This window comes from Dromiciops gliroides, chromosome 2 (genome assembly GCF_019393635.1).
Source record: "Dromiciops gliroides isolate mDroGli1 chromosome 2, mDroGli1.pri, whole genome shotgun sequence".
Lineage (NCBI taxonomy): Eukaryota > Metazoa > Chordata > Mammalia > Microbiotheria > Microbiotheriidae > Dromiciops > Dromiciops gliroides.
In genome coordinates this window covers 207,120,360-207,192,448 of record NC_057862.1, presented here as the reverse complement: position 1 = coordinate 207,192,448, position 72,089 = coordinate 207,120,360, and positions in this window count along the sequence as shown.

The following is a 72,089-nucleotide window of genomic DNA, read 5'->3' as shown; positions in this document are numbered from 1 at the left end:
CCTCATCTCTCCATCTTGGTTTCCTTTAAGATTCAATTCACATCCCACCATGTATAGAAGGTTTTTCCTGATCCCCTCCCTCACCCCCATTCCCCCAGGTTCTTGTGTCTTACACTCAGGGAATACCTTTTATTTGCACTGCATATATTTTGTATGTGGAATTGCTTTTCTGTTGTTTCCCCCATTAGAATGTGAGCTCCTTGAGGAAATAGACCCTGTTTTTGCCTTTCTTTGTATCCCTAGTGTTTGGAACACTGCCAGAAAAATAGTAAGTACTTACTAAATGCTTTTTGACCGACAGATAAACTAACTAGAATATTCAGTCTAAAAGGGACAGCAGAAGTTATCTAGCCCTTCTCTTTTTACAGATGGGGATCATGAGGTTCGTGGAAGTTAAATGATATGCCTAATGTCACACAGGTTCTAAGTAGCAGAAACAGGTCTTCTGACTCCAAAGTCAGTCAGGGCTTTTTGCACAATATCATACTTTCATATTATATCACATAACTATGATTTATGTTTTTTGGGGGTCAAACCTTAAACATTTTATTTTAGGGAAAATAATTGACTTCTCTCAAATATATTTATGTTCTGTGTCATTTCTCAGGCCTCCAGTAAATTGGATAAACATCTTCTGGAAGATTTATGGGAAGAAGAATATAACTAGAAAAAGCCATAGAATTATAAGGTATGAATAGGTTATAACCTGCACCAGTGAAGTAGGTAGTAGCTTCATGAATTCTTTGAAGTATGGAAGGCTTTAAAAAAAATAATTGATTGATTGATTAACTTCCACTATATTCAAGTGCTCATAGGAATCTGTGAGCTCATTAATTTAGGGATACCCTGCAATTATGCTGATCACAACCCATCCATGTCTGCTTATTCTGTCTAACTCTTGCCCTTGTCCTCCCATAACTTCAATGAAGGAAACTCATCCTACTGCTGGAGGCCTTTCTCTTTCCTTACATTCTGAAGGTACTGGTAGGACATTTAGGCTGTCTGCCATCATTCTTGGCTCCTGCCCCCTGACCAACTCATCTTTTCTTCCTATCATACAATTCCTTATTTATGCCTTTTATTCCTGTTCTTCAGAGTATCTCATTGGTTATACATTTCAGGCTGCTCATACATACCATGTACCTCTCAGATGTACTCTGGGTAATATACATTTTCAATTCTCTCTCCAGAGGCAGCTGTATTTTATATCTCTTTGCCATATAGAAATACTAATATTAAAAAGAAAAACCTTTGTTTCTATGGGAAAGCTTTATTTTCATAATTTTCCAATATGTATATATGTATAAATATATATGTACATATACATGTATGCATATATATTAAGCCTAAATTAAGACCATTATAAAATCTCTGCCATTAAGATGTCAGAAAATTTGAATAGATAAACTAATATGAGGCTAAGTTGTAGTCCCAGTTTTGCCAATAACTCATTCGTATGCACTTGAGTAACTCCCTTAATTATTTTTCAAATAATTAAATTAAGCAAATATTTATTTTTTGGACTCCAGTTTCCTCTCCTATGATGATATTTAAGTCTCTTTCAGCCTTCACATTCCATAACTCTATTACTCAGAGGTTTCTGTGTGTGTGTGTGTGTGTGTGTGTGTGTGTGTGTGTGTGTATGGATTATGGATCCCTTTGTCAGTCAAGTGGAGTCTATGGACAGCTTCTTAAAACATTATTTTTGCATGCATAAAATGAAATAGAAAAGATTGAAAGGAAATTATATTGAAAAACCATTATCAAAACCTTAAAAAAAAGTTCATGGGCTTCAAGGTTGAGAACCCTTGTATAATCCATGTTCAAAGATATATCATATACTATGGTAAATGTTAAAAGTATGGAATTATGGTGTTGTATTCATTCATTTAACAAGCATTTATTAATATCCAGGATGTGACACTGTGCTAGGTACATGTGATAAAAAAAAGGCAAAATTATAATAGTCCCTGCCTTTAAGGAGCTTATATTCTATTGGTGTAAAACTCTCTCTCTCTCTCTCTCTCTCTCTCTCTCTCTCTCTCTCTCTCTATATATATATATATATATATATATACACACATATACACACATATATGTATATATACACACACATTTATACATATGAACACATACATATATACACACATATACATACACAGGTAAATAAATACAAACATATACAAAATAATTTTTCAGTAAAGGGTACTAGCCAGTGGGGAGATCAGGATAGATCTCCTTTCAGAGATAGCACTTAAAGAGGGCTTTGAAGGAAGAAATTCTAAGGCAGAAGAAGATAAGGAGGGAGTGCTTTAAGGGAATGGAGAAATCCTATGCAAAGGTACAGAGACAAGAGATGGAATATCATGGAATATTGTATATAGGTGTAAACCAGAGTTTCAGCCTGGCGAATTAGCATAAGATTTTCCTCATTGGCAGAGAGAATAATTATTGGCAAATCATTGCTGCATGAGAGGTAGAGTTGACTCCAGAGCTTGGAAGTGGAGAAATCTGGCTTCTGACTTCAGAGAAGACATATGTGGTTCCAGGATCTCTTTAGGGAGAGTCTAATGGAGGGAGGGAAAAATACTTTGGGTGAGCAGCAGACATGTAGAGGAGCTAATGCCTTGATATGTTTTTGATTTCCATGTTGCCTCCCTGGAGACTTTGGGGAATTCCCCTTTCTGTGAGCTCTGTCTCTTGGTTGAGGGAGGGAGAGGAAGGGAGGAAACATTTATTAAATATTTACTACATGCCAGTCACTGTGCTAAATACTTTACTCATCTTATTTCATCTTCACAAAACCTCTGTGAGGCAGGTGCTATTATGCCTCTCCCCCCCATTTTACTATTGAACTATTTATGACAGAGGTCAAGTGATTTGCCTGGAGTCCCATAACTATTAAGTGTCTGAGGCAGGATTTGAACACAGATTATCCTCATTCAAGACCCAGGACTCTATCTTCTGCACCATCTTGTAATGGGATAGCTTCTTCACTGTGTATTTCTTGCTATATTTTAATCTATAACTTCTTTTATTTCTGTTGCTATTTGCTTGGATAAATGGATTTGTTATTCCTGACTTGTGTTGGTCTTTTGTGTAAATAAGCATTTTGTGGAAAGGGAGTGAAGCTTGAGGTATTCCTTCACCTTTAAGGGAAAGCAACGTGAAACTAAGAATGGAATCATTTACCCTAAAAAAGCCATATTGAAGGAAGAGGCATATGGATATAATTCGAGTAAAGTACCCTCTCTCTGAGTAGAACAGAACAACTGTCTTTGTGGCTCCAGTCTCCAGCTCTTTTTTAGGCAAGAATAAAAGTCTTTTAGAGAGAGGTAGATGAGATTCTGGAGACATCTATGTATGTCTTCCTGTGAGCTGCATTAGATACACATATACACATGCACACAGCAGCAACAGCAGCAATAGCATATGAGCCAGTATGTGAAGGAATCATGCTCTATGAGCCTAGAAAAGGTAGGCTCATAGGAAAGTGACACCCTCTGACATTGTTTATAAATATCTGTCCATATTGATGAACAACTGCTTGATTTCAGAAAGCAGAACTAGAAGTCATGTTCTGGAGGCAACAAGTTGGGCCCCACCAGAATCCTTCAAACAAAGACTGACTGACTCTTTGTCAAGGAGATTGAAGAGGTGATTCAGGTGTGGGTTGGACCTCAGAGTTATCTTCCAGCTTTGAAATTCTGTAATTTTGTAATCAATAGCATGATACCACCTTTAAACATAATGATTTGATCTTATGCAGCATGATTTTTTTTGTAATTTAAAAAAAATTTAAACTTAAATACAAAATGAAAAAAAGAAAAAATGTGTTCATGTACACAAAAGAACATAGGAAATATTCAATATAAAATAATACATTTTCATTTCAGGAAAATCTATATAATAAAAGCTAAACATTTCAAACCTGTCCAGCTTTTCTTTGATTTCTTGTTGGTTTTCTTTTGTTTTCTGCTGTGTACTTTTTACTTTTTTATTCTCCCCCCTACTTCCCCATGCAGCATGTTTTTTTTTTTTTTCAGGGCAATGAGGGTTAAGTGATTTGCCCAGGGTCACACAAGTCTAGTAGGTGTCTGAGGTCAGATTTGAACTCAGGAAATTAAGGCCTGACTCCAGACCTGGCATTCTATGCACTGTGCCACTTAGCTGCCCCTAGTAAGGCCTTAGTACATGCTTTTTTGTTCATTCATATGATTGGTGTCCTTTTATCACACAGATGATCAAGTTAGCTTTTAGTTAGAACTTTCTGTTTTGAGTTTTGCTGCTGTTCCTACCAAAACAGGTATTAGTCATCCAGATTAAGCAAACAACTTTTATGGAAAGGAAAAGAACATCAATACATAGGGACTCTAAGTTCATTTTCCACTTTGTTTTCCATGCAACTTCACTCAGATTTCTCTTTGTATATCACTAGGTTACTTCAATCACAGTTAACTGCTATTTTCTGTTATGGGTTCTTGGCAATTATCTCAGAAATGTCTTATCAATTTCCTCATAGTTTTGTAACTCACTTAATAAAAAATTTTGTAACATGATTCGAAGCAAATTCACCTCTGTTTTGAAAAGAAAATCTAAAAATATTGATCTGGTGTTGCACCATTCTGCATTTTGAAGATAAGGAATTTTCTGCTAAGGGTATCAGTTTCTTTTCTCTGTCAATGGGACTTCCGTGAATGGATCAATAGTAGGATATGGTCCTTAGTTTGTAAATGCTACTTGGCCAGGGTCAAGGGAGGTAAAATTATATTTATCAATTTTCTTGTTGTCTGTGGTTGATTGAACTACAATATGCTGAATCAGAGAAACCTCCAGGGCCACTGCTTAGTCTGGATAGCTGTTCATTTTTAGTAAATGTTCAGTGACTGAAAAGCCTTTCTTGTCTCTTTCTAATTAAAACAAGAGTCTATCGATGTCTCCTCTTTAATTCAACTCTGATTCCCTTCTTTTTTTCCTTCTTGCCTCTTTTGTTTTTGCCTTTTCTCCAGCTAACTTACTCCCCACCTCAAAGTTTCCTCATCTAAACTTGAATACCTTCTGCCAAAATAATTTTGGAAATCTGCCAATGTTTTCAGCTCTGATACATGTCAGCTTTCAGGTTTTTTCAGCCTGTTGGTTTATTTCTCTTCTTATTTCTCTTCACTCCTCCTCCAATACTTTCTGCTTACACATTTCAGCTTGTTCTTACAGTGGAGGGAGCCAAACTCCCTACTTACCACTAGCAAGCCAGTGATCACTGGTCCTAGAAGTTAGGGCCTTTGTGAGACTTAAATTGTAAGAAAATGTTGAAAAGTACCTTCTGGTGCCATTAAACTATTTTTCCACCCTAATTGTATACTTCTCCCCCTCCTACACTCTGTGTTCCAGCCAAACTGGCATTTTCTCCTCCACACACACATATACACTATATATATGTGTGTGTGTGTACATATATATAATCTCTTGTCTTTGTACCTTTACATTGGTATCCCCCATGCCTGGATGCATTACTTCCTCACCTCCAACCCATAGGCTCCCTTTCTTCCTTCAAGATGCATCCTACATGCCACCTTCTATACAATATTACCTGACCCCTTTCCACTACTAGTGCCCTCCTTCCCAAACTGATTTGCATTTAACTACTATACACTTTGTATATATGTTCTTTATATTTATTTGTATCTATGCTATCTACCTGTATCATTATGTTAATATCTATGCTTCATATATATTTACATAGGTTCTTTTTTTCTTCCTTCAACTTTGTGATCCTTGAGAGTAAGAATTGTTTCTATTTGTATATGAAGTCCTTATTACAGAGCTTGGCTTATAGCAAGAGCTTAGTAACTGCTCCTTTATTAATTGAATTTCATTTTGCCATTATATTAAGTAGGGCCATAAAAATACAGCAATGGAAAGACAATGCCTTTTTATTGTAGCAAAAGATATCATTTTAAGCATGAATTCAAAATTTAATTCCTTACATTCCAAAAAGCTGAATTTCATAACCAAAAGAATGAGACATTCCTGGTACTGTTATCTTTGAATCTGTTGAGCATTCCACCACTATCGCCCCAAAACATAGGTTTGCTTCACTGAGAAGTTTAATACAACCTCTCAAATATAGTGTCATGTTGACTATATAAACTTTTCTAAGAGGAGGTGAGCATGGACGTCAGGATCTGTTATTAGATTGAGGGAAAGAACTTTCTGTGTGGAAACTCTCTTGAATGATGTATAACTATAACTTCTCTTTATCTTACCTTATTGGGGTACTGAGAGGTTGAGTAATTTGCCCAAGGGGACACAAGCAGTATGTAGAAAACATGACCACAAGTTCTTCTGGTATTAAGTGCAGAGTTTTAAGGTCAGTTTACTAACCATCATACCACACCACTACCACAAGGAGCTCAAAGGTGATCTAAAGGCCTACATAATTCCCAACCTATTCTTACATCTTTTGTCATGATAGTATCCAGATCATTTTAGATATCTTATCTTAAAGACATTTTAAAAATTTTGTCTATTTTATTCCACAATTAAATATTTTTATTAATTAATAAAAAGTTATTAAGCACCTACCAAGAAGCAGGTGCTATGCTATGTGACTTAAGTGGGGGAAAAATGGTTCATCTCATGCTCCCAAGGAGGTCAAGTCCCCTTGGGGGAAAATATTTGTGTGGTTTTCTTATCTGTAAAATGAAGAGATTGGAGGAAGGAGGAGCTCAAACAGTATACTATGTAATTATAATGACTAAGTTTGTCCTTCAAGAAAAGATAATAATTTGAACTTCTTACCTGTCTTTATAGAAGTGGGATAATATATTTTTTTTGCAGGGCAATGGGGGTTAAGCGACTTGCCCAGGGTCACACAGCTAGTAAGTGTCAAGTGTTTGAGGTCAGATTTGAACTCAGGTACTCCTGAATCCAGGGCTGGCACTTTATCCACTGCACCACCTAGCTGCCCCGCTGAAGTGGGATAATATTGATGCGGAGCATTGGATATTGTCAGACATGGTTTATTTGTCAATTGTTTTCTTTCTTTTGTATTATGAATTTTTTAAAAAATGAGTACTTCAATATACAAAGAACAACAAAAGAAAGCATTTTATAGGAAACAATTATTATACATAGATTTTTATGTGCATTTTAACATATTAAGAAAGCCTTATTTGTCTTTGTCTCCATCTGAACTTCCTTCTGCCCCCTTCTGTGTATTTGTTTAATGTTGATGCTTTTTTCTTCTTTTCTGCATCATTATCAATACCCACCAATTCCCTCATGACCTATTCCTTCCTCTTAAAAAAAAGCCCTTCGAGGAAGCTAGGTGGCGCAGTGGATAAAGCACTGGCCTTGGATTCAGGAGGACCTGAGTTCAGACACTTGACACTAGCTGTGTGACCTTGGGCAAGTCACTTAACCCTCATTGCCCCATGAAAAGTAAAAAAAAAAAAAGCCCTTCCATATCACAAATCTCTGTAATCATATAAAATAAAATCATACATTGACCTTGTCTGAAAACGTATGTCTTATTTGCACCTCTGGTCCATCACCTCTTTGCCAAGAGGTGAGATATATGAGTCATTATTAGAATCCTGGAGTCATTATTGGTCATTTAATTGATTAGGTTATTTATGTATTCTAAATTGATTTCTTTTGCATTATTTTAGTTGTTCTATAATTAATTCTCCTGCTTTCATTCACTTTACCCATCATCAATTCATTCAAGTTTCCCCAGGTTTCTCTTAATCCATTTTTGTCATTTCTTATAATGTAATAATATTTTGTTATATTCAATTCCATAATTCATTCATTCATTTCCCAATTGACGGATACCCACTGTTTCCACTTCCTTGTTACAACCAAAAAATACTGCTATCAAATATTTTTTTACATATGGGCCACTTTCCAGTGTGTTTAACTTCTTTGGGGATATACCAGTAGTGATATTGCTGGGTGAAAGGGAAGACAGAATTTAGGGACTTTTGAAGCATATTCCAAGTTGCTTTCCAGAATAGTTAGAGCAATATGATGGATATGAGCTGGAAACTCAGTTTCTTAAACTTGCATTTCTCTTATTATGAGTTTAATCATCTTTCCAAATGTTTGTTGATAGTTTTCATTTCTTCTTTTGAAAACATCTCATTCATATTTTTTGACTGTCCATAGGGGAAAAAACTCTTGTTTTTATAGATTTATATCATATCCTTACATACATATCTTGGGTATTAGACCTTTATTAGAGACATTTCCTGCAAAACGTTTTCTTGGTTAACTATTTCTTTTCTGTTTCTAATTGCATTGATTTTGTTTTAGATAGCATTCCTAGAACTAGATCAGATAACAGTGATGACAACAGATGCCCTTCCTTATTCCTGAGCTTAATGGAAATGCTTCTATCATTTCTCCCTTACAGACAGTAGTAGTTCTTCGTTTTGCATAGCTACTGTTTGCCATATTGAGGAAAAGCCCATTTATTTATATGCTTTTTGATGTTTCAAAAATAAAAATGGTATATTTTTGTGAAATGTATTTTCCTGCATCTGTCAATGCAATAATGTAATTTTGACTAGTTTTGTTATCATATGCTTTATTATGTTTATAGTTATCCCAGTATTGAACCAGTCCTGCATTCCTGGTATGAATCCAATTTGGTCAGAATGTATCCTTTTAAAAAATATTTCATTCTGGCTTCTTTGCTAATATTTTTTGCCTCAATATTCATTAAGAATATTGGTATAGTTTTCTTTCTCTGCTTTATCTCTCTCTAGTTCATTACTATAGGCACAAAAGGAGTTTGATTGTATACCTTTTATTTCTATTTTTGTGAAGAAATAATCTAATATTATAGTTAATTGTTCTTTGAATGTTTAATAGATTTCAAACACTGTAGATTTACCTGGGCCTTAGATTTTTCTTTAAGACTTCAGTTATTAGATTTTCCTCCCATTCTGAGGAAAGGTTAGTTAAATGATCTATTTCTTATTCTTCAAATCTAAGAATTCTGTATTTTTAAAATATTATTTAATTTTATTTGAATGATCAGATTTTGAAATATCATTTGACAAAATAGCTTCTAATCTTTCCTTCTATTTTTCATTTAATGGAAATTTTAAAAAAATTCTTTTGTACAGTAATTAAATTTCCTTCTTTTTTCTATCAAATCAATTCCTTATTTTGTTAGTATAATGGCAAAATGACGGCCCAGTATTTAGAGTATATTTAATATGTGTTTCCTGCTGCCAATCCATATGTAGGTATGTATGTGAGCTGGTGAAGGAGTCCTTTCCTTTTCTTTTTCAGAAAACCCAAAGGTATCCTTTGACATTCGATTGTAAGATCCTTTTAGGAAAGGACTGGTTTTTTGCCTCTTTTTGGATCCCAGGCACTTAGCATAATGCCCAGCACACAGTAGGTGCTTAAAATGTTTATTGTTTGAATATTACCTACTGGCTTATTGCAAGATGATGATAAACCTTTTAAATGTCTGTTGAGTCAGAAATAAATGTGTAGATAAAACCTCAAACAAATGAATTCTCTTTCTCTCTGTCTCTCCTTCCCCCTCCTTCCTTTCCCTCCTTTCCTCCTTCCCTCCCCCCCTCCCTCCCTCCCTCCATTCCTCCTTCTCTGTTTCTGTCTCTGTCTGCCTGTGTCTGTGTCTGTGTTTGTGTCTATCTCTGTCTCTGTCTTTCTCTTTCTTTCTCTTTCTCTCCTCTAGTCAAGCAAGGCAAGAACTGCCCTGACCCTCTACATTGGTCCTTCTCTCCCATCAGGAAGTCGTGTATTCATGAATAGATTGCTGTAGTTTCTTTGTTAATATTTTATTATTATGTAACCTCTGTTTTAAAAATATTTCTGTTGTGTTTATTCTTTTGTGATCTTAGCTATTTGAGGTTCAGAGATAGAATAGACAAGGTTGCAAACTTATAAGCTTTGAAAGGCGGAAGTGCCATCAAAGTATCTTATTGGGAAATGGAATCAGTGACCTTAGTAGCCAAGTTTGGTGAGGCTCTCTTCCTGAGGAACTGCTTGTTTGACCTAGCTTAGTGAATTGACCTGGCAACTGAGACACCATCAGTTATGCCACATCCAGAAGTAGTAAATATAAAGCTGCAACATACTATCCATGATGAAATATACAAAAAGTATGCTGTAATGGATATCATCTAGGAAATGTATGATTGTAATAAGATGCAGGGCAGTTCTAGAGGAAAAAAGATATACATGGGAAGGAGCTGACTCAAGTCAGAGTACTTGAGTTTGTGTCTAAACTATAGCTCTTATTACTTCCTGGGCCAAAAAGTACACCTCCTCCTTCCTGGTTTGCTAAGAGAAAAGCTTTTTAGCAACATCTTTTTAATAAATATTGAAGACATTTTTTTACATCATCAGAATTTTCTCTACTACCCTTCTCCTTTCCTCTCCCAGGGAACCATCTCATATAAGATATAGTATTTTTAAAGACAAAAAGAGGAAAAAAGCATATTTGATTAATATGTTGAAAAAAGTCATAGCAATATTTTTAAAGTTTGAGTTCACTCTCCCCAGAAACTAAGGGTATGAGGAAAGGGAAGAGTTTGCCATGCCCTTCTCCAAGTCTGGCAGGATACTTTGGTCCTTATTATCTCTTTTCATTAAATGTTTCTTTATAAAATCCAATTTCCTGAATGACTACTTCCTAGCTCTCCACCACTAGAAAGTAGTTCCTTTGGTTTAAGAAACCTTAATACTTTATTTCAAGGACTTCACAGATTGAATCCAGTATTACACTAGCAGGTTTTGTGTTTATATTTGGAGGCTTACAAAGGATCTACTTATACTATGTTGGTAGTGTAACCTTTTCCAGGAGTGGAACAAAGGTCTTTTTCTCAAAGTTTGCCTTTACAAATATATTCAGGTTAATTTAGAGCTACCGCCAGCTTGGCTTGTAGATCATTGTTTATAGTGAACTTTTAGAAAAATAGATTAACTTTTGTGCCCTTAAAGCCATTTCTTCTTGAGCACTGCTGAATTCACACTTCACTTGTGCTGAGTAGTGAGTTTTTTGTGGCAAAGATCTGATTTGGAATGATTTCTTAGTGATTCCTTGACATTTTCAAATGGAAAAATTCTTGTGCATTTTTTTGAGTAAAAGTTAAAAACTATCACAAAGTATGAAGTGGCTATTAAAGTCATGTCTAACATTGAATATTAGTTATGGAACTAAGGCTATAAGTAGGACTCTACAGTAGCAAAATGGAGATTTTTAAGCATGAACCCCTGGTTTAGAAAATTAATGGGTATCTTGTTTCAAATGTTGACATTCTTCAGATACAACAATCCAAATACATTTTCCTTAAATGAGCTATGAGAAACAATTACTGTGAATTTATATCATGTAAAACTGTCATTTTCTTGCTTCTAGACGTATAAGAAAAGGATGAACTTTCACTGGTAATTAATGATTTACTGGTAGGTAGTCCTGGTCTAGTATATCTATTATAGTCAAGGTTTCTAATCTAGGTTTTTCTATAATGGCTAATTTAACCAACCATGCAAAATTTGGATAAATCACAGTTGAACCCTTACTTAGCTGGTTCAAGAAGAGCCAAAGCTACATTACCCATTCTTTCATCAACATACATTTATTAAATATATTTTGTACAGCACTTTAGTAGACATTGGGGGGTATTGGGAAAACCTTTATAAACTGATATAGAATAAAGTGAGTAGAACCAGGAGAACAATTTATATAGTGACAACAGTATATATTTGATTGTCAACTTAAAAATTTTTTTTCAGGGCAATGGGAGGTAAGTGACTTGCCCAGGGTCACACAGCTAGTAAGTGTCAAGTGTCTGAGGTTTGATTTGAACCTAGGTCCTGCTGAATCCAGGGCCAGTGCTTTATCCACTGCACCACCTACCTGTTCCTTGACAACAGTATATAGGCAGACAACTTTGAATGACTTTCATATTTTGATTTATGTAATAATAAACCATGAATCCAGAAGATTGAAAATTGATCCTCCTACTGGATAGGTGATGATGAAGTTGGGATCTAAAATGATTAATACTTTGGACATGGCTAATGTGAGAATATACAGCACTGGAATCTACAGGTTTGCTATAAGAGTTTTATTTTTTTCATTTCATTTTTTTGTTGTTGTTGGAGCGGCAGTGGGAAAGACAACAAAAAGACAGGCAGGCAGACAGACAGGCAGACAGACAGACAGATAGGAGATAGATAGATAGATTCTACCCCAAAGAAACTTATAACAGTAAGACATGAAGAGATAGTTCAAATCACTAGTCATATATCTTATGTTTGCAAATAAATTATATGCCTGATAATGAAAATTTTGAAATAAAAATTGAAGGTAAGGAGGTGAGATAGCTAGATAAAATTAGACAGATAATGTAGAGGAAACCACATATGACAGGAAGAAAATTAGTTGAGGATGTATGTAGTAATTGATAGCATAAAGTAACTGAGAAAAGAGTCTGTAACAATATTTATAACTGCAAGTGTCTACATTTCAGTGTATGCGGTATACATTTCAGAATTAGAAATTTTTATGTAAGAATGGAAATATGACCTCATGAATATCATTTAATCTTGACTGAATGGAGCTAATGCCTAAAATACTATAAACTTTGTTTAAAAAGATATATACAAAGATTTAATTAAATTATAACTGACCCAATTTTCCTGTGGAAAGGTGAGAGTTAGTCTTAATCAATCAATGAATCATTTAATCAACTAACATTTATTCAGCACCTGTTATTTTCCAGGCACTACTACGCTAAGTGCTGGGGATACGAACAAAGACAATAGATAGTCCCTGCTCTTAAAGCAGCTGACAATGTAAGAGGAAGAGAACATTCAAACAATTATTGTACAAACATGACATAAACAGGATAAATGGAAATAATCTCAGAGGGAAGACACTGAGATTTAAGGAGAACCTGGGAACTTTGGATTTTGCCTAAGATTCTTGGGTATGGAGTGTTTTTGCATTTTCCTTCAGAAGGTGGTTGTTGTCTTCTTTCTCATACATTACTTTGCCCTCATGATATAATATATTGGGGCATTTTTCTTTCATTATTAATTAAAAGATGTTAACTAGGATCCTTTTTGGGTAATGGTTTTCAAACAAGTCCAGTGTTCTTGAATTATCTCTCTTTGATCTGTTTACCTGATCAATTATTTTTGGTATTAAATACCTTCTTTGCCTTCTATTTTTTTTTTGAACAATGAGGGTTAAGTGACTTGCCAAAGTCACACAGTAAGTGAGGCTGGATTTGAACTCAGGTCCTCCTGAATCCAGGGCGAATGCTTTACCACTGTGCCACCTAACTGCCCCAAAGAGAACTGCCTTCTATTTAAAAAAAATATTTGACTGTTTTAATATTTCTTGTAGTCTCAAGGAGTCATTAATTATTTTCTTTCATTTTAATTTTTAAGGAGTTTGCTACTAGGGAAATATTTTATACCTGTTGTTCTCATCCACCCATTCTACAGAGGGAAGTATTCAAATACTTGGGATAGACATCCCCTAACTCACCAATGGGGTTGAGGCCTACTTCTTATCCACAACTTAGTTTAGCTCATCTACTAAGACAGTTTTACTAAAGTATGTCCACTGTGCATGCTACAGCTTCTTGGAGTCACAAGTGAGAGTTGGGTGGCAGGTAGATAAGCAGTCCTGAAAAAGGCTTGGCAAGCCCTCACACCAGAAGTCCTAGTCCTCCTTAAACATCCCTTACAATGATTGTGGTTTCACTAGATAGTAGGTAGGGACAGTGGAAGTCTCATTTATCCATTCATATGTGTCACTAATTAGTTGACAAGAGTCATCATTCTCCCAGTCACACAGGTTTACAAACTAGATGTCCTTCTAGATTCCTTACTTTCTCTCACAGTATCCCCCATATCCAATCAGTTGTCAATTTCTGCTATTTCTACCTTTGCAATATCTTTCATACTTCTTCATACCCCTCTTTTATCCTTAGACACAGCAACTAACTTAAAATAGGCCTTTATCACCTAATGTCTGGGAGATTGCAGTAGATCAGTGGTTATTTTCCTTACTGCAAGTGTCTTTCTGCTCCAATTTATCTTCCACTGAGCTATCAAATTGATCTTCCTAAAAGATAGATCTGATCATATGATTTCCTGACTCAATAATCTTCATTGGTTCTCCATTATTTCATTAGACTGTTAGCTCTTTGAAGGCAGAAGCTGCCTTTTAGTCTTTGTATCCCCTGAACTCAGTATAATACCTGATGCATAGTAGGTACTTAATAAATATTCATTGACTTTACTTGATCAGCACCTTGGGTCATGGAGAAAGTGGGATCAAACAATACAACTACTATGAATATTAACTCCACCATATTCAGCATAATAATCAATTTTTCTCTCTTGCTTACAAGACCTAATGTCTTAGCTATAGGGTAAATCCACTGCAAGGATAGGTACTGACTACTCATTGGAGTTGTATTAGAAGACCAGGCTATACTGAACATGAAGTCTGCCATGGACTGCTGTAACTGGCCCTTTGGCAACTCACTTTTCTAACATTCCTAGTTCAGAAGGTTACAACATAGTCCAATAACCTAAAGTTAAGATATGAACCAACTAACCAAAATCAACAAGAAATAGAATTTCTATATTCTCATGGTTTGATATTGACCTGGTTAGTAAGAGTAGGCCACTGGCTTTAACCCTTTCTTCCCACTTGAGACTTATGTCCTTGCCTTTTCATGTGTGTGTGTGTGTGTGTGTGTGTGTGTGTGTGTGTGTGAGAGAGAGAGAGAGAGAGAGAGAGAGAGAGAGAGAGAGATCATTGTTTGCTCTGATGGGTTAGTGCCTTTTGATTACATAAATAGTTCAAACTCAATATCCAATAAAAATGTCTTTTTCTTTATCATTTGGTTACCAGGTGGGAAATAGTCATGGAATACCTATGTATGCTCCAAAGTCTACATGGGGGATTGCATCAGTCAAATATGTTATGTATGTTTAAAAAGACTGGGTTTTCATTTCACAGTCCTCCATTTCACAATAATGGTACTGTCTCTAAGTGTCTATAATTTTCCTTCAAGTTAGGCAGAAGTTTAACACAGAGTTGAAATGAGGAGATTTAGCAGAATCTGCTATGTTTCAACTACAGTAAAAAAGATAGGGCTAGCAATCATGATATCAGACAAAGCAAAAGCAAAAGCAAAAACAAGCTTAATTAAAATAATCAGGGAAACTACATTTTGATAAAAGGTAAGATAGAAACTAAAGTAATATAAAAATTATAACAAGTTTCTTAGGTAAAAGCCTCCTTTTTCAATTATAAAGGGAACTGAGTCAAATTCATAAAAAAAATAATAAGATCCATTCCCCAGTTGAAAAATAGTCAAGGGATATGAATGGATTTTTTTAGAAAATGGCATCAAAGCTATCTATAGTCAAGTGAAAAAAATGCTCTAAATCATTATTGGTTGGAGAAATGTTAATTAAAACTCTGAGGTAGCATCTCAGACCTATCAGAAATGACATATCTTGGAAGGGTTGAGGAAAAGTAGGTACATTAATAAACTGTTGGTGAAGTTGTTAACTGATTCAATGATTCTAGAGAACAATTTATAACTATGCCCAAAGGCATATTAAAAAGTACATACCTGGGGAGCAGCTAGGTGGTGCAGTGGATAGAGCACTGGCCCTGGAGTCAGGAGGACCTGAGTTCAAATCCGGCCTCATACACTTAACACTTACTAGGTGTGTGACCCTAGGCAAGTCACTTAACCCCAATTGCCTCATACAAAAAAAGTACATACCCTTTGACCCAGACCCATTAGGTCTGTACCCCAAAGAAAAATGAAAGAGACACATAAGTACAAACATTTTTATAGTAACTCTTTTTGTGATGGCAAAGAATTAGAAATTGAGGGAATACGCTAAATTGGAGAATTGTTGAATCAGTTGTGGCATTTGATTGTGATAGAGTACTATTGTACTATAACAAATGAGGAAAGGGATAGTTTCAAAACAAACAAACATGGGAAGACCTACATGAACTGATGCAAAGTGAAGTGAGCAGAAGCAGTAGATCATTGTACATAATAACATCAATATTTTAATCATGATCAACTGTGAAAAACTTAGCTGCTGTGATCAAAACAATGATCCAAGAAAATTCCAAAGGACTCATGATGAAAAAGGCAATCTAGATTGTAATATCTATGCAGATATTTCTAGATTTCATATCTATCCAGATCTTCAATATAGTATTCAAAAAATAGCTAATGATCTCATTGCAAACTGAAGTATAGTTTTCTCATTTTCTTTATTTTTCTTGCTTTTTGGGTGCAATATGGCCAATATGGAAATGTTTTGCATGATTTCACATGTATAATTATATCACATTGCTTGCCTTCTCAGTGAGTGTGGGAGGGTTGGAAGGGGAAGGAGAGATTTTGTAACTTAAAATTTAAACTAAAATGATTGCTAAAAATAAATTATAACAATAAAAACAATAATATATATTTTTAAAAACCCATTGTTTTGTACCAAAGAGTTTTATGTATGTATTGTGTGTGTGTGTGAGTGTGTATGTGTAAGCCAAAAGGGACTTGTTGAAACCACTCTCTTTTCCCCCCACCCCCAACATTTGGTCTAGTCCCTGGGTGTAATTACAGTTGGTGAGGTGTTAATTTAGTATGAAAATATTAACATACTGTACCCTTTGCTTATGCTTTTCCCTCTAGTGAGAAAGAAGTAATATCATTGGATGAACAACACTTGGTAATACTTCTGGGTGATCCTTAAAAGACACAATTTAGTCAGTTTAAGTCAATTGGGAAAAAAGCCGGTATTTTGAAAAGAATCCAATTCTTAGGTAGAAATGAATTTTCTCATTCCTATCACTGGCCATGGCATATAACAGAGAAGCTACTAAATCCAAAGAGACACAGCATCCAGCATCTAGAGATCCATTTTTACTAAGTCTGAGGCACAGTTGAGGGAACAGAAACATACTCTTCAGACAGACATGCATACAGAGAGGAAGTCATTTGTTGCTGGAAGCAGCTTCAAGGAACATATGGAGAAATGAATAACCTTGGCCACATATGTTCCATACATTTGTGCTTTACTACCATTGTACTCTAAATTTATGCCCACTCTTCTCATGTAGCAAATGTTTTGTAAATACTGTTTTTACTATGTCATCTTAGCCAATGTGTTTACTAAGAAGTAATTATTTCTCCAGGAAGATTGATAAGGGGATACATACCAGTCAGGGCTCCTGAAGTATAGTTTTTGAAAACCCATAAAGTAACCTAGAACCTGAAATAGTTACCTCTTCTGTCAATCCAACCTGAGATTTCAAGTGCCATTTTGGTTGATTTGCCACAAATGGTACTAATTTAGAAAGCATTTATTGTTAAATATTGGGAAGAAAAGGACAGAAGAGTTCCATTACCTTTCTAGTCCCTTAAGACTCTTATTTAGTAAACTTCAAAGAATTTATTAGCAACTTTCCATAAATTTACATTTTACTGAGATTATATGATTGTTTGGGGTTACAGTAATTGATTTGTCAAACATTCATTTAAAAACATTTGTACAAGATTTCCTGTATTCCAGGAATTGAGGACATGAAGATAAAGACAAAATATTCTCTGCTGTCATTCATTCTATTGGGAAAGACAACATATGCATATACATGTATATATGGAATAGACCTAAAATAGATATGAAGTAGTTTAGGGAAGGAGATAACTAATAGTTGAGAAGGATCAGGAAAAACTTCATGTGTAAAATGGTATTTAAGCTAAGTCTTGAAGGAAGTAAGATATTCTCCAAGGAAGAAGTGAGAATGAAGTACATTTCAGATGTGGAGAATGGCCAGTGCAACAACATGGAAATGGAATATAGAATATCAAGTGAATAATAGCAAGAAGTTCAATTTGGCTGGAACATAAAATGTGGGAAAGGGAGCAATGCATAATGAGGCTGGCGATGTAGATTGGGGTCAGGTCATGACAGGCTTTAAAAGCCAAGCAGGAGTTTCAATATTATCTTAGAGGCAATAGAAAGTCATTCTAGTTTATTGAGTAAAGGAGAGAAATGATCAGACCCCAACAAAAGGAATATTGATTTGGCACCTCTTTGGGGACTGGATCAAAATGGAAGTAGCTTGGGACAAGGTGTCTAATTAGAAGGCCATTTCATTAGCCAAGGTGATGATGAGAGCCTGAAGTAAAGTAGGAGCTGTGTTAATACTAAGAATGAATTTTGTAGGGATAGAAAAATCAAGTATTGGCAATCGATTGGATATGTTGGGTGAAGGAGAATGAGGAGTTGAAGATAATGGGAAGGTAAAAAACAACCTAGCTTGAATATTGGAAAAATGAGTTCTGTTTTGAACATATTGACACTATTTGAACTTGTTGTCTATTAAAAATTCCTAAGTCTTTCTGACAAACTCCTCTATAGTTAGATCTCCTACATTCTATCTCATGCAGTTGATTTTCTTAAACTAAGTGGAGGATTTTACATTTACTCCTTTTCAATTTCACCATATTAGATATAGTCCATTGTTTCAGTTTGTCAAATATTTGTTTGTACCTTTAGAGTTGGTGTGGTGTAATATAGTGGATAGAATGTTTGACACAGAGGCAGGAAGACCTTGATTCAAATTCTCCAAATTCAAATTCTTCCCCAGATATTTACTAGCTATGTGTCTTTGGGAAAGTCACAACTTCTCTCAGCTTCCATGTCCCCATTGCTAAAATGAGATTGTTGGAATCTGCGTTTCTTCCAGGTCTAAAGAGATGATCTTATAATTTTGCCTACACACTCCCACTTCTATCATAACCATTAACTATCCCATGCACATGCTACCTATATCTTCACTTAAGTAACTTATAAAAACCATGTTGAACAAAATAAGACAAAGGATAGAGACTCTAGTAGAGTCCAGGACACACCACTAGATATACTTTCTTCTACTTTGAGATTCATCTCTTCATCAGCCCTTTTTGACTTTTTGCCTCTGATCAATGCTAAGTTGTTAATAAGGATATTGTGAGATACTTTGTCAGTTGCCTTGCTGAAATCAAGGAAGTCCATGATGGTGGCAATCTCCTAAGAATTTAGTGACTCTGTCAATAAGAACATTGTGTGGTATGAATTTTTTTAATTGAGACATTCTTTACCCATCTTATTTTCATTGAGATCTTTTGTCTTCACGTCATCCCAATTTCTGAATATATTCTCCTTTTACCCAGCGAGCTATTCCCTGTAACAAAAAAAGAGAAAAACAATTCAGCAAAACCAACCATTGTAAGGAGGATTTGTTCTTAATGTACCCATGTTATTTCATGTTTCCTTTTCTAAGAGTTTCCCATCCATCTGTTTAATAACTAATGCCCAATTACCCTCTTATCCTTGTTTTCTTGGGTCATGCTCATTTGGCATTCCAGTCAAGCACATGGAACTTTGGGGGGAGCCTGCTTCTGATGTGTGATAGAAGGCCCACCTTCCTTTCCAGAGCATAGTCAATTAGCTTCTGAATGCTTTCTATATTTTCTGTTGGCCAAGATGACTCCAAGATTTGTTTGTATGGTGATAAGTTTTGTTTTTGTTGCTATTGTTTTGTTAGAAGTTGAGTTAGAGCTCCATGGATATTCTTAAGGGGAGATTCCCTGCCCCTCAGGAGCCTCTCTTCTCTGTGACTTTCAAGGTAGGAGGACTACTAGGAGAAGCTTGGGTAGGAGGGATGGGTTCTGTCTCTCACCTGATTATTTTATTTTTGCAATGTTTCTTTTGAGCTTATTTTTTCCTTATCCAAGGTGAATGTATATTCTGAGTATAGAGTGCCAAGCCATCTGAGTAGCTGGGAAAGCTATCAGTGAGTTCTCACTGGCAACTAGAGATAATAGCAGCAGTATCTGAGTGTTTTGAGGAGCCAGTATAGTAACAGGGTAACCTATTTCACCCTGACCAGCAATGAATTAGCCCATCAGCTGAGAAACTGCACCCAGCAAATGAGCCAACCGAGCTGAATAAGGGAGTAATGTGTCCATTGCCAGTTCAAGGTCTTGAAGAAAACTTGATAGATACTCTTTGGAGAACATCAAGGCCTACAAGGGAGAAAATAATTCCTGGGTCAGAAGTAGTGAGATACCTAATGTCCTCATGTCTTTCTTTAGAGTCTCACTACTATTGTACCTTAAGCTTTAGCCCACTAGAGTCCTTGTATGTGTGCAAAGAGAGAGTGCTTCCTGTTTAGGATAATTGTTTTGTAACTATTGCTCTTGCTATATATTAAAACTCTCTTGTAAAATCTTTTGATTTCAACTGGTTTATTGATATGAGTGTGCACACCAGCAGGGGGTTCACAAATGACAGGTTTAGATACCCCAACCTTTCATTGTTATGCATGAAACCTTGATGAGGAAAAGCAGCTTTCTTTCCTGAGAACCTAATATGCTAACCTAGTGCAAGATGGGATAACCAAATCAAGCCAATGAGCATTTATTAAGTACCTACTACATACCAGACACTTAAATAAGCCCTGGAGATTAAAAGAAAGGCAAAAAATAATCTAGTCCTTCCTCTCAAGGAGCTCACAGTGAAATGGGGGAGACAAAATGTAAACTGTTATGTACAGACAAGATATATTATAGGATAAATTTGGAGATAATTAATAAAGGAAAGGGTGAGACCAGAGAGAATACAACAAGCAAATTTTTGCAATTTCACTAGGAACATATGGGAAGATCACAAGACTGAAGTTTATAAAGTCCTTTTCATTTAAAAAAATAAATTGGAATAATCATTACTTATCTCTAGTTCTGTTATTATCACCTTCTCCATTCTTCAAAACTCATTGAGTTTTTTTAGTAGCTTTTTTAGTCTCAGGACATTGAGCAGTATTTTTTTTTGTACCAGGACATTAAGGACAGCTACATACCATCTCATCATCACATTTACTTGGGACTCGATTTTGATTATTTTTGTTTCATTCTTGCTAGTTTTGTCCTTGAAGATCCTTTTCTTTGGTAGAGAAAACGGAAAGAAAAACACCTCAGAGTTGAATGCTCTGCTAGATGTTAAAAAAAATCCACAGATTTTGACAGTAGGTAAAATTTTTAAAATGCTGATCTCACAGAAAGGAAGATAATTTAATGGAATTAAAGTATGGTGATTATATGTTTTAAAAGCTAGAAAATGAAATTTGGAAATTATTGTATGGATGATACAAGGTATAAATGTAACTAATGTTGCTGGGGATGTTATTTGACCTCATAGAATTAGAGGGGATCAGAATAATGATATGTGCATCTTATTAGAGAGATGGTAACCTTTCTTGAGTAGTGAGGAGAAGCCCTGAAAGAAACAATATTCTATAGCTTCTAAAACAACATACTGAAAATTTAATACAGCTATGGTTTATAGGAAACTAGGTCACAGAAAGCAAGAGATAGGAAGTTACAAGGAATAAAAACAAAAATCAAAGATTATAACAACAACGGATAGCTCAGACTCACCATGTTTAAAATAGAGGTCATCATGTTCCTTTCACTCCTAAATTCTCTACTACTGTTGATGGCATCCATCATCATACCAGTTGCCTGGGCTCAAAAGTTCAGTGTCCTCTTTGACTTTTCTTTCTTCCTTACCTCTTCCATATCCAAAACAATTGCCAAGTCCTATCAATTCTAATTCTGTATTATTGCCTCCCATTTCCACCACTCTATTTTAGGTCCTCATCACCTTCTACCTTATTATAATAGATTCCTAGCTGGTCTTCCGGATTTCAGAGCTCCTTTCCCATTCAACCTTTACATAGGTACTGTCAGATACTAGGCAGACTGGGTAGTTGCCATAGTAAATAAGGAAGACAGTCATATCTGGAGCTCTCTAGCTGAAGGAACTTTAGAAGGAACTGAAGAATGGAGCTGACTGCCAATTTCCAGGCTTAAAAGCATGTGCTCACACACAAATAGTATGATAAATTGGTATCTATCCTTGCAAAGTGTGAGCTACTGATACTCTTGGATCATCCTGGTGGGGAATAGAGCCAGAGAGATAAGTGTGCTCAAGCCTGTCGTAACAGGAAGAAGTTTCTATTATAAGAATTATAGGAAGAAGGGTTCAACGAGTGGTATGCTGTTAAATGTTTAACAACTGGCTCTCAGGGAGGGGGTGGAATTTACACATGTAACACATTTAAGTTCAATCTCCATTACTGGCATTTTCTCTATCATTTTCTTAAGTCTAGATCATTAACAAAATAGTATATCAAGTCCTGATTTATAGTGTTTACCAGTTTCTGAGGTATAAGTGCTCACACTGAAAATGTACTGTTTTTTTTACTCTTAGGAGCTATTTCAAACTGGTTCCAGCATACTCTTGGGTTCAATAAGCACCATAGACTCTTTTTAGTTATAGATCTTGGACAGTCATGGGAACAAGTATAGCTTCCTAATTCTTTCTAATAGACTGATCACATTGCTTCCATCCATTCTATACTTTTACAAAAGCATCTATGACAAGTCTGAAAACATTGTTCTAATATAGCCTTCAAGACCTGAGCACTAAAAAGGACATGGTGACTCAATCAGTCAAATTTTAAGGTACAGTTCTACTTAGGTCTTTCTCCTCCTCAGAAACCTTTAGTTGATCCCTATTGCTTCTTGGCAGCAGCTAGATGATACAGTGGATAGGGAATTGGGCTTGGAATCAGGAAGGCTCACTTTCCTGAGATGAAATCTGTCTTCAGACACTTATTGGCTATTTGGGGCAAGTCACTCAACCCTGTTTGCCTCAGTTTTTTATCTCTAAAATGAGCTGAAGAAGGAGAACCCCCAAAAGGGAGTCATGAAGAGTCAGACAGGACTAAAATGACTGAATAACAACAATAAGATTGCCTCTTGGATAAAATACAAATTCATCAGCCAGTGTGTAAGGTCCTCCAAATATGGCTTCAACTTACTTTTCCAGGGGGAGCTAGGTGGCACAGTGGATAAAGCACCAGACATATATTCAGGAGGACCTGAGTTCAAATCTGGCCTCAGACACTTGACACTTACTAGCTGGGTGACCCTGGACAAGTCACTTAACCCTCATTGCCCTGCAAACAAACAAACAACCCCCCCCCCCGAAACAAAAAACAACCTATCTTTCCAGCTTTAATTCATATTAATCCCATCTATATATTCTACATGCCATCTAACCAGACTATTAGGTCTTCCCCAAGTTTGCTATTACAGTTCCTGCCTTTATTAAAAAACAAACAAACAAATAAACTAGTTTGCGTACCTGGACTGCATTCCCTTTTCAGATATGTTATTCTCTTTATGACTTAGTTTAAGTATCTTCTCTATGAAGTCTTTTCAGATACTACTAGCTTTGGGATTTTCTTCCTTCTCAAATAATCACAAATCCCTTTATATGCCTATGTATTGTATTCTCTCATTTTAATATGTTACTTGAAAGCAGGAACTACTATTTATTTATTTAAGCGACCTCTATCTCCCTATAAATTGTTTGTTAGAAGAATGACCATCCTGTAGAGGAAGCAGATAATCATGTAAGTGTGATATATTCACCCCATTCCTTTCCTTCTCTTCTTCTCTTCCCTGCTGCTGGCTTATAGAAATGAAGCTTATTATTTTCTTCTTTAGTTTCTCCACTGAAACTTTCCTTTGCTCAAGTTCCTTCCTATTCTTGCTCTGCCTCTCTTTTTCCTTCCTCATAATTCCTCTGGACTTCATATTGCTAATTTGTTAGGATTAGGGTTTTAATAGGATGGTCTTTGATCCAAGGTCTTGATAATCCCAAACACTTTAGCCTAATCAGAAACTCTTTATGCCACTTCCACTTTTACCCACATCTACTGAACCTCTTTTCCATCAACAAGAATTCTAACCATTCAGTTGCTTACTTAACCCAGCCCACTGATCCCCCTTTGATCAACATTTGACATGTGGATTAGTTTTAACCAGAGATTCTCAAACACTTTTGGTCTCAGGTCCCCTTTAAAGTCTTAAAATTATTCCAGCTCCCCTCCCCAAGAGATTTTGTATATGTGGACTATCCAGTGGTCTTTCTTCAGTCATCCTTGACCACTCTGTACCATTTGACCCTGTTTAACATCTCTTCCTTTTAGAAACTGTCTGAAAAGCATCTCCATTAATATCCCATCATCACCTCAAATTCACTATGATCAAGAAAATATCCAATTCCTTCCTCCCCAAACTCACTCGTCTTTCTGATTCCATTATTTGTCAGTTATTGTTCCCCCAATCAGGATTTTTTATTCTTTCCTTGACTTTTCACATCCAGTTACTTATCAAGTCCTATCTCTGCAACATTTTAATTCAATTAAAATTATATGAGTGCCTGCAATACACAAAGCACTCATTTGGCCATATCTAGTCATCTTCTAGTTTCCCCTATCATTAATAATATAAACTCTTAATACAACCCACATTCTATTAGTTTTTCTTTCTTAACTCTCTAAATTCTTCAATCCATTCCTTGTATGTCTATTAGAACAATATCTTTATCCGTAGATCTCATGTCTTTATTCAAAAATCTCTATTATTTCTCTCTTGCCATCTACACTTTATACTTCTCATCTATAATAGGAATAATAATATTTATCCTGCCCATCTACCAGAGTTATTGTGAAGGTCAAAAAAGGGAATGTAAGTTAAACTTCTTTATGAAAGATATGTTCCACCTTTACCAAAATTGTAAAAGACTTCTGGAGCTTATAATTACAGAAGGTGAAGAAACATTTTTAAAATTAAAACTAAAAGAAGGCCAGTGAGCACAAAAGAACCTGTTTGCTACTAAAGGGTGATCTGGAGTAAGTAATTTAAATCCTTTAGCCTCTTTGGGCCTCAAATATACAGAATAAGAAAACAGGGATTGAGCTTCAGTTTGCACTGGTGGGGGAGGTAACCACATGGAAGAAATAGATTATCAATGTGTTCACATATAAAAACAAGTATTTTAATTGGATACTTATACAAGGGTTTTTTGTGGTTTTGTTTTGTTTTTGTTTGTCTAATCAAAGAAATTATAGTACAGGATGCAGTCTATATTCATACCGGTTACAATTCTTCTTTGAAAAAGAACTGTCTGAAAAGACAAATATGTAAATGTTAAGAGACCTTAGAAGCTGACAATAGGAGATTATGGTGATTTTGTTTTTTTAATTATAAAAGTATTTTATTTTTTCCAGTTACATGTAGAGATAGTTTTCAACATTTGTTTTTACAAGATTTCTAGTTTCCAATTTTTCTCCATCCCTGCCCTCCCTCCTCCCGAAGACAGCAAGTAACCTGATATAGGTTATATATGTACAATAACATTAAACATTTTTCTGCATTAGTCATGTTATAAGAGAAGAATCAGAGCAAAAAGGAAAAACCTCAAAAAGGAAAAACAACAGCACCAAAACAAAAAGAAATAGTATGGTTCAATCTGCATCCATATTCCACAGTTCTTTTTTTTTCTGGATTTGGAGGGCCTTTTCCATCATGAGTCCATTGGAACAATCTTGAACCATTGTATTGCTGAGAAGAATCAAATCTATCACAGTTGAACAACACAAAATGTTGTTGATACTGTGTACAGTGTTCTCCTGGATGTGCTCATCTCACTCATCATCACTTCATGCAAGTCCTTCCAGGTTTTTCTGAAATCTGCCTGCTCATAATTTCTTACAGCACAATAGAATTCCATTACCATTCCCTAATTGATGGACAACCCGTCAATTTACAATTCCTTGCCACCACAAAAAAGAGCAGCTATAAATGTTTGTACATGTGGGTCCTTTTCCCTTTTTTATGAGCTCTTTGGAAAAAAGACCTAATAGTGGTATTGCTAGGTCAAAGGGTATGCAAAGTTTTATAGCCTTTTGGGCATAGTTCCAAACTGCTCTCCGGAATGGTTGGATGAGTTCACAGCTCCACCAACAGTGCATTATTAGTATTCCAATTTTTCCACAGCTTCTCCAACATCTATTATTTTCCTTTTTTGTCATGTGAGCCAATCTGATAAGTGTCAGGTGGGACCTCAGAGTTGTTTTAATTTGTATTTCTCTAATCAATAGTGATTTAGAGCATTTTTTTCATATAGCAATAGATAGCTTTGATTTTTTTTTCAGAAAACTGCCTGATCATATCCTTTGACCATTTCTCAATTGAATAATGACTTGGATTCTTAAATATTTGATTTAATTCTCAATATATTTCAGAAATGAGGCCTTTTTCAGAAGTACTGGCTATAAAAATTGTTTCCTAGCTTTCTGCCTCCCTTCTGATTTTAGATGCATTGCTTCTGTTTGTACAAAAACTTTTTAATTTAATGTAATCAAAATCATCCATTTTGCATTTTATAATATTCTCTATCTCTTGTTTGGTTATAAACTGTTCTTTCCAAAGATCTGAAAAGCAAACTAGTCCTTCCTCTCCTCATTTACCTATGGTATCACCTTTTATGTCTAAATCATGTACCCATTTTGACCTTATTTTAGTATAAGGGGTAAGATGTTGGTCTATGCCTAATTGCTGTCATACCATCTTCCAGTTTTCCCAGCAGTTTTTGTCAAATACTGAGTTCCTATCCCAGAAGCTGGAGTCTTTGGGTTTATCGAACAGTACATTACTAAAGTCATTTATGACTGTGTCTCCCATGCCTAACCTATTCCACTGATCCTCCACTCTATTTCTTAGCCAGTACCAAATAGTTTTGATGACTGTCGCTTTATATTAGAGCTTCAGATTTGGTATAGATAACCCACTTTCCTGTGCATTTTTTTTCATTATTTCCCTTCATATTCTTGACCTTTTGTTTTTCCAGATGAATTTTGTTATTATTTTTTCTAGCTCTATAAAAAAATTTTTAGGTAGTTTGATTGGTATGGCACTGAATAGGTAAATTAATTAGGTAGAATTGTCATTTTTGTTATATTAGCTCAGCCTATCCGTGAGCAGTTGATATTTTTCCAATTATTTAGATCTGATTTGTGTGAAAAGTGTTTTGTAATTATGTTCATAGAGTTACTGGTTTTGTCTTGGCAAGTAGACTCCCAAGTATTTTATATTGTCTACCATTACTTTAAATGAAATTTCTCTTTCTATTCCTTGCTACTGGACTTTGTTGGTCATGTATAGAAATGCTGATGATTTATGTGGATTTATGTTATATCCTGCTACTTTGCTAAAATTGTTCATTGTTTCCAGTATTTTTTTAGTTGATTCTCTAGAATTGTCTGAGTATACCATCATATCATCTGCAAAGAGTGATAGTTTTGTATCCTCCTTGCCTATTCTGGTTCCTTTAATTCCTTTTTCTTCTCTGATTGCTAATGCTAACACTTCTACTACAATATTGAATAATAGAGGTGATAATGCACATCCCTGTTTTACCCCTGATCTTATTGGGAAGGCCTCTAATTTATCTCCATTACATATAATGCTTGCTGATGGTTTTAGGTAGATACTGCTTATTATTTAAGGAAAGCTCCACCTATTCCTAAACTCTCTAGTGTTTTTATTAGGCATGGGTGCTGTATTTCGTCAAAAGCTTTCTCTGCATCTATTGAGATAATCATATGATTTTGGTTAGTTTTGTTATTGATGTGGTTGATTATGTTAATAGTTTCCCCAATGTTGAACTAGCCCTGCATTGCTGGTATAAATCCCACCTGGTCATAGTGAATTATCCTGTTGATCACTTGCTATAATCTCCTTGCAAATATCTTATTTAAGATTTTTGCATCAATATTCATTAGGGAAATTGGTCTACAATTTTCTTTCTCTGTTTTGTCTCTGCCTAGTTTTGGTATCAATACCATATTTGTGTCATAAAAGGAATTTGGTAGAACTCCTTCTTCACCTATTTTTCCAAATAATTTGTATAATATTGGAATGAATTGCTCTTTAAATGTTTGTTAGAATTCACTTGTAAACCCATCTGGTCCTGGAGATTTTTTCTTAGGGAGTTCATTAATGGCTTGTTCAATTTCTTTTTCTAATATGGGCTTATTTAAGGATTTTATTTCCTCTTCAGTTAACCTGGGCAGTTTGTATTTTTGTAAATATTTATCCATTTCATTTAGATTGTCAAATTTATTGGCATACAGTTGGGCAAAATAATTCCTAATTATTGATTTAATTTCCACTTCATTGGTGGTAAAATCACCCCTTTCATTTTTGATACTGGCAATTTGATTTTGTTTCTTTTTTTTAAAATCAAATTCACCAATATTTTATCTATTTTCTTGGGTTTTTTCCCACAAAGCCAGCTCTTAGTTTTATTGGTTAATTCTATAGTTTTCTTGCTTTCAATTTTATTAATTTCTCCTTTAATTTTCAGGATTTCTTATTTAGCATTTAATTGGGGGTTTTAAATTTTTTCTTTTTCTAGCTTTTTCAGTTGCATGCCGAATTCATTGATCTCTTCTTTCTTTTTTTTATTGAATGAAGCATTTAGAGATATAAAATTTCCTCTAAGGACTTCTTTGGCTGCATCCCATAGATTCTGGTATGTTGTCTCATTATTGTAAGTCTCTTGGATGAAGTTATTGATGGTTTCTTCAATTTGTTGTTTGACCCACTCATTCTTTAGAATGAAATTATTTAGTTTCTAATTAAATTTCAGTCTACCTTTCCATGGCTCTTTATTACATGTATTTTTTTTTTACATCATGATCTGAGAAGGATGCATTTACTATTTCTGCCTTTCTACATTTGACTATGAGGTTTTTGTGCCCTAATACACGGTCAAGATTTGAATATGTGCCATATACTGCTGAGAAAAAGGTATATTCCTTTCTATCCCCATTCAGTTTTCTTCAGACATCGATCATGTCTAACTTTTCTAAAATTGTATTCACTTCTTTACCTTCTTTCTTATTTATTTTGTGGCTAGATTTATCTAATTCTGAGAGGGGAAGATTCAAATCCCCCTACTAGTATAGTTTTGCTCTCTTATTTCCTCTTGTAACTCATTTAACTTCTTGGCACATACATGTTTAGTATTGATATTAATTCATTATCTCTAGTACCTTTTAGCAAAATGTAGTTTTCTTCCTTATCTCTTTTAATTAGATCTATTTTTGCCTGCGCATTGTTTAAGATGATTGCTACCCCTGCTTTTTTGACTTTAGCTGAAGCATAATATATTCTGCTCCAACCTTTTTACCTTTACTCTGTGTGTATCTCTTTGCTTCAAATGTGTTTCTTGTAAACAACATATTGTAGGATTCTGTTTTTTAATCCACTCTGCAATCACTTCTGTTTTATGGCAGCATTCATCCCATTCACAGTCAGTTATTATTACTAACTGTCTATTCCCCTCCATTCTATTTATCCCCTTTGTACTTTCCCCCCTTCTTTCACCCTATTCCTCCTGACCAATGTTTTGCTCCTTACCCCTGCCTCCCTCAATCTGCCCTCCCTTTTATCACCCCCTCTCCATTTTTTCCCTTTTCTCCCTTGCTTCTGCCCTCCCTTCTATCAGTCCCCCCTTTTCCCCTTACCCTTTTACTTCACTAAAGAATGATCTAAGGTTTTTTTTTTTTATCCAAATGAACATATATGTTATTCCCTCTTTGAATCAAATCTAGTGAGAGTAAGGTTGAAACAATATTCACCCCTCCCTTCTTTCCCTCTATTGTAATAGGTTTTTTGTACTTCTTTATATGATATAATTCACCCCATTCCACCTCCCCTTTCCTCTTCTCCCCATAAACTCCCTTTTTATCCCCTTAATTTTCTTTATATCATTACATCAAAGACAATGTATATTTACACCCTCTATGTGTTGTGGTAAAAAGTGAAAGTTTTTAATAGTCGGTTAATGATAACGGAAAGATGCCAGTTTTTTGAAGGACCACCCTTTCAGGGAGGAGACCATGACAAACCATCAGGTCCGTCTGCTAAGCACTCCACTTCCAGGGTGAGAGCTTAAAAGGCAAGGAGAAAACAGAAGTGAGGTCACAGACGCTGACTGAAGTTTGACTCAGCCCGGTTCACCATAACAGCACATGCTTGACATGGCTCTCAGCTTCAGAGGTGGCCTTGGGTTGTTGGTGAGCCCTATACAGATTTTTGGTGAGTTTTATATGGAATATAGACTAAGCTTAGATTTAAGACTATTTTGTTTGTATTTCTACTTCCCTATCTCTCTAATCAACATCACCTTGTAATTTCCAAACAAGAAAAGACCAGAGCTTCTTTAACTTACTGATCTGGGAGATAAATAAGGGAAAGGTTAAAAGGGGAGGTTAATGCTCTAGTATCCAATTTTAAATCTCACAGTGTACTCCTTCTATCTGCCCAAATACATATACAGTTCTCAGGAGTTATAAGTATTATTTTCCCTTGTAGGGATATAAACAGTTTAATCTTATTGAGTAACTTTTCCCCCCCTGTTTATCTTTTTAAACTTCTCTTGAACCTTGTATGTTAAGATCAAATTATTCAGGAGGTGATAGGTGGATTCTTTCAATATTGATTTTATCCTCTGATTCTACAACATCAGGGCAGTTCTCCTTGATAATTTCCTGGAATATGGTGTCTAGACTCTTTTTCTGATCATGGCTTTCAGGTAGTCCAATAATTCTCAAATTATCTCTCCTGGAACTGTTTTCCAGGTCAGTTGTCTTTCCAATGAAGTATTTCACATTTTCTTCTATTTTTTCATTCTTTTGATTCTGTTTGACTGATTCCTCTCATGGAGTCATTATCTTCCAACTGTCTAATTTGAATTTTTAATGCATTGTTTTCTTCAGTGAGATTATGCACCTCCGTTTCCATTTTGCCAAATGAATTTTTTAAGAAATTGTTTTCTTCAGTCAATCTTTGTGCTTCCTTTTCCAAGCTGCTGGTTCTTTTTTCATATTTTTCTTGTGTTGCTTTCATTTCTTTCCCCATTTTTCTTCTACCTCTCTCAATTGATTTTTAAAATCCTTTCTGAGCTCTTCCAAGAAGGGTTTTTGTTCTTGAGACCAATTCATCTTCCCTCTTGAGGCTTCACACATAGGCAATTTGAGAGTATTGTCCTCATCTGAGTTTGTGTTTGCCTCTTGCCTGTCAACACAGAAGCTCTCAATGGTAAGAGCTCTTTTTTGTTTCTTACTCATATTGCAGCTTATCTTTTTTTTTAAAGTTCAGGTCAGCTCCAGGGGCACCAGGGTCCCTGTTTCAAGCTTCCTGTGATGGGGTATAGGGGCTGTGTCATTGGCTTTCTACACTGAGGCCTCTATGGCTTGTGGATTTCTTACCACCCTGGTCTTGCGCCCTGGGCTTGCTCTGGGTGAGGTGGGATGGCCAGGGCTAGTTGTGCCTGTCCTGTGGGTGGCCCTCTCAGGTGGTGCTGGTGGATTTGCCCACTGGCCTGCTATGCCACCAGCTTGTTGAGCCAGGATCCAAGGGCCTCAGTTGCTTGGCTGTGGCATACAACTTACTGGTGACTTACCCCAACCTCCTCCACGCTGTGCTGCGCTGTGGTCTGTTTGTTCCTTCCTTTTGCTCAAGTGAGACTGACCTTTCCTGAAGTCTTCTAAATTATCTCTGATTGGAAGACTGTTTCTCATGGTCTCCTTGCAGGTTCAGTAGTTTAAGAATCTGTCCAGAGGCTTGATTTAATGTTCTTTTTGAGGGAACCAAAGGAGAGCTCAGGCAACTTGCTGGCTTTTCTCTGCAATCTTGGTTCTGCTCCCATGATTTCTTTTTAAAAATAATTTCTTAGTGATAGTTTCTGTTTTTTACATCACCCTAGTATCCCATATATCTCCTACCCTTGCCCCCTGTTCTAAGAACCATCTCATATGTCAAAATTATTTAGAGCAGAAAAAAAGTACAACTGATTGATACATTGAAAAAGGCTGAAAACATGTGCAAAGTATAATACCCTTTCACCACCTACCCCCTAATAGGTTGGGAGTGTCATCTTATCTCATTCAAGTCCCACTTGATCTTTACTATTTTGTTACATTTACTTTTGATTTGGGGGGTGATTTTTCTGTTTTTTCCTTTTATATTGTTGTAAGTACTACATACATTCATATTTATCTTTCCATGCTTCTTTGTTTTCATAAGACATATACTTTCTTATAGCAATTTCTTATTCAATTACATTAATATACCAAAATGTGTTTGCCATTTTCCAATTATTGGGCATCTACTTTGTTTCCAATTATGGTGATTCATTAAGCAAATATAACTAATACAAAAGAGCCTTCACAATGAAACCAAAATATCTTCTTGACATCCTTGCTAGGTAGACTTGACAATGAAGGTTTAGCATATAATCTTAATATACAAAAATCACAAAAAGATGATAGAAATTATTAGTGATTTTACTTTAAAAAAGTAGAAATTCAAAGTAAAATTAGTCTTCTGAGAATTTGACAAGAAAAACAGTTTAGTCAAATTAATTCAACGTTCATTTGTAGATTAAATTGGAAGGGCAACAAATAGATGTGAAATGAAAAAATAAGATCTTTGAGCCTTCCTATGATAAAATTTTCTTATCAGTGATTCTAGTAGAACTATCATCTTAGTGACTCATGTATAATAGACGATAGCAATGACACTTGAGAATTTGAACCTGATGGAATATATACAGAAAAAAAAAATTCTCACTGTAGGTGATATACTTTGATATACACTTAGAAGATTTTTTTCTCAAGATATTCTAAAGCCTGCAAAGTACCTACCCTGCATGCAATTGGTGTTAAGTGATTTGTCCAGAGTCACACAGGTACTGTTAAGTGTCAAAGGGTAGATTTAAACTCAGGGCCTTCTGACTCCAGAACGAGTGCTCTGTTCACTGTGCCACCTAGCAGTCCAGTCAGATATCTACACCATTCAACAACAGCTGGCACTTTTATAGCATTTTTAAGCTTTGAAAAGAGCTACAAATACTATCCCATTTTAAGGACATAGACAACGCTGTTTCAAGAAAAGTCAACCAAGAAACCAAGACAATATTGGAAACTGCCAACTCATATGTTTGCTTTACATTCTCTTTAATAATTTTAAGGCAATGACCCTGGGCAAGTCTCTTAACCCAGTTGGCCTCAATTCCTTATTTGTAAAATGAACTGGAGAAGGAAATGGCAAACCACTCTAGATTTGCCAAGAAAGCCCCAAATGGGGTCACAAAGCGTAAGATACAACTGAAACTACTGAACAACAAATATATGTATTGGGTCATTGTATTGCTGAGAATAGTTAGGTCATTCATAGTTCTTCATTGAACAGTATTGCTGTCACTGTGCACAATGCTCTTTTGCTTCTGCTCACTTCAATATACATCAGTTCATTTAAGTCTTTCCAGGTCTTTCTAAAATCGTGCTTGTCATTTCTTATAGCACAAAAATATTCCACCACAATGATGTGCCACAGCTTGTTCAACAGTTCTCCAACTGATGGGCATTTCTTTGATTTCCAATTCTTAACCATCACAAAAAGAGCTGCTATAAATATGTTTCTATAAATAGTCCTTTTTATTTTAGGGAGATATCTTTGGGAATATACACACAGGTAGACATACATATGTACATATACACATGTATATATGTATATGTGTATGTATGTATATATGTATGTATTACTGAAAGAGTACAGCTTTGAGAGCTGGCATAAGCCAGTCTTTGCCAAGGAAGACGTCCTCAACATTTTCCCCATGGGCAAGCACAGGTTCAGATACTATCTACTTTTTCCAGATTGGCCAGCCCAAATTATAGCAGGGCTTCTTGAAGTAAGACTGGGACCTCATCATGGAGGCTCCGAACTTCTTCAATAATGTGTATGGGGCCATGCACATGCAGATCTGTGCCTCCATTTGCCTCCTATCCCTGCTTTACTACATCACAGGGAACTACTGATACCTTAAGTAATCAGCAGAAGGTAGTACAGATGAGTGAGCTAGTGCTGGGAATTGAGTATCCCAACACCATCCAGGAATATATACACCTAGCTCTCTACTGCTTCACCAGCAGCCAGTTCTCCACAGCCTTGAGCCTGCTCTACCATGCTTACTACCCCCTGCTGTTGGTTTTTCTGGAAGACCATCTAGAAATGGCTCTTTTGAATAACAACAATGTACCAGTGGTACATGGGGTCATGGAATATGAGCTGGTACTGCACTTCCTAGAGAAGAGCATCAACACCAAGTATCACAGGGTCCAGTCCTTAGCCCTGCAGCATGAGAAGGAGGGATACACCATGTATAAGAGCCTCCTCAGAGAGAACCATGAGAAGACGAAGGAGAGCTCAGATTACCTGAATTGACTCACCCAGAAGGTTTTAGTCCTGCAGCATACCATGAATGAAATCTACCACAACAGCTCTAGAGCCAACATCGTGCCACTCAAGGTTAGAGCCTCTAGCATGGAGTGTTTCCTGGAGCAACTACAAATTATGAATGCCATCATCTTCATTTCACTTAGCCAAAAACATCTGGAGGACCTCAAGGCCATGGTGATACAGCAGTACCAGATTCAAGAAAGCAGCAAGGCCACCTTGTAGGATTCAGATACTGATGCTGCTTCTGCTGTTGCAGAATCTCAAGAGGAGGCAGAGTCTAGCCTCTTGCCAGGGAATAATTCCCCACTTTGACCTCAGTGTGATTTTCCTAGGGGCAGGGAGGGAGAAAATAGACACTCTTCCCCCCAAATGATTGACAGTGGTTAGTTACATGCCATGTTCTGCTTATAATGAAAATGAACTAGTTACTCTTGGATTATTTGTACTATATTTTGATTAACTTTTTAATTGGTAGTATAGTGGACAAATTTCTGGGCCTGGAGTGAGGAAGACTTGAAATAATGCCATAAGACAATTCTTGGAGCAGTAGAACCCACAAATGGATGGGGTGAGATTGTTCTCCAGCCAAAGACAGCTTAGAAGGTTGGCAGGAAAGGTCTATTGTACCAGGGTGAGAATGCAGCCCTAACCTGGGCTGTGCTGGCACAGATCCAGCCCCAGGCAGGCTGCACCAGAGAAACAGGCCTCTGGAGCCCCTGAATTAGCTGCAGCATCAGCTACTTCTGGAACTCAGCTCACAGACAGATGAGGGGGTCAAGTGGTTGGCCAGGGGGAGATTGCTGGGGTCCCCGCTAGCATTAAGGTGGAACTCTCTTGTTTTGTCCATGCTAGGAACCAGGAAGAAGGCTTGAGTGGTGGCCCAGGTGGGGAAGGGTGCAGGCACATGAGAGCTTGCAACCAATGTGAAACAGGTTTCTGTTTCCAGGTTAAAGAACAAGCAGGCCTGAAGTGGCTTATGTGCCTTTCCTTCAATCTTACCACCTTTGACTCCCTGAAGCTTAAGATAGTACATCATGGAAACAGTGCCCCACTTTAAGAAGGAGTTAAAAGTCAAGAAATAGGCCAGGAAAATGAGCAGGCAGAAAAAATTCTGACCCTAGAACGTTTCTTTGGTGACAAGGAAGATCAAAATATACCATCAGAAGAAGATAACAAAGACAAAGATCCTACATCCAAACCTTCCAAGAAAAATATAAATTGGTCTCAGGCCATAGAAGTGCTCAAAAAGGACTTTGAAGATAAGGTAAGAGAGGTAGAGGAAAAAATTGAAAGAGAAATGAGAGTGATGCAGGAGGGTCATAAAAAAAAGTCAACAGCTTGAAAAGCCAAATTGGCCAAATGGAAAAGAGGGTACAAAAGTTCTCTGAAGAAAATAATTGCTTAAAAATTAGGATTGAGCAAGTGGAAGCTAATAACTTTATGAGAAATCAAGACACAATAAAGCAAAATCAAAAGAATGAAAAATAGAAGGCAAAGTGAAATATCTCCTTGGAAAAATAAATGACCTAGAAAATAGATCCAGGAGAGATAATCTGAAAATTATTGGACTGAAAGCCATGATGAAAAAAAAAGAGCTTAGACATTGTCAGGGAAAATTGCCCATATATTCTAGAAGCAGAAGGTAAAATAGAAATTGAAAGAATCCACTCATCACCTCCTGAAAAATATCCCAAAATGAAAATTTCCAGGAACATTATAGCCAAATTCCAGAACTCACTGGTCAAGGAGAAAATATTGCAAGTAGCCAGAAAGAAACAATTCAAGTATGGTGCAGCTGCAGTCAAGATAACACAAGATCTAGCAGCTTCTACATTAAAGTATCAGAGGGCATGTAATATGATATTCTGGAGGGCAAAGGAACTAGGATTACAACCAAGAATCACCTACCCAGCAAAACTTTGTATAATTTTTTATGGGAAAAAATGGGAATTCAAAGAAAGAGAGGACTTTCAGGCATTCATGATGAAAATACCTGAACTGAATAGAAAACTTGACTTTCAGATACAAGACCCTAGAGAAGCATAAAAAGGTAAACAGGAAAAAAGAAATCATGAGGGATATAAAAAGTTGAAACTGTTTATATTCCTACATGGGAAGATGATACTTCTAACTCATAAGAACTTCCTCATTATTAATGCAGCTGAATGGAGTATACTTAGACAGAGGACAAAGGTATGAGTTAAATATTAAGGGATGATATCTTTAAAGCATTTATTTATTTATTTGGGGGGCAGTCAGAGTTGGGTGGCTTGCCCAGGGTCCTGTAGCTGGTGGGTGTTGTATGTCTAAGGTTGGATTTGGGCTCAGGTCCTCTTGGGTCCAGAGCTGATGCTTTGTCCACTGTGTCACCTAGCTGCCCCTTGTTGATATCTTTAAGAAAATAAAATTAAGGAGGGATAGGAATGCACTGGGAGAAAGGAAAGGGAGAGGTGGAATGGGGGTAAATTATGTCATTTTAAAAAAGCAAGAAAAAGCATGTGGAGTGTAAGGGAAAATCGGGGAGGTTCAGGGGAGCGAGTGAGCCTTCCTCTCATCAGAACTGGCTCAAAGAGGGAATAACATACACACTCAATTGGGTATAGTATTATATCTTGCCCTGTGGGAAAGTGGGAGGGGAAGGGGTCAAAGAGGGGAGGGTTAAAGGAAGGGAGGGCAGATTGGGGGAGGGGGCAGTAAAAAGCAAAATACTTTTGAGGAGGGATAAGGTGAAAGAACATAGAAAATATAGTAAATATCAAGGGGAGGGAATAGGATGGAAGGTAATACAGTTAGCAATAGTAAGTATGAAAATAATTTGATCAAATTTGTCTGATAGGCCTCAGTTCTCAAAGACATAGAGAACCGACTCAAATTTATTAAAATGAGAGCCATTCCCCAATTGATAGATAATCAAAATACATGAAGTTTTCAGATGAAATAATCAAAACCACCTACAGTCCTATGGAAAAAAAATGCTCTAACTCACTATTGATTAGAGAGATTCAGGTCAAAACAATTCTGGGTACTACTTCATATCTATTGGATTGGATAATAAGATAACAGAGGAAAATAACAAATGTTGTGGGGGATGTGGGGGAAATGAGACATTAATACACTCTTTGAAAAGTTGTAAACTGATTCAACCATTCTGCAGAGCAATTTGGAACTATGGCCAAAGGGCTAAAAAACCATGCATAGACTTTGACCTAGCAATACCACTACTAGGTTGATATTCTAAAAGAGATTTAAAAAAAAAGTTGGAGTGAGGAAGACTTGAGTTTGATCCCTAACTCATACTTACTAACAATGTGACTCTGGGAAAGTCATTTATTTAACCTCCCAGGCTCAGTTTCCTCATCTATAAAACTGAGATTAGCACCTACTTCATAATGGTCTTCTACATAAATATCAGCTGATTATTATTATTATTATTAATTATTTGTTATATCCATATCCCCTTTTCCTAAGGGCATTCATTTTCATTGAAGATGCTACTTGAACTCTAACAATTTCTACAAAGAAATTATGTATTAGCTTTTATCATTCAATAACCAAATTGATTAAAGCATGATATATCGGGTGATTTTTTGTTTTGTTTTGTTTTGATTTGGTGAGGCAATTGGGGTTAAGTGACTTGCCAAGGGTCACACAGCTAGTAAGTATCAAGTGTCTAAGGCCAGATTTGAACTCAGGTCCTCCTGAATCCAGGGCTGGTGCTCTATCCACTGTGCCACCTAGCTGCCCAAGCATGATATATCTTTAAAAAAAAAGTAGAGCAGGATTTTGTCTAGTCGATGTAGACATTTTCATAAGTGGTTCATAGCTTTAATATTTAGCTGCATCAGAAGGTCAAACTAACATTCAGTAATGGAGTTATTTTTATTTTGGAATAACCAAGGGATGGCTCTGACAGAACAAGTCCATTATTTCATGGTTTTCTTTTGGACATAGGAAAAAAAGTATATTGGCATTTCATATATACTTGGTAGGATACATACATAAAGAAAAAAACTTACAGGTTTATAGAACCTCTAAAATTTTAAATGTTAACCTCTAAGAAAATACTGTTGCTGTTTCTTCTTTCTTTCTCTCCCCTTCCCCTGCCTTCCCCCCCTCACCCCCCCACCCCCAAGCAAGTCTCAAAGCAGCCATGGTAGCTTGGCAGCCCTATAACTGAAAAATCTGGTTCTTAGGTTGCTTGGGGAATTATTGGCAACCATGCTGGAGCATCCAACTTGGAAGTGACCTCCAGACTTCTTTTTTCCCAAGCTGTAAGAAGTAAGATATGTTTGAGAAGTGAGGCATTTAAGCTCCAACAGATCAGGGTGTGGGTATGAGCCAAGGCATTGTTGGTTACTTCTTGACAAGCTGGCTTATTTGTGAAGTGGACCTGATAAGTGCTTTGGAAGGCTATGTGAATCCAAGCCTGAGGCAGTTTGTTATACCAGCAGACAGGTTCAGGAAGATTAATGGGAAAACAGGCTTAACACAGCCTGCAAGGGATTGTGAGGGGACTCAAAGACCCTAACCTGCTTGACTGGATTGACCTTCAGGTTCCAAACCAGGTATAGCAAAGTATACTTTATATTTGTTACCAGCGAGGGCTCTTTGATTACCCCAAAGTGTGATTTCTTCGGATTTGAATTAGCTCTACTTCATGAAATGTGAGCAAAACCCATCTTGCCTACGGTTTAAAAATGTATTCCACCCAGAGAGTCCCTGAAATATTTAGTGCTTCAAATAATTTTTTCTTAGCCTCTGAAATATCTTACATTGTACTAAAAATGTCTTCTTGCTGAAGTACTTTCTAAAATATTGGATTTAACTTTTACTTTTTACTCCCAAGACAACCATTCCTCTAAACCAAAACAGCTCCTTTGATTTTATTTTTTTCCTTTTCTCTCCTCCACCCCCCCATACCCTTCCCCCCACTTACTGCTTCTGAAATAGCCCATCGAGAAGATATAAACAACTCCTCATGATGGCTGGCCAAGACATTGTCCTACAAGAGACCTCCTCCTACTCCTCCACCCTTCACCCCTGAGGAACAATAAACATGAATCCTGTCTAAGCCAATGTAGCCCAAGAACAGAGGAGATACACATAAGGGCACACACACACACACACACACACACACACACAGCTACTGTACAGTAGGCAGAAAAAACCAACAACCTCAATTTGCTAATATTAAATGTGCTGGGAAGGCAGACTCCCAGAAAAAGGATAAATAACCTACATAATGAAGAATTAGTTAGCAGTGTTATGTAAATATTGTAGCAGCATCAATGAGGAGGTAAGCAGAAGTATTTTAAGACACCATATTATACAATACACTGTGCACTGTTTCCTGGTGATAAGGCTTTTAAAGCATCTTTATAAGCTCTTCTTCTCTGTTGTGACAGGATTATTTTTGCACCTTTGGAATGCAACTGAAAAGGGGAGCCTAGGAAAAAAAAATCTCCCTAACAATTCAGTATTACTCAAATGGCTTAAAAGAAGCAGAGATATTATAGTCACTATATATTACATGTTTTATTGGGGGAAAAATGGAAGTAAATGATAGCCCCATGCTCCCTGCAGGGCTATATATTCTTCATCAGTGCACTGAAATGCTAAAACAATAATGGATGGGCTTTCTTTTGTTTACTGTTTAATTGGATTTTTAAATGATTACCAAAGTTAGTATCTCATTATGAAAACAAACAGCTATGTTTATTCATATGCTATGGTTGAAGTTGAGTACATGGATAATAGAAAAATTAGCAATATAGCATAGGTATAAAACAAAAAAAGTAAATGACTGTTAAAAGGATATATATGCTGCTGGTGTTGTTAAAGTGGAATTTAGGGCACACCATCAACTGCAGAAACTATAATAAAATTACAGTGTTGAGGAGGAACTTGAGAAGCTCTTGAAAAGAAATTCTCTCCAAAAGTCTCTTCTTTAAAAAAAATAATATTCAGCTAATTAACACATTATTCAAGCTTTAGAATTATCCTCCAAGATATACAACCAACTTTTGATTACCCATGGTGATAAGATGAATCACTGGAATCTGAAGATTACTTCCAAACCTCATCCTGCCTATCAGTTTCAACTTTTCACATAAAATTTCTGATCAGAGATATTACTAAAAATATTAATTGATTGGCATTTCCCTCCTTCTTAACCACAGCATTATTTCAGGGTAGGTATTAATACTTAGAAAAAATAGGAAGAATTAAGCACCAGGCAGGAAAACCAAGTGTTTCTACATGCAATAAACTAGTTATCAGCTCTAGAGAACTAGTACTTGATATAGTAACAGAAGCTCAAAAGAGATAACATAGGTAAAATGATTTATTTACAAACCACAAAACTACACAAAAATGTGAGCTTTATTATTTTTAAAATCCATTCTTAATTATCTAGGCCATGTTTTATCAAATTTGTGAATTATCTATAATAATGTTTAATATCAAACTGACCTCCCTCATTATAGATCAGATTTGTGGTCTGCCTTTCATATACATCATTTATTGTGTTTTCAGGGGTTGGATGTATTTCCAAACTTTCAAACTCTTCCCTATCAATGCATGTAGTCCAAAATTATTTTGGATTATCTCTTCATTGGATTGTCTGTACCATGTTCCTCTTTATTAAAGCACATATTTAAGTGCTGACTATATATGGTTGGCTAGCTCCTTCCCATTGTGCACATCCATCTATAATTTTGCTCAATAATCCTAGCTTGAATCTATTTTCTTTCACTTTCAGTTTGGGTCAGTGATGAAAGACAGGAATGATGGCAGATTTTTTGTTGTTTTACTTGATCTGTACCCCTGATTTTAAGGGAGAGAGGATTCTGAAAATTCCTACATTTCCCTGTAACTGGGCACAACTTCCAGTACTAATCCAGAAAGTATATAGCAGCTGGTATCACTTTCTGTATTTAAAAAGGTCTCTACAAAGACTCCTGCACAGTTTGTAACATTAGTTTTATCCTCTGAAGAAGAGGACTTTAAATCTTGTGGAAGTCATTGTATTGTTTTCTATACTTCTTAATCCAAACCTGGTCTAACTTTTGGGTGATATATGTATAGTGATGAGAGCAGACACTGAATAACTTATCTCCTAAAAGAAAACCACTTTTGAAGTGGAATGTTATCTAGCTCTTAAGCTTCATAGATCATAAATGAAAAAAAATCCAGAGAAAATTGATGTATTGAAACTTATATATTTGCATTTTATTAAATAGTTAATAGGTTTGACTGAGAACTATTTACATAACCAAATCAATCCACATGGGTTATTTAGGTGAGAAAAATTGTTACTGAGGAAAAGATGTGTTTTATGTTTAGTATCATTTGCTGTATATTTTGATAATTTAAAAGAGCTATGATTTTATCAATGTAGGAGCTCTCTCTTCTAATGCAGATCATGGCCATTTTATATCTTGGTATTTAGTTTTCATATTCATGAACAAAAAAAAACATTAGTTAATAAATAATATTTTAAGCACATACTGTGTGCCAGTTAATGTACTAAGCTTTGGGGACACAAAGAAAAGCAAAAGATAGCCTCTGACCTTGAAAAAATCATCCTTCTGGTAATGAGTTTCTTGACATTTAACTAGTCTTGTATCCCTGAGACACACGATTAGTTATTGAAACATTCTCAAGCCTATCTTTGTAGAAGCTTCTAAAGTTTAGTTTCCACTGGCAAAGCCATGATTACTTCTATTTTAGGAAAATATGTGTGAGTAGGACTTTAGAAAAGGATTTCTACATATAGTATTGTTCAAATGTATAACCTATTGTATCCAAGAATCAAATAATGTCAGTTAGAAGGAGCTTCAGAAGTTGTCTAGTTCATACCTGACACAAAACATCTGCTGACAATATCCCCAACCAGTAGTCATCCAGCTTTTATTTGAAGAGTTCCATTTATAGACTCCTTCAAAGGTAACCCATTCTATTTGCAGTTAGTACTAGTTGCTAGGTAGGTTTTCCTTATATTGAGTTGAAATATGTCTCTCTGTAATTGTTCATTGAAGTATAGTAAAAAGAATAGTATAAAGAGAAAGAATAGCATTGTGGTACCAAGGTAGATGAATGAAGGGGAAGTTCAGACACCACAATGAATAGGCTTCCATGATATTGTGGCTACTGAAAGAAGTGGATACAAGCCCAGTTGATTGTCTTTTCACTTTTTCTTTGTCTTTCTGTACACAGGATATTTAAAAGAAGCAGAAGGTAGGTTCAGGACTGATATATTTCTTTGGGAATTTGCCAGAACAACCTAAGGGTTGTGGAGAGTTAGGGTGGGGATAAGAGAGAGAAGAAAAAGCTTGTAACTTTGTCAGAAAAGGGAATGTGACTTGGTACCCTCAACTATAAAGTAGAGATAATAATGCTTATATTATCTTGCTGGGTTTATTGTGAGAAAAGTTTTCAAAAACCATAAGGTACAATGAAATTTTTAGTTGTTACCAAAATAATGACAATATGATTTAATAATAATGACTTTAGGATATTGTGGTTATGTGATGATGTTGCTAATTTTAAAGGGCCTTATCTATTTTCTAATGCAGATTTAAAAATACCTCTAATTAGAAAGTATGTAGAAGGTGATAATTTTGCTATATTCTGCCCTGATGACAAGACATATGAACTATTAGGTCTACCATTTTAATGGTATAATTACAGGCTTGAATAGGTCCAGAACAGGGTAATAATGACAATGAGGAGGCTAGAAATTATGGCATATAAATAGTAGTTGAAGAAATGGGAATGTTTAATGGCCAAGATAATAATGCCTAACATTTATATAGTGCTTTAAGGTTTGCAAAGTGCTTTACAAATATTACCTCATTTGATCCTCACAACAACTCTGGGAGGTAGGTGTTATTATGATCTTCATTTTACAGATCAAGAAACTGAGGCAGACTAAGATCAATGACTTACCCAGAGTTAAATGTGTAGTAAGTACCCGAGGCTCAATTTGATTAGATATAACTCCATATCTATCACCCTATCAACTACACCATCTACTTGCCACCATGACAGATAATCTAAAGTATAGAAGACTGAGAGGAAATGCTAGTCTAAAGTAGAGAAGACTAAAGGGAAATGCAATAAAAGTCTTTGAGTACTCTAAATGTTATCATACGGAAGAGGGAGTATATTTGTTCTATTTGGTCTATATGGTGTAAAGTGAAACTACATAGTTGTTTTACTTAGTATTTATCTTTTTATTAGTAATTTAGAATGAGTTTTCATATAATCATTTATAATTCTTTCAAAATTGTTCAAATCTTTTTTCCATTTATGTATTAGCGGGTGACATTGGATGTCATAGATTGGTGTCAATTCCCTATATGTTTTGGATATTAGATTTTTCTTGCTGATATTTGATGCAAACACTTCACCTACTCTACTGTTTCTCTTCTAATTTTATCTTAATTCATTTTATTCAGTCAAAGGCCATTTAATTTTATGTGATAAAAGTGCTCTTTTTCATGCCTTTTTAAGTTAAAATTTCCTAGCTGTATTTATAAATGTTATAAATTCTCATTCTTTACTGAAATTTTTTATACTGTTACTTTTTATATTCAGGATGTAGATCCATTTTGAACTTATTATAGTATATGGTATAATTTGCTCATTTAAACTTAATTTCTGCCAAACTGCTTTCCAGTTTTCCCAGTTCTTGTAAATTAAGGGCATCCTTCTCTCAGCAATTTCTGTTATCAAACACTTGGCAATTGTTTTCATTTGTTTTGACTTACTTCTTATCTGTTCTGATCTTTTCATCTATCATTCTTTTTAAGCAGTACTAAATAGTTTTGATATTTATTGCTTTAATACTATTGTTTGAGATCTGATATGCCTCATTCATTTGCACTTTTTCTCCTTATTTCCCTTGAGATTCTAGATATTTTGCTCCAAATAAGTTATGTTATTCTTTTTTTCCAGTTCTATAAAGTATTCTCTTGGTAGTTTGGTTAGTGTAGAATTAAATTTATAAATTGTTAGGTAACATTATAATTTTCTTATTATTATTGACATGACCTAAACATATGTAATAAATATTTTTCAAACTATTTATTTCTATTTCTTTAAAGAGCATTTTGTAATTGTACTTCTATGAGACTTTGTCTTCATAGCTTAATATCCATATTTTTTCATGTATTTGAAGTTTTTTGACATTAATTGACTTGCCTAGAGTCACACAGCTAGTAAGTGTCTGAGGCTGGCTTTGTGCTCAGGCACTCCTGACTCTGGGGCTGGTGCTCTATTCACTAGCTGCACTTATTTTAAGTTATTTTTGAAAGAAATTTATTTTATAATTTCTGTCTATTTTTAAAAGTACATGTTTATTTTGTATCCTTTTACTTTCTTCAAGTTATTAGTTATTTCATTTATTTTCTTCACTAATTCTGTATGGTTTTTCTAGAGATGAATATGCTATTATGTGTTTTCAAATGGGGAATTTTGCCTCTTTGTTGATGTTTATTCATTAGATTTCTTGTCATTGTTATATGAAGTATTTCTAGAACTGTTTCGAATAATATTGGAGAGGATAATCATCTTTGCTTTACCCCTTTTTGAACAAGAAAAGCTTCTAGTGTCTATTGCAAACATTTCTAACTCATGGTTTTAAATATATATTTTTAATTATAATAAAGGGCATTTCCATGCTTATATTTTTAGAGTATTTAAATCAATGAACTCTTTATTTTCAAAGGATTTCTGCATCTATTGAAATAAATTTTAATTATTTAAATGATTAATTATGCTTTTTCCCAGTTTTGTGCCATCTATATAATCATAGTATGAATTTCACCTGGTCATAATTAATTCTTCTCTGTATATATTTTTGCACCAGCCCTAGATTCAGGAGTACCTGAGTTCAAATCTGGCCTCAGACACTTAATACTTACTAGCTGTGTGACCCTGGGCAAGTCACTTAACCCCAATTGCCCTGCCCCCCCACCAAAAAAAAATTTGATACATTTCACTTAAATCCATCTGGCCTTAGATATAACATTCCTGCAATCTCCGGTCTGTCATAGTTGGTAATTCATTTATGGTTGCTCGGTTTAATTTTCTGAAACTAGATTGTTCAGAGTTTTTATTTCTTATGTTCTTCATTTTTGTATTTGTACCTCCAGCACTTAACTCAGTGCATGGGACATATCAGGGACTTTTAAAATGTTTATTTATTTATTTTGTGTTGCTGCTGATCTTTGTTCTTTCATATTCCATTTTCCCTTTGATTTCTTTTAATCATGGAGTAATTCTTTTCTATTTTGTTTATTTCTTTTTGGAACTTTAAGAGTTTTTACTTTGTGCCTGCAAAATTTGTTCTTTGATATTGCAGTTATAAAAATTGATCATAACATTGCTTAACTTTTTACATTTTGAGTTTCTTACTGTTGATCTTTTGGTTCTCTTGATTTGGTGTTTACCTTTTTTTTTTCAAATATTTATGAGAAAATGTTCTATTTGGTTGTGGGAAACATGGCATTCAAGTTTTCATTCCATGATGGTTTTTCCCCCCTCCGGAAGACCTATAATACTTAAATTGTTTCTTTATATACTTTTTTCTTTCCTTCTTTTTTTTCTGGATACAATCATACAGCTAGTTAGTATCTGACACCAGATTTAAACTCAGGTTTTCCTGATTGCAGGGTTGGTGTGCTATCTACTTCACCATCTAACTGCCTCTCTTGTTTAATATTCTTATTTTGTAAAATCTATGGGTTTTTCTGAAAATAGATTCTTTTTTTCCTTATGTGTCTATATGTTTTATGTTCTAATTATATCATTTTTTCCGGAAGAAAATACTGTTAAGAAGAGAATATATCTTTTGTTTTAAATACACTGGTCTTTAACTAGATTTGCTGATTTTGCCCCTAAGAACTCAAAATTCTGCTCTTATTGTTTTGCCATTTTTACTTAATTCTTTGATTACTTTTCTGAACTATTCTAGAACTTCCTGGAGTTGCTTATTTTTTTCATAATTTTTTCTTGAATTGATTATATTAGGTTTACTTTTCACAGGTAATTGGCACAAATTCTTTTTTTTTTTTACAATTCTCATCCATATATATGTATGTATACATATCTATCTATCTATCTATCTATCTATCTATCTATCTATCTATCTATCTATCTATCCATCCATCCATCCATCCATCCATCTAATCTTTCCTCTTTTGTCAGTTTTGTTGTCTTAATCACCCTCTATACCCTTGTTCAAATTGTGTTTACAATCAATCCTTTGTTTTCTAAAAGTCCAGTGCTATTATGTCCTGCCTTCAAATTTTTCTGCTTGTTACCTGTTTTCTAAAACTTTTGTGGTTGGGTGAGGTCTGGTTCTCTCAGAAGTTGAGGATACATAGTTGAGACATTAGTGAGGGAAGGCTTTGGGTGGCTAGTGTAACTTTGTATGTTCACTACATTTTTTCAGTCATATTCTTCTGGACTCCAGCACCCTGTCTGCAACACAATTTCTTCAGTCTCTTGCCTGGTTACTGATCATAAAAGAATAGAGGAGCATTCTCTGGGAAACTATTGTTCTAGGTGCTCCAATACTACTTTGCACTTATTTCTCTTCTACACTCTCTTTAAGTCCTTTTGGATGGTTGTTACTTCCTATCCTTTATTAATGATTGTCATTACTATTGTATTTCGAGTTTTCTTCTTTCTCCAAATTTTTGTACCTCAGGTAGCACACTAATTCATAGCCACTCCTTTTACTTCTACTCAGATATAGGAGTTTATCTGATTCGTGATACTCAGCTCACACTGATATTATAGTTATCCCTAGAAACTTCAAAATGATTAACTCTAAAAGTCAGGTGCCTAGAATTGTAGCAGTCATGAAGATCATGGTAGTACCCTGATGCAGTGTGAGGGAAATTGGAGTTTCTTGAGAGATAGAACCTCTACTTGAATTGAAAGCATAAACTACTCTCCCACCTGGAAAATACGATCAGATTAACTCCAATAGTCAGGTTCCTAAAATTTCAGCATCTATAGGGCTGAAGAGCAATAGAAGAAGTAGTGGGAACACTCTGAGTTTGAACTAGTGAATTGTTTCTGTTTTTTTTATTTTATTTTTAGTATTACCTTGTAGTAGATTCTTTCATCTTTATTCTTCTTGTCATTGTTTAGGTATTATTATTTGATGTGGTTGGAGAAAGCTGTTTTTTGCCATCTTTCCTGGATTCTCTAGTGAGTGGTTCGCGAAGCTTGGTCGGGAGATTCCTAGAAATGTCTGAGACCCTTTTAGGATCATCTGCAAGGTCAAAACTATTTTCATAATAAGATTTTCTAATTTCTACTCTATAAATATCTATGTATATAATCCATATACAAAAATCTCTTTGATGGGGTAGTTTTCATGAATTTTAGGAGTATAAAAGGTCGTGATACCAAAAAGTTTGAGAACCATCTCTCTAGAAAGCTTTTTCAATGATTTTGACTGTCTATTAGAGAATATACCAGGGAGGAATGAATGAAAGGATGATTGGGCTAAGTGAAGGTTTTGTTATGGATATGAAATCAAATAGGAATGTTTATCAGCTTCAGGGTGGGAGCCAGTGGATGAAGAAAGATGGCAGATTCTTAACTTTCTATTTTCCTCTGCCTTTGTTCTAATGAAGTTCATATTTTGATTTATTATGCATGTACACATTGGAGTGTGGTAGACTATTTTTAAATAAAACTGATTGGTATTACTTTGTTAAGTTTGAAGACTAATATAAAGATAAATTATTAGTCCTACCTCTAAGGACAGATATTGAACTCTAAAGTACAAAATTTGCATACTTCTTTATCTAAGCAGTTCAATAAAGATGTAGCTTTTGTCATGTCAGAAAAGCAAAATAAACACAAAAGGCAATATCAGCAGCCTTTAATGCTCAAAAATATGCTTCTCTTCAGTATTTGATGGTTAATGTGATTGAATAATGTGAATCATATTCCATCTAACAGTGATTTAGTTTTAGATTTAAAAAAATTCAGTATGTTTTTCAATGTACATCAACTGAATGACATACACACATATATGTATGAATATATATTTTTCCTTGTCTAATCCTTTTTTACTTATTTAGAAGGTTTTTCCCAATTACATGTAAAAACAATTATTAATGTCAATTTTTGAAACTGTGCTCCAAATTCTCTTTCGCCCTCCCTCCCCACACCCCTTAAGAAAGCAAGCAATTCAACAAGTTATACATGTGTAGTCATGTAAAACATTTCAATATTTGTCAGATTGTGAAAAAAAACAGATAAAAGCACCTCAGGAAACATAAACCAAAAAAAAATATGCTTCAGTCTGTATTCAGACGCTATCAGTTTTTTCTCTAGAGATGGATTGCATTTTTCATCATAAGTCCTTCAGAGCTATCTTGGATCATTGTATTGCTGAGAATAGCTAAGTCATTCACAGCTGACCATATTACAACATGGCTGTTACTTTGTATATGGTACATTTCACTTTGAATCAGTTCATGTAAGTCTTTCCAGGTTTTTTTCAGAGCATCCTATTCATCATTTCTTTAAAAAAAATTCACAGTTACTATTGCTAACTGTATTTCCATCCTATTCCCTCCCCATGCCATTTACTCTATTTTCTAGCTCCTTTCATCCTGTCTCTCCTCAAAAGTGTTTTGCTTCCAACTGCCCCCTTCTCCGAATCTGCCCTCCCTTGTATCAACCCCTGCCCCCTTATCCCTTTCCCCTTCTATTTCCTGCAGGGTAAGATAGATTACTATTCCCAACTAAGTGCGTATGTAGTTCCCTCTTTCATTCACTTTTTTTTTCAGGGCAATGAGGGTTAAGTGACTTGCCCAGGGTCACACAGCTAGTAAGTGTCCAAGAGTGTAACCTGGATTTGAGTATGGGTAAAACAACAGAGTCCTGCCTCAGTGCTAGCAAAGTGATTCCTGTAATCTCATTCTGGCCAATAGTTCAATGCCTCCTACCTTCTGTGGGATGAGTTCCAGAAGCAGTTTCTGCCCCTGCTGATTTAGAGACTCCCAAGGCCTTCTCCTTATTTGCTGTTGCCAGGGCTGGGTCTGGGATGGCTGGGCTTGTGCTGGGTTGTGCTCCATTCTCGCCATGGTACAACAGACCTTTCCTGCCAATCTTCTAAGTTGTCTTTGGCTGGAAAATTATTTTGCCCTGTCTTTTTGTGGGTTCTGCTGCTCCAGGAATTGTCTTATGGCTTTATCTGAAGGTATTTGGAAGGGTCTTGTGGAGAGCTCGGGTAAGTCACTGCCTTTTCTTTGCTTTCTTCACATACCTATATATTTAAAACTTTAAAAATTTTCATTACAAAGGTTGGTTCTTATGTTTGTATTACTTTTATCACTGTTTCTCTAACCTTTTAAAATTGTTATCAATTGAACTAAGAATTGTCACAGAATAATAGGATTTATGATTCAAATGAACTTCAGGTTTCTTTCTAGAGGACATCTGGTTCAACTCCCTTATTTTATAGATGAGAAAAATGAGTCCATGAAAAGGGAAGTGTTTTGCCTGAGACCAACTTGGACCTGTCATATCAAGTGCTCTTTTTACCATAATACACATGTACTTGTTAGATTACGCCTAAGATAGGGATTTTTTGTTGTTGATTTTAACCAGTAATTCCTATGTCAATTTTCCTGACTACGCCATTTAAATACCTATCTCACTTATGAAACCTAAGAGAAACAAAAGATTTTAATGAATTAATATTCTCCACTTATTTCTAAATTCTGCAAGATGTATTAAGGTATTTAATATTTTGTAATAGCGCTGCAAAGAGCATACTGAAGGCCAAATATCTTTAGCCTACTATCAGGAGTGTTCAATTAAAATTGCCATAACCTGTCTTGTGACTCAATTATAATTTTCATTCGTTTAAAATTCTTCTAACAAAACAAAATGTTACACACTATGAAAGCAAGTTTTCCCCCTTCCATTAAGAAGTGATTCATCCTTAGAATATGTCTTGCTCAAAATAGTACTTTTAAAAACACAATACACTTTAATAAGGAACATTGATACTGAAGAAGAAAACATACGTTTTTCAAAAATAATGTGTATTAATTTTTTTAAATCTCTTGTAAGGGTAAGTAAGCAGCATGGTAAGTGACTTGAAAGCCAGACTTGAAGTCAGGAAGACCTAGGATTAATTACAACCCCTATCATAGATTGTCATATGACTAAAATTAACCTATTGGTGTCATAGGCAATTTTATAAGAATAGAAGTTATAAATTAATTGCTCATCTGCCTCAATTGAAAGAGTCTCCACACTGGGAATTGTCTAGATAGATGAAATTTCAGGTCAACACCTCCCCACCCCTGTTAGGAAGAATCTTAACCAAGTATAAAGCAGAGATTTACTAGACTAGAGGTAATAGAATAAAAAGGAAAAGGAAGGGTAATAGATCTAGAGCTGAAAGGGACATAGGAGGCATTCTAATTGAATGCCCTTATTTATAGAGAAAGGAAAAAAATGACTTACCCAAGGTCACATTTTTAAAAATATCAAATGTAGAACTAGAACTCAAGTCCTCTGAATCTAGAACCACTGACCTTTACACAATACCACACTGTTTCCCTTGGGGTGAGATTTATTCCAGCTCTATATGACATGAAAATTTCAAAGAGTTTGGATATTTTGTTTGGGCTTTTTAAAGAGGCAAAAAAGAAAGGGACTCACAAAAATGAGTCCCAAAATATTATTTTATGTACCAATTTACTTCTCCAGTCTCTTACTTCAAAATGGCTCCTCCACATTACTCTCTTATCTGACTACCATATTACCCAGAATCAGTCAATCTAGTCAAAAAGCATCTATTAAGCTCTTATAATGTGCCAGGCACTGGGCTAAATGCCATGGATAAAGAGAAAGACAAAAACATGCTCCCTATTCTAAAAGAGTTCAATCAAACTGGGAATACCATATGCAAATATGTGTGTGTGTTTGTGTATAAATATGTGTCTGTCTGTCTGTCTGTCTCTCTCTCTCTCTCAAGCTGAATTCTGAGATATGGAATCAACAAGCTATCAGACTCAGAAAAGAAGGGAATTTGTTTAGGACACAGTCTTCTGTAGGGATAAAGTCAAGGTTTGTGACCATGACATTCCTCCTCCTCAGTCCTTATTCTTGACTTTACTCCTGGAGAAAGTCTTTTTTTTTTCTTCCATATGTGTGTTTATGTGTATGTAGGGATGGGAGAGGGAAGAAGAGTGAGTACGTCAATATAATCCAAAAGTCCAGCCTTATTCCAGAATGCCAAATGGTATTGTGGCTCATTTTATCCTGAGTGCAGAAAATCCCTTGGATTCAGTTTAGTTCTGCCTTTTAAATAATTTATTTTTTCAAAGGATAATAACCTCCCCCATAAGATTTTTCTCTCATTTTTAGCTCATAGCCCCCAGCTAGGATTAAAAAAACAATAACCCAGTGCTTTAGACAAAAGAGTTAAATTTCTCTTTTCCTCTCTCTATCCCAGTACCAACACTGTTCCTCTTTCTCTTCAGCCTCTGATTCACAATTAAGTACATACACAAATCCAAAATCAGTTAAAATTGATCTTATTTTTATCTAGAGAAAATTGGATTTGTTACTAATTAAAAGAGAAGGTGTAAATGTAGCTTTAAAGGACAGAAGTTTTAAAAAAGCTTTGAAGTAATTGTTATTTTAAGTAATTTTTATTTTAAGTAATTGTTATTTTAAGATTAAGAGATAGAAAACAATCACTTCTTTGTCTGGTAGACAGAAGTAGAAAGTCAGCAACTACTGGTGACTCAGATATTCATTCTGGTTCTTGATAGTGGAGGCAGATGTAGCACCTGATTTTGGCCTCAGTTAGGCCCCTACAGGTTGCTGAAGCACCTCAATGCTCAGTTTTCCCAGTCTTGACTCCCATAATCTCTAGGAGCTATTACATATCCTCACTTGATGGAAATGGGAATTACCACTGACCCTGTTGTTGCCCCCCTTTTTTTTTTCTGCTGCTGCTCCTAGTCATTTCCTCCATGAGAAAACAAAAGCTATCTCCTTGAAAAATACATCTTTTAGAAATCTACAAAGCCAGGGTCCACACCATTCTCCTTGCCCAAAGGATTCTTACTCAAAATCCAGTTACAGAAGCATACTAAGTTTTTGGATCTATCTTACCAGCCAAATGGTTTGAATGCTCACTATCACTATTTTTTGTTTTTATTTTATTTAATTAATTTATTTTCTTTAGTGAGGCAGTTGAGGTTAAGTGACTTGCCCAGGGTCACACAGCTAGTAAGTGTTAAGTGTCTGAGGTCGGATTTGAATTCAGGTACACCTGACTCCAGGGCCAGTGCTCTATCCACTGCACCACCTAGCTGCCCTTTGTTTTTATTTTTGGAAGAAGTGGTCAGAAGTCATGGGAGGTGTGGGTGTGTGTGTGTGTGTGTGTGTGTGTGAGAGAGAGAGAGAGAGAGAGAGAGAGAGCATAAGAGAATGAGAATGAGAGAGCCCATGAAAGAGAATGAGAGTGAGAGATAATGGAAATTAAGGGGATCCATGGGGTCATGAAAAATCAGATACAATTGAATGATTGAACAACAACAAGAGATCTTTGACTTTTCTCTCTCCCTGACTCCCATTTTTAAACATTTGGTGACTCCTGTCAATTCAGTTCCTCCAATTTCTCATATCACATTTGTTCCCTTTTATCTACTCATAGTGACACCACATCTTCATTGACTCTTGTTTAGACTTTTTAAATAGTCTGCTAACTGGTCTCCATAATTGCAGCTTCTCCCCTCTCCAGTCTATTCTATGTTAAAAAAAAATTTTCTGAGCATCAGTCATACTATTCATATATTCAAAAGCTACCAGGACAAATTTTCATTTGAAGCCCTATACCATCTTGTTCCTATATGACTTTTCAGACTTATTTCACATGATTCCCCTTCATGTACTCTATATTCCAATCAAACTAGGCTATTCCCTAAACTCATACTATTTTCTTCCTCTTTCCATTTTCACAAGCTATTTTTATGCCAGGAATTCATTGCATTCTCATATTTGCCTTTCAGAATCCAAATCTTTCTATAAGTTGTCCTTAGATGCTATGTCCTTCTTGAAGATTCCCCTGATCTTTTTAACTTAAAGAGTTATTTCCTTCCTTAAATAGTCTTAGAATATTATATCTGGTTCTTATCTATCTCTCCAATACTTAAGGAAATACTTAATATTTCCTTATCTATGTTCATGCTGGATCTTTTCCAGTAGACTATAAGTTCTTTGAAGGCATGAATTTATTTTTTTCTTTTCATCCCCAGCAAGTAGCATAAGCTCTTAAACAGAGATGCCCATTGAATTTTAGTTTATTTTAACAAATCTAAAATTTTCTGAATTTGAGGGAAAACTTTTGAAAGTAATTTGTACAAGAATGATTCCCATGTAGGAGTTTTTATTAAAGCCCAATTCATTCATAGGCTAACAACATATGCAAGCCATTTAATGAACTGAATGCATTTTCCCCTTGATTTTTGTCTAGCATTTTTCTTTGAGACATAAGATAGAGTAAGATTTTTAATATTTTTGTTATACACATTATATATTTGGAAGGACAAATTAGTTCATCAGTATTTAATCTGAAGACACTGAGGGACAAGGAGAATCTGTTTTGACTGGTAGTGTAGGGACCAATTTTTAATTGGGGAGTGTTAGCTAGGTGGCTTGCCATAATATTGGGGCAAGGAAGGAGACCGACAACCTCCCTCAAGGCCAAGCAGGATTTATTTAACAAGAACGAACTTAAAAAAAAACAAACAAACACAAACAGGATCAATAGGATTAAGGGAAAGGAAATAAAATGAGGAAAGGGAAATAATACAACCTGAATCACACCACCGTCCAGGAATCAGCTGAAAACACACAGCAGCATCCTGTTGCCTTCCAGCTTCAAGCTAGAATGGCGAAAAAACTCCCTCCTTCCCAGCAGACCCCAGGCTGACCACACATAGCCCCAAGCCAATTGGCTGGCCGCTCTGACAGTCACATGACTGCCCTCACTGGGCTTACATCATTATAATTTTGCCAGGCTCATGTAGGCTTCTGTGAGTGGTGATGATGTGAGGTGCCAGCACCGTGGCCATGGCTACAACCAGTGGGTGGAGCTCCATGCAGTTTGCAGAGGGCTGTGTTTGAGCCCCAGGCCAGTGCGCGCACTGGGGTTTTTAAAAATTCTAGCCAAAATATGGGGTCATTAAAACCTCAAATAACAATTAATTCTTTACAGTAGGATGGAGGGAGTTCTCTTATATAGCTATTTTTTTCTATTCTACAATTAAGCATAATGATTGATGATTCCAAAATGGTAGTTTTTCAATTAATAATTTTCCTATCACTAAGATATATTTGAAATTTTCTTAGTCATTTTTCATAGGATTCTTGGGTATATTATTCAACTGTTGAATAAAGTAATTAAAGCCAAACAATCCATGTTAGAGTACTTTAGATTTATTTCATAAATTCAATTCAACTAAACAATGAAGCACCTAACATGTGCATCTCTAAGCACTAAGCTCAGGGAAATAGGAAGATAAAAACAAACAAAAAGTGTCCCTATCCTCCAGGATGGCATATATTGTACTGTTGGATACAGCATATATGCAATACAAAGAAAGCTAGATGACGTAGTGTATAAAGTGCTGGACTGTGAATCAGGAAAATCTGAGTTCTAATCCTGCCTTGGACACTAACTAGCTGTGTGACCCCAGAAAACTCACTTAACTTCTGCCTCTTTTCCTCATCTGTAAAATGCGGATTATAATTTTCTCAGCCTCCCTGGGTTCTTATGGGGATCCAATGATATAATATTTGCAAAGTGTTTTTGCAAACTTTAAAGCATATATGTAAATGCTAGCTAGTAATAGAAAATAATTTGAGGCAGGATACAGTCCTAACAATGGAGTTCAGGAAAGGCTTCCTATAGGAAGTTGCACTTAATTGTCCCTGAAGGAAATTGTATTTTCTAAGAGATACAGCTTTTTTCCTTAAGGATTTAAAAGAACATTTGAATATTAACAATATGCAAGTACTCATCATATAAATACAAAATGCTAACTTCATTTCCCATATTAGTACTATTTATTAGCTAAGAGTTAAGAATAATTTAACTTAAATTTGCAGATGGCTACAAAAAATCTGTTTGCTTGACATCTTCCTCTGCCCCAATCTAGGGCACAAGAATGGTATAATTTATAGTAATGATAAAACTGGTTCATAAAACATAGAGCTTTATTTTATTTTTGCTTTAATAATTTTTATTTTTGTTATTCTGAATTCAACAAACACCAATAATCATTAACATTTCCATTACAAAGAACAGAAAAGATAACATATAAAACCATGAATCTCTATTACATTCAGTTTGTTTTTAAATATATAATAAAGTTAAAATGTTAGGTTCAAAAGTGTCCTGCTTATTTGAATCTAGGTCTGAGTTTTCTTCTGTTCTCATCTGTAAGCAAAAAAATTGATCCAATGAACCCAATATCCCTATTATCTTCTTTTTTTGCATCACTATCACTATCATTTCCCTCTTCCCCAAGTCCTTCCCCTCCAACAAAGACCTTTTCCTTATCAGGCAAAACCAAATCTATACATTGGATACATATATAACTATATTCTTGACTGAAGATGTCTGTCAAATTGTGTGCCTCTCTGTCTGGAGATGGGAAGCATGTTTCATCTTTGGTCCTTTGGAGTCATAATTCATTGTATTGATTCTTTGTGTACCCATACAAACTACTTTTCCTACTCAACCAGAGACATATTTCTTTACTGTTCACCACATCACCAGTTTAACCAATAGCCAATATACTGTTTCCTTGAACTCTTATGTACACATAAGCAGGCTCTGGCACAAAGTGCAGATTCCATTAGTTGATGTAACTTGTACACTTGAAGAGGCTAAAGAGGTGGCTTCTAGGAAATTATGATTGTAGGTAAGGGAAATGTCTTAGTGATACTGCTTCTTGTGTAGAGATTTTGTAATAGGTTTTAGTCTTCCAAACATGTAGTGAATGAAAGGTTGTAAAGGCATTCAAAAGGTCTTAGCCATCTTCATGTTTTTCTGACATCATCACCTTTGGCTTCTCTGTTTCTTGTCGTCTAAGTCCTTTGCCTGTGGCATCTGGCAAGAGATGACATGCTTCAAAGAGAGAAGTTATGGAATCTTCTTCTCTCTAAGGACAGCTAACCCCTGAAGAATAACCTTGGTTCTTAGCCTCTATATTTATTCTTTTTCCTTTTTTTGGAGGTAATTCTAATGGTAATTCTTTTTAGTCCAAGTTCTATGTTGAAATTAAATGAGGTGATTAGAAGTCACTAAATAGCTGAAGTTTACTTTGTCCTAACATAGGGAATATATGCAACTTCAATATCATGGCACTTAGATTTTCTGTCCTTGTTTCCATATGGAAACCTTTCTGATCATCATAGCAAGATATGGTAAAGGACATAGTGATTCCAGTGGTCTTTAGAAAGCTACAATTTCAGAGAGGCTCCCAACTTCCCTTGGCTAATATGTTTTATATACCTTTAGGTGACCAGGAAGCTGCCTTGGTTCCAAGTCCAGTGTATTTCAGTACTTTAAGGAGTAAGGATTGATCATCAGAAATTACCCCAGTCCAGCAATGGTTGGGACAAGAACTCATTTAGCAAAATACTGCTTTTGGACATGGACTTGGTGGGATCAGTGCTATGTAGGAACTGAGCTAAATTGAGCCTATTCCCTCCAGAGACCTAGATGATGCAAATATGGCCCCAAGATATTGATGGGAAATATCACTACTTTGTTCTTTCTAACATTGAAATAAATAGTCCTTTATAAAAGCTAATTTATGTTAAAATTTTCAATGAAACTGGGATACTGGCAACTGGCTCTTAATGATGGGGGAGATGGGAAACATAACTGGCATGTCTTGAAAGACAACCCAGTCCCTCAAGATTCACCCTTAGAATTCTGAGGGACAAAACTAGCCCATATGACTCTGGGAGAGTGAGCTAGAGAATAATCAATGAACATATATCATATACATATTCCTGTAAATGTACAGATGGTTTAGAAAGTGACATACATATATCATCTCTTAGCATATCTGATTTATTTTTATTAGATTTGGTATGATGTCTTTTACACCTTAGGCACATAGATCAATATTACTCTTCCTGTTTACTAAGGGTTTTGGTTCAGTATTTATGAAAAGGGCCTCTGCACCCTCCGTTTTTTTTTTCTTCAAGAACTCCTAGGCAACACTAGCTCAGAACAACTAGCTTAACTTGTGTTATGTTGACAGGTTTATAGTCCTACATGGTATGATTTCAAATTAATCCCTTGCCTCATAATCTCATAATAGTATCTGTTCAGTAACTACTTAAATTTTATTGCCTTGGACACTTCATATGAACTTGTAAAGCAAAGGGATCAAGTTGCCTATTTCCCCCATCCCTATTTGAATGGTGTGTTAATTAAAAAACAGATAAATCAAATTACATAGTCTATTTGACATTATATATATAGTTTACATATATGCACACATGTATATTTACACACATGTAGTCTATTATATATGCATACATAGAATTTATTTGATATATTCACAGATGGATATATGTGCATATACATATACAGTCAGTTCTACTATAACACTTGTTTTGAAAATGTAAATTTTTTCCAATGCAACTGACATATTAGGAAACAATTTGAACATAATTTGAATTTGAGTTTGCTTATGTGAGATTTCTTCCATGGGAAATAGTAAAAGAACACAGAAAACTATGATTTCACCATAATTTACAAAAAGCAATCCTTTCTACAAAGCAATCTTCAGGTCTTTTTCAAGGTGAATTGCCATGTGTTTTGTATATGTTCTGATGCAGAAGGGAGGTATTGACTAAGGAGGGCTAGTTCTTACCAATCCATTCCAACATAATATTCTACTCTCAAGACCTAGAGTTTTTGCCTGCATAACTTATATGAGACTTTTCTGGCCCAGGTCCCTTGGAAATGAGAGTGTAGGTCAATCAGTATCTGGAGAGCAGGGATGTCTCTGTTATTTATGCTAATATTCATGTATTAGGCAGCTAGGTGGTACAATGGATAGAGTACCGGGTCTGGAGTCAGGAAGACTTATCTTCCTGAGTTTAAATCCAGCTTCATATGCTTACTAGCTATGTGACTCTAGACAAGTCACTCAATTTTGTTTGCCTCAGTTTCTGAATCTGTAAAATGAGCTGGAGAAGGAAATGGCAAACCACTCCAGTATCTTTCCAAGAAAACCCCATATGGGGTTGGAAAGAGTTTGATATGACTGAAACTACTGAATGACAACACACACTCATACATTTCTTAACAATTTAACACATTTACAACTGTGTTACCATTTTTCAAAATTAGGTGCTGTTTTTTTAATGTGTTGCTAATGAAATTGTTGAATATTGTGCCCTTAACCCCTTTTCCCTCTTTAAGCTTTGTGAATTTTACACAGCAAAGTACTATTTTGCAATTTGTATGTATCATTAAAACAGAACTGAATATATATATATATATATATTCATTTATATATGGATATATATGCCCACACTTGCATATGTGTGTATTTATGTATGCACACACATATTTCTTCTATATATGCCCATCTTCTATATAGTATACATAGACATACATATATTCACACCCATATGCACAATCACACACATGTGTTTGCATGCATGCAGGCATGCATATATTCTTGGATTTTGTGTGTTCTTTTCTGGATAAGTAATTTTATCAAGGCAGAGAACTACCTTAGTGAGGTTTCTTTCTACTTATGATGATTGGCAGCTAATTAGCTATAGAGGATTAATTGTTCAGGGCCACTGAAAAGTTACTTGACTGGCCTAACTCACAGTCAGTATTATCAGAGGCAAGACTTCAACTCCAAGGTCTTGATGCACGATTTTATTCTACTCTGACTCTTAATTTAGTTCTTAGATAACAGAAAAAAATAATCACATGGTAACAGGTTAATATGTTCCCAGCAACTAAGTAGCATTTCTGACCTGCTGAATCTGTAGCAATCCAATAAAATTGCAATCATCAGAATCATCCCCACCATCACAGCAACAACCTCTTTGGCTGCAATGCTACAGCTCAAAGAAACAAAGATAAGCTTTGCACAATGACTTCTGCCAAGCTCAGTGTCTCTTACTATACCTTGTTAAGTAATTGAGCTGGGTATGTAGCTTAGTCCTGTGTCTTTGTATCACGAAGTCCAGTTTCCTGTGATTGTGAAATGATTCATCTCACAATTAAAGTTGTGTACTCTACTTATCCACTCTACCTCACAGACCTAGATTTTCTCTGACTATTGAGCAACAATATAAACGTATGGACCATTTTGCCATGATGCAAAGGCACTTGCAGTGGCTAAGTCCACTGCAGGAAAGTCTTGGTGCATCAAGAATTGACACTGTTTCCTCTCTCTGTTTGGGAAACATGTGTTGCAAGGCAAGTTTGTAAATCCTTGTCACCAAAATCTGTTTTCAATTTGCCTGTTTTTCTAGTGTTGAGCTGAAGAGTTAAAGTAACTTCAAGGCTCTGAATAAAGATTTGATCCCAATTAAGCAACCCTAATTTTGGTGGGTGAGAATCATTTGTTTCCCTAATGGAGGAAGATGATTGAGGTAGGAGTAGAGCAGTGAAACATGGTGACATCTATAGAACAGCATAAAGTCCCAAAATGGTATCCACTATAACTACCTTTACCTCAGAGAGTTGTTGTGAGGATCTAATGAGACAGAGTCAGGTCTACTTGCACAAGTTTCACACTTCCCTATGGTGACATCCAAACATTTGTTATGTCATATATGCTAGGGGAAGTAGGAATATCCTTTTCATGATCTTTAAGGAACATCTTTAGTCTGTCACTCACACAACATTATTAGGTGTCATTGAAGTCATCTTCCCACACCCCCTTGAATAAGCTGTCATTGGAGCCAGGTTTGGATTAATCATTTAAGAAATTCAGATCAATAATCCTTTATTCAGTTCAACAAATATAGGTGCTTGTCCTGTACAACACATCTTGCCAAGTGTTATGGATATAAAAGGAGAATGTGACAGAAATATTCACTGTGATCACAATCTAATGACATGAGGAAGAGAGAAGGCAAGGTAATTTGGCATGAGAAATTTGGAATAGGAAGAGATCACTTTCACCTAGAAGGAAAAGGGTCTAGGGTTCTACTAATACATGGAGAAGCAGGTAAGCAATAACATGGAAATATAAGAAGATTAGATTGGGAATAGGGACAGAAAGAATAGTTCAAGTTGCCTAGAACCTAGCTTCTTAAGCTGTGGGTCCCAAAACTGAATGTGGGGGTCATGAAAAAATTAGAAATAATAAAATGTTATTTATTTCTATTTTATATACCTATATACCCAGAGTAGCATAATAATTCTTGGGCAAAAAGGGCTCCTGAATGGAAAAAGTTTAAGAAGCCTTTGTCTAGAATGTAGAGAGAGTGAAATCTAGAAGTATGAGAGAAAGCAGGACAAAGAGGCTGGAGACAGTTTTTTGAAGGTCTTGAATGCCAGTTTGATGTTATCTTGCAAACGCTTATTAAGCACCTATTATTTGCAAGGAATTCTTCCAGGATTCAGAAGTTATACTTATTCTATAGACAATGATAAGCCATGTAAAGTTTTTGAGCAGTGTCATGATAGTAGGCAGTAAATGAGGAAGGTTACTTGGGCAGAGTAATGCCTAACTCAATATGGGCAAAGAATACAGAGCTTTTTTCCCTATTGCCATAGCAGTTGTGTGCAAAGAGGGGATGAATGTTACCAAATGGACATTTTGAAAGAGATGGGTGAATCCCATGTAGGTTGTATCAAAAATGTATGATATTTGCAATAGCTTCCCTTGACCCTTTATAGAGCATGAACATTACTTATGGTTGTATAGGGGATACTCCTCTGGCTTGGGTGGGAACTATGATGGATGAAAAATTAGATTTTTTTAGAGAGTAGATTCAGCATAAATATTTTGCCAGAGGTACATTCTTTCTTCATGAAGGAAGTTATTTACTTTGTGTATGCTTTTATTGGATTTCTTAACTTAAGGCTATACCCCCCAAATTGGTAAATATACCTTGGTCTATACCTGATTGTCTCCTAAGTGTAGTGTAAATACCATTGATTTTATTCTCAGAAGGCAAGAGTCTTCTAAACTGGTACGGGACTATCAAGTATAAGTCATGTCAAATGAACCTGATTTCCTTTTTGTACAGGGTTACATTTCCCAATAGGGAAATGCTATACATATAGTGTAGCTAAATTGTAGCATAATTGTAGGATAGAGGAAATCATGGGTAATTAGAGAGCACAATGTAGTGGAAAAAACATACTGAATAGGTCGTCAGAGGACCTGGGATCCTGACTATTATTTGCTGCCTTTGTCACCTGCTGGTTGTTTAATTTCTCTGATTTTACTTTTCTCATATGTAAAATGAAAGGGATAGCCAGATATAACTAAGGTCCTTTCTAGCTCTGAATATTATGATGTACTATATTAAGGTCAAAATTTTAATCCTTTTGGCCAAAAACCATTGCAAAAAATTGAAAACAAAGATCATATCACAGTTTAATCTTCATATTGCTCTGAGATTCAAAATAAGGGAGTTAGAATAGAAGCACAGAGATGTGGAATGACAACCCATGTTATTTTCCTATCCCAAACAGTGTTCTCTTGACAACATTCCTGTTTATGTTGTCTTCCCTTTTAAGAATGTAAGATCCTTAAGGGCAGGGGTTGCCATGGTTGCTTATATTTGTAACCTCAGCACTAAGAATAGTGCCTGGAACATAGGAAGTGCTTAATAAATGTATATTCATGCATGCATTCATTGAAATAACAGTTATTTCTTAAAACCGGGACTGCAGTCGGTACAAGTATATCAGTACAACACCCTGATAGTCATTGTCATGATTCAGGACTCTGCCACATAAAAGCAAGGTTGATAAATAGCTCTCTTCCATTGTGACCCTCTTTCTTCCTGGGATGTTATTATTTATACAGTTATAATAGTTTTGCTTTTTTAACACCCACTTGGAATAAATAGCTTGACTCAATATGTACATTTTTGAAAAGATCTCTCAGGTCCCTTCTAACTCAAAAAGGCTATGATTATATCTCATTAGATCATCACAACAACATTCTGAAATAAAGATAGTTACAATGGGTACCATTATACTCATTTGACACATGAGAAACCTGTGATGAGTATGGGTTTAGTGTGTCCAGCCAAGTTCTGTGTTACTTTTACCTAGACTGTTTCCTTCCTGTTCTGTTCCTTTCCCAACCACTTGCTTTCCTACCTAACAATGGGGTATGGGAATGGAATTCCATGCTTTCTTTTCACTTTACTTTGAGAGTGAAAATAGAATTGTCACCTCAGTTATCCAAAGTTAGGCAGGGGGGCAGCTAGGTGGCGCAGTGGATAAAGCACCGGCCCTGGAGTCAGGAGTACCTGAGTTCAAATCCGGCCTCAGACACTTAACACTTACTAGCTGTGTGACCCTGGGCAAGTCACTTAACCCCAATTGCCTTACCGAAAAAAAAACAAAAAACAAAAAACAAAGTTAGGCAGGGAGGAAAGTTAAAAGAGAGAGAACAATAAAACAATGCTGAGCTCAACCTTGAACTTTAATTGTTAATTGAAGGTATGTTATTTAAATGGTTTCTGAAATTTAATAAGCATAGAGAATAGGTTAGTGTGGTGAATGAGGCCAGAATTATAGGTTTGACTCCTTTATAGGCTAAGTGACTTCCTGCTTTTGCATGACCACAAATGACTCCACCAACTTCATCAAATCATCCTTCAAGAATGTCATTTGTCAATAAGGGATTCCAGACAAAAGAATAGGAATAGGTGAATAAAAATTGATCTATTATAAAAATGAATAAATGAGCAAGTCTTATTTGTAGTGCTGACTTAGTATATAGGATTTTAGGCTTTAATTCAAGAAAACCTGAGTTCAAATACTGCCTCAGACACAGTTATATGTCTCTAGGAAAATGCTCCAAGCCTCGGTTTCCTCATCTGTAAAGTGAGGGGGTTGGAATTGGCTTCTTAAATCTCTCCAGCATTAACTCTGTGGTCCTATGATCTCCATCATCTTCTTCTTCTGGGTTTTTTTTTTTCGGGGCAATGGGGGTTAAGTAACTTGCCCAGGGTCACACAGCTAGTAAGTGTCAAGTTTCTGAGTCCGGATTTGAACTCAGGTACTCCTGAATCCAGAGCTGGTGCTTTATCCACTGCGCCACCTAGCTGCCCCCCCATCATCTTCTTTTTTTTGGCTGGGGCAATGAGGGTTAACTGATTTGTCCAGGGTCAGACAGCTAGTAAGTGACAAGTGTCTGAGGTCAGATTTGAACTCTGGTCCTCCTGAATCCAGGGACAGTGCTTTATCCGCTGAGCCACCTAGCTGCTCCCTTCATCATCTTTCAAAGCACAGCCCAGTCACCATTTAGTACAAGAAGTCCTTCCCATTTTTCAAGGTATTAGCATTCTCTCTTAAAGTTATTTTATATGACTCTGTATGTATTTTGTATTTATTTAATTGTGTACACATTGTTTCCCTTGAGTAGAATATAAGCTCCATGAAGGCAGACATTTCTGTTCTTGCTATTGTATCCAGGTTGCCTAGTAATGTCTTGAATATAGTAGATATTTAATACATTTTTGTTGAACTTAATTTAATTTTAATTAGAAATATAGGAAGTATACATGCAGCAACAACTGAGTTCATAATATCGGCATATTTGAAATGGGGAAAATAATTTTAAAAATATTTTTAATAGGCTATTTGATATATTCTTCACCTCCCCTCTTTATGTTACCTGGTCTTAACACAGCTGTCTCTGATTCAGGTAAATTTGTAAGTGACAAGGCACCTCTTCTACAGTATCAGCCCATCTGGGAAATTGATGGGTAGAGGATGACAAGAAATGTCCTAGCTTCATAATCTATAGACTTTCTCAGCCAACTGAGAATCACAAATTGTAGTAGGCTTCTTGCACTACCCAGATTCCTGTTTTGATCTTCCTTATTCTACAGATTTATTGTTTTGGCCCTTGACCCTGGATATGTCCTTAGCTTCCATTGATTATTCCCCACTGGGTCATTACATTTTGAGGATACACCCTTTGCCTCCACCTCTTTTTGGACTGTGTTTTGGCTAACTTACAGGTGATTGCTTCACTAAAGATTAGCTCAGTTTTTACCCCTCTCTTCAACCCATGGTATTGTACTTGGAGTCTCCTTATTTTACTCTGAGCATCCTGCCTGCCATAGGCCACAAACTCGACCACTGAGTGAACCTCTTGGGAGAGGACATTCTTTCCTCTATATGGAGAATAATAAATAAGCCTTCAGAACTGTGATGGAATTAGGTTACCTTATGAAAGGATGCTGGGCTACTAGTTTTAATTAGGCCAAAAATTGTGGTTTTAATTCCTATTCTTGCAAATTGCTTTCACTCTATTGCAAGACTATACCTCAGCTAAATAACTTATGACCACTATTATCAATACATGGCACATTGAACAAGTATTGGGCTTGGAAGTCAGGAAGGTCTGACTTTAAATCTAGGTTCAGACACCAGCTATATGACCTTGGGAAAGTCATTTCCCCTGTGTTTTCCTAAGCTTCCTTATCTATAAAATGGGAATAATAATAATAATAATAGCACATACCTCTCAGGGTTATTGTGAAGATCAAATGAGATAATAAGTACAAAGTGCTTAGCACAGTGCCTGGAATGTAGTAAGTGCTATATAATTGTTAACTGTGGTGGTGGTGGTGGTGGTGATGATGATGATATTTCATTAGGGAAGACTATATTTTTTAAGATAACCCACTGTCAAACAAGAATAATTCAAATAATAAAGGATCACAAGATCATAGAAATCCATGAGCTAGAGTACATGGGAAGTCACTGGGTCTAAACACCTCATTTTGCAGATGAGGAAATTGAAGACTAATGAGCATAAATGACTGGCCTAGGTTCCCCAAGTCAGTGAGCATCTCAAGCAATATTGGAACTTAGGTCTTCCTGACTCTCACCAAAATACTTTTGTGATGAAATAATGGGATTTAGCAGATACTCAAAGACCCACCTGGAGATTAATCAAGACTGATTGAATCAAGTGAGAGTAATTGACTGCTGATTAAGCCTACTTCAAGTTAATTGGATTGTAATCACACCTGGCTATATCTTAAGACAGTATTGTTCTCAGAAATTAGACTGTGAACTCAACTTGAGAATACCTTCAAAGACAATGGATTTGGATGATGCCAACCAATCACCTTGAAGCAGTGTGTAAGGACCGCCTCTGTTCCAGATCTATAAAAAAGCTTCCACAAACAGCTTGGGAAGGAATGCTGATTAAAACAGGCTGGTGAAGGAATTCCTGATTAAGACAGGCTGGTGAAGGAGTTCCTGATTAAGACAGGCTCATTGAGGAGTTCCTGATTAAAGCAGGCTTGTGGAGGAGGACTTCAGGAAGAACCCAACCAAGCTGGAACTCTAAGCTAGGTAGGACTTCTTTTTCATAACCTTCTGAACTCTTTGTAAATATCTGTATGTTCTAATAAATGTTTAATGCCCAAAGACTGATACTGAAGCCTTTTAATTTTTGGCGACCACAATTAAGATTTTAAACATCACACTTTATCCATTATAATACACTGCCTAAATGTCCTGTTGGCAGTAGATAAGATTAATTTCTATCTGAATAACAGAATTTGGATTGGTGTTGTGATGCTATGCCTTATGTATTGGCAAGTTACACATCTCTAACAAAAATGGTGTTTAGGGAGATGGCAACCAGACCCAGTGCATTCACAAGATGGAATAAAGCTCAGGAGGTCAAAGCTTGAAAGGTCAATGTGGTACAAGGGAAGGAAAAATTGTTGTTCCCAGAGTCAGAGGATTTGGATTCAAATCCCAATTCTGCTACCATGTGCCCCTGGGCAAGTTACTCAACCACCACAGACCTCAGTTTTCTTATTTGTAAAATGAAGGGGTTTGGACTATATGACCCTTGAAATCCCTTTCTGCTATAGGGCTATGACCAACTAGAGGTCCAAATGAATGAACCCAGGGGCTGCTAATTTATTGTAGGGAACAGCCTGAAGGAAGAAGTCTAAAGGAAGGAGAATGGAAATGTGAGATGTTAACACTGTTTACAAAAGGCCAAAATTGAAGCATTAATTCATAGACATGGAGCTGTAATGGACATTAGATATCCTACCATTTCATTTTGCATGACAGGAAATAGACTGAGAGAGGTTAAGTGACTTTCTTAAGTTAACAGTAATGATAGAACCAGGAATAAAACTTAGGTCCTGTGACTCTTTGGATCCTTGTTTCATATCATGTTGCCAAGATCTAAGGTGAGCAGAAAAATAGCAATTGGTCAGGTGGTGGTCATTAGATGTCCTGCAGCATATCCTGGAGTTCCAGGACTAGACAGTCTAGGAATAGGTAATTCAGTTGCTGGACTTGTAGAGAAGAAAGTCAGTACCTTAAAATAAAAATTGGAAGAATCAGAAGTGAGACAAATAGGACTGCTAATTCAATGCCAAGCCATTGAGCAGCTGTCATAGGATGTCTTATATTCCCTCTGCCTAGGGCCACTAGTGGTCTGGGCATCTGAATCTGAATTGGAGCTAAACCTGCAGGTGGGGATTAAGTAGACTCAGCTGCTAGAGTTAGAGATTCCAGGGGCAGAGAGCCAAGCCAGTGCTTACAGCAGCAGCCTGCCTTGTAAGAGTGTAGAGTGATATGATTATCCATAGTTTCTCCCCTCTACTAGGTGTGTAGCTGCATGGCAGGGAGAGTTCTAAAGCTAGGTAGCTCAACATCTTGTCTCTTCTCATTTTCTAGGAGGCAATGCAACAAATGCCTTCCTTCTTGCAAAGGGGTAAAAAAGAGGGCTAAGTATGCCTTTTAAGGTGAATATAGTTCTAGTCTATAAGCATAAATGTATTCCTCCATTTTTTTCTTCTTTTCAGTTTTCTGCTATGAGCAGCTGTTTTCCATGTCCACTGAATGCAGAAGAAAGTAAAATTGGTTTAAATTGAATTAGGATGGATTTTGGTTTGATATTGGGGAGAATTCACAAAGTGTGAGTGGTATAAAGTAGGATTCATTGCCAAGGGCACTAGGAAAGCCTTTTCTGGAGACTTAAGCAAATCTCTTTTTGGTCATAGTTTGAGAGCAGATGTAGAAGAAGAACAGATCACTTGTACTCTGAAGGTCCCTCATTATCTGATGTTGTTACAAAACAACAAAAAACAAAAGAAACAAACAAAAATCCAAGTATTTGGAAAAACAGGCAGTAGAGTTTCAGTCCCCCAATTCTTAAAGATGTCTCAGCATGGTAAAATGGAAACATTTGTGCTAAAGGTCAGGTTAATAAAACCATTAAGTAACCCAGGGCTGGAACACAGCATGCAGGACCCTAGAAAGCTGTAACCAAAGGGACGTGCAAGTGTAACTCACAGCAGGAAAACAGCAGCATTTTAATTGGATTAAATGGTGTCACCCTCAAAGTTACAGTGAACTGACATCTAGGTGCCTGTTGAAGCCCTACAAGAGAAGTTGGCAAGTGCCTCAGAGGCTTTTCCCCCAGGTGTTTTAAAACCTCAGAGGCAGCTGGGAAATTTTGGCTGCAGTTACTGAGGAAATCATAGGCAATAGGCATGGGCACCCAGGTCCTATTTCTCAAAGGCCATCTCAGGTTACTGGGGCCTTTTCTACTGGAATCTCTTCATTTTGTTTAATTCAACAAACATTAATTAACTTTCTACTGCTTTTCAGGCATAATGTTATGAGCTAGGGATAGAAGGGCAAAAAATTAAAGATGTTCCACTCCTCAAGAACCTTCCATTCTATTGGAGGAGGCAGATAAGTAAATACAAAAATACAAGAAATATTAAAAGTAGGGATAGGAATTAGCTCTTTGATTTCATTGGTATATGGAAATTTTAGATGAGGAAATTCTTTCTACCACTGCAGCTCAGCATTTCCTCTGCAATTTAAAGTCTTAAAGACTTGCCTAAAACACTGAGAGGTTGTAATATATGCAGGATTACAAACAGTTTGTGTCAGAGGTGGGAGATAAAATCAGGTCTTCTTAGGCTGCCTTTTTATCCACCACACAATGCTGCCTCTCATTCAAATCAAATAAGAAGTAATTTTTCAGGTGAGAGGAAGCCCTGCCTTCAAAAAGGTGTCACTTGAGCTGAGCCTTGAGGACACCTAAGTATTTTAAGAGTTGTAAATAGGGGTGGTGGTGGAGCTATTATGGTGTTGTAAAGGCAGGGACTCACCTGAGCTCTCCCAAATTCCCCTCCAAAACCTTTAAAATAATACCTCAAAATAAATTCTGAAGCAGTGAAACCCACAAAATGATGGGGTGCAACATTTGTCCAGCCCAAGACAACTTAGAACATTGGCAGAAAGGTCTGTTGTGCCAGGGTGAGAGTGGAACCCAGTCCCACCCAGCTAATGCCTTAGAAACTCATCAGCAGGCCTTGGAGGCAACTTACTGGCAGCAGAGGCTTCCTGAGGTCTCAGACCATAGATGGTGAGGGAGTCTGACAACTGGTCAGAGGGAGATCACATGGTCCCTTGTATGATACTGTGTGTAAGATTTGTTTGCATTGCCTATACATGATAGGGTCACAGTCTCAGGGTAAGAGGAAGTACTAGCACACCAGAGCTTATCATGGCAGGGGAGTGAATATTCTGGTCACAGTTCTAGGACAGAAAAGTGTACTTGTGGTCTCTCACAAATCAGAGCACAGTCTGGGAGAGAACTAAACATATCTCTCCTTAGAGTCTACCACCTTGGAAGAAATGAAAACTTACAGACCCCACCCCCCCAACCCAGAACTAGCTCTGAGAACAGCAGGACAACAAAACAAAACAGAACAAAAAACCTAAAGTTTGGACAATGCCCCCCTTAATCCTAGGAGCATAGCCCATTTTTAATATAAAAAAGTCATGAAATAATTTGGAAAAATGAGAAAAACATTAAAAAGAACTTGGGCACAGTAAATTACTATGGTGACAGGAAAGATCAAGAAACAAACTCAGAAGAAAATGAAATCAAAGCAGCTCCATTCAAAGCCTCAATAAAAAAGAGGAATTGGTCTTGGGCCCTGGATGAGTTCAAAAGGGATTTTTAAATCAAATAAGAGAGGCAGAGAAAAAAAATGGAAAAGTTATACAAGAAAATCATGAAAAAAGAGTCAACAGCTTGGTAATGGGAGCACAAAAACACCTTAAAAACAGTATTAGTCAAATGGTAAAAACAAAACAAAACAAAAACAAAAACAAAATGGAACAAAAACGTCACTGAAGAAAAGACTTTCTTAAAAATCATAATTGGCCAAATGGAAAAAGATATACAAAAATTCACTGAAGAGAACACCTTCAAAAATAGAAACTGCCAAATAGGAAAACTACAAAAATTCACTAATTTTTTTAAAATTAGAATTGGTCAATTGGAAACTGACTCCATGAGACATGAAGAAACAATAATACAAAATCAAAAAAATGAAAAATAGAAGAAAATGTGAAATATCCCACTAACAAAACAAAACAGATTGAGGAGATATAATTTAAGAATTGTTAGACTACCTAGAATCCATGATAATAAAAAAGACCACAGACATAATATTTTAAGAATTATCAAGGAAAATGGCTTTGATATTCTAGAACCAGAGGAAAAAATTGAAATGGAAAGAATTCACCAATCTTCTCCTGAAAGGGATACCAAAAGGAAAACTCCCAGCAATATTATAGCCAAATTCCAAAGCTCACAGTTCAAGGAGAAAATAGTGCAAGCAACCTGAAAGAAGCAATTCAAATATCATGGAGCTCCAGTTATGATAATGGAAGATTTAGCATCTTGTACATTAAAGGATTAGAGAGCTTAGAATATGACATCCCAGAGGGCAAAACAGCTAGGATTATAATCAAGAATCACCCACCTAGCACAACTGAATATAATCCTTTGGCGAAAAATGGATGTTCAATGAAATAGAGAACTTTTACACATTCCTGATGAAAAGACCAGAGCTGAATAGAAAATTTGAATTTCAAATACAAGACTCAAGAGAATCAGAAAAAGGTAAAGAGGAAAGAGAAATCGTAAGGGATCCAATAAGACTAAACTTTTTACATTCCTACATGGGAAGCTAATACATGCAACTCCTAAATAGTTTATCATGATTAGACAGAAGGAGTATGTATTGACAGAGTATATAGGAGTGAGTTCAATAGGATGGGATGATTATCTAAAAGAAATTAAAGGGAGAGGAGAAAAAGACTGCAGTGGAAATGGAGGAAGGGAGAAGTATAATGAAGTAAATTATCTCACACAAAAGAGGCATGAAAGAGCTTTTACAGTGGAGAGGAAGATAAACAAAGGGGAAAGGGAGCTTGTGAATTTTCTTTCTTTTTTTTTGTGAGTCATCAAAATTGACAAAGAGAGAATAACATACAAATTCAGTTAGCTTTAGAAATCTATCTTACCATACAGCAAGGTAGGAGGGGAAGGAGATAGGAGAAGAGGGAGGACTGATAGAAGGTAGGGTAGAATGAGGAAGGTAAAAGTCAGAAACAAAACACTTTTGAGAATGGAAAGGGTGAAAGGAGAGAAAGAATAGAAAAATAGGCTGGAGGAAAATACATAGTTGGTAATCATGAATGTAAAAGAAAATTTATAGCACATTTATATAATAGACCTCATTTATCAAATATATAGATCACTGAGTCAAATTTATAAGAATACAAGTCATCCCCCAATTAATAACTGGTTAAATGATATGAACAGGAAGTTTTCAGATGAAGTAATCAAAGTTATCTAGAGTCATATAAAATCCTCTAAATCGCTATTGATCTATATTAAATATAGATTATAAATATGCAGTCATGCAAAACATATTTCCATATTAGTCATGTTGCCAAAGAAAACATTCCCCCAAAAACAACAATAACAATAACAAACAAGAAAAATAAAGTTTTAAAAAGTATGCTTTCATCTGCTTCCAGACTCCATCAGTTATTTCCCTTCCTACAAACCCCCCACCCCCACCCCAGAGGTGGATAGCATATTTCATCATAAATTCTTTGGAATTGGGTTGAATCTGAGAATAGCTATGTCATTCACAGATGATCACCATAGAATATTGCCTTCTCAATGATTAGGGACAGGAGAAATGGAGGAAGAGAATTTGGAACTCAAAAATTAATTTAAATGATTATTAACAATTGTTTACATGTAATTGTAACAATCAAATATTAAACAAATAGAAAGGATAGGATAGATCAAAAATAATGAGCTAAAATAAGCAGATTTTGCATAGTAAGTAGGTAAAGCTACACATAGAAATATGATAATTTTATTGCATATGTCTAATATGGTTTTTGAAACTGATAATCAGAAAAAATATTTTGTAAACCTATTGATGGCAATGTTAAGTCAAAGGAAATTTTTAATCTGATGGATTTTTAAAATAAAAGATATAATGGGGGAAGAGTTGCAAATATGGAAGGGCCTTATTCTTGTTGAAATCTTTCCTGACATGCTTGAGAACTTTCAGTGCCTATCCTGAAATGGAGGCACCAGCCATTTATAATTGCTCAATCACCAA